This window comes from Temnothorax americanus, unplaced genomic scaffold (genome assembly GCF_048541705.1).
Source record: "Temnothorax americanus isolate GAGA-0224 unplaced genomic scaffold, ASM4854170v1 Scaffold163, whole genome shotgun sequence".
In the NCBI taxonomy this organism is placed as follows: Eukaryota; Metazoa; Arthropoda; class Insecta; order Hymenoptera; family Formicidae; genus Temnothorax; species Temnothorax americanus.
The window spans coordinates 81,758-153,846 of record NW_027509300.1 but is presented as its reverse complement, the minus strand read 5'-3'; the positions used below and the strand labels follow the sequence as shown (position 1 = coordinate 153,846).

At 45.0% G+C, this 72,089-nt stretch overlaps 4 protein-coding genes across 4 annotated transcripts; 3 read left to right on the top strand and 1 right to left on the bottom strand.

Annotated features, from left to right (window-relative positions):
* The first annotated feature begins 43,618 nt into the window (after positions 1-43,618).
* LOC143895677 (uncharacterized) lies at positions 43,619-44,566 on the top strand. The gene has a single exon (XM_077402968.1). It carries the CDS (start codon positions 43,619-43,621, stop codon positions 44,564-44,566), a length of 948 nt encoding a protein of 315 aa, XP_077259094.1.
* Positions 44,567-49,801: 5,235 nt separating this feature from the next.
* LOC143895676 (uncharacterized) lies at positions 49,802-52,309 on the bottom strand. Its single transcript, XM_077402967.1, has 3 exons — positions 52,242-52,309; positions 52,010-52,170; positions 49,802-50,217 (listed from the first exon to the last, which is right to left on the bottom strand). The coding sequence occupies exons 1-3, from the start codon at positions 52,307-52,309 to the stop codon at positions 49,802-49,804; spliced, it is 645 nt and encodes a 214-aa protein (XP_077259093.1).
* Positions 52,310-53,290: 981 nt separating this feature from the next.
* LOC143895673 (uncharacterized) lies at positions 53,291-54,856 on the top strand. The gene has a single exon (XM_077402965.1). The coding sequence runs from the start codon at positions 53,291-53,293 to the stop codon at positions 53,918-53,920; it is 630 nt and encodes a 209-aa protein (XP_077259091.1). The 3' UTR covers positions 53,921-54,856.
* Positions 54,256-68,094, top strand: LOC143895675 (uncharacterized). The gene is made up of 4 exons (XM_077402966.1): positions 54,256-54,324; positions 55,541-55,948; positions 67,130-67,757; positions 67,853-68,094. The coding sequence occupies exons 1-4, from the start codon at positions 54,256-54,258 to the stop codon at positions 68,092-68,094; spliced, it is 1,347 nt and encodes a 448-aa protein (XP_077259092.1).
* Positions 68,095-72,089: the final 3,995 nt, after the last annotated feature.

Genomic DNA, 72,089 nt, shown 5'->3' with positions numbered 1-72,089 from the left:
GTCTCTCGGCTGGATACAGAGCAGCCATCACTGACCATGCGAAACATGCATTGTCTCTTGATTGCACGTTTATCACCGCATTCTTCTTTTTAATTTCTTGCGGTATTTCCACAAAACACCCCGCGTGCAATAAATTGTATTTGTTCACGTTTACCATTAAATTGAGTATACGCGACAACGCCCATCCGCTATCACGTTCCTGGAATTCCTCCAGCTTTGCTAAAGTAGACTCGATGACGTGTCTCTTGTACCACTCATGCAGATCGGACTCGCGAAAGAGTTCATAGTTTCTCCTTGCGATATTTTTATTCGCGCGTTTGTCACCCGCAACAAATTCACCATTAAACACTGTGTTAATTTTTACATTGTCATATCGCTGCATGACGTTCCGCACATGACTGAGTACAATTTCTCTTGCATTTATAAGAAATTGACGAGGGTCGATGTGTTTGGAATTTATCACTGCACCAGTCAACATACAGCTTTCAAAAGCCGGATCTATTTCGCGCCATCTGAGTCCTGTCTCACTCGCACTGTATCCAGCACCCACATGTACGAAACGTTGACGTACCAAGTCTTTCAAACCTTCGAGTGTTGCGATACAAGCGACCAATGATTGTTTGAGACCGATCGATGACTGATCGATTGATAATCGCGGCCGCTTAATTCGGCTTTGTTCTTCCAATGATTCGATAAACTCGTCACATCGTTGCTTCCACGCGGCAAAGTCTTCCCTCGAATTTAACTGGGTGGATTGCTCTAACAACATTTGCTCCATGTTATTGCACGATCCTTTTGCTAACGCCATTTGTTGCACTCACGACTTCCAGTTCTCGACTATTGAGCGTATCCTCCAGATTCGTCATTTTATATTCTACTAATGATACATTGTTTGCTTATCATATCTAATTTCATCAGCAGCCGCACATCGGCGCTATTTGCAAAATTTGCAGTTTTGCACGTGTTCGATGAAATCATTGCGAGACACGTACGTTCACGAAAACGCGCCATTGACTTTTGGTGATTTGATCTGTATCAATGCAGCAGCCGTACATGGGCGATATTTGCAGTTTTGCACGTGTTCGATGAAATTATCGCGAGACATGTCGCGACATAAGTTTTCAAAACAATAACGCTCCATTGAATTATGCGAAATTGCAAATTTTGCAGTTTTGCACTTGTTAGATGAAATCATCGTGAGACACGTCGCGACATGTTCTTGAAAACAATAACGCTCTATTGACTTATGCGAAATTGCAAATTTTGCAGTTTTGCACGCGTTCGATGAAATCATCGCAAGACACGTATGCTCTTGGAAAGAAATCATATTTGATGCCCGATGAGGTAATCTCATCACGAATATTCTTGACAAAGATATCACATTTAACGTATATGTGGATTGTGGTGGTGGTCACCATGCAGCAGCTGTACATTGGCGCTATTTTTGCAAGATTTCCGATTTCGGTATGTATAAATAGTTTACGAGGATTCTAGAGCGCAGTCGAGAGTTCGATACGGTTCGAGTAAGTCGCAAACAGCCTCCAGATACGATGAACACTCACGGTGCGAACTACTACGTTCCGATTCAGGACGAAACGTGCAAGAAACAGCACAATGAGTAAGTATCGCTAATTTTCATATATATTTGTGCAAAAAAACTTTTATAAACATATAATTTTTTTTTTTCAGTTTTGATAAACCCCGCTACACGCCACGTATTTTGGGAAGGAGATTTGCCTTGACATCAACAGCGTATAATTTTATGGAGGTTGGAATCAACCCGGGACCTATGTCCTTTGTGGATATACTTATTGGCGATAACCGAGGCAATCGGATAATTCTGCCACATGCAACGTGGGTGACACTCATCGAAAAACATGCAGATATACAGCGGCTCGTGCAGTCATCGGCACCATCATTGCTAACGTTTCGAGATCTGGAGCTTGTTAAAATACGTGACGCAGATATTGTAAAATTGACCTCGTGCGGTACCAGCTTGTACATGAAACCGTCAACTGTACTTTTCCTGTTCGAACTAGAACATTGCGTCGAGAACGTGTATTTTTAACTATGTCAAAATGTTCACGGCGTAAGTGAAAAATTCAAACAGTTTTTAACAACTTTACGTCAAAATTGTATCACCGATAAATGTAACGCAGTTACAATCGTGCGTGAATTTTATGATAAAAATTTGATTATTGACTGCGAATTATTAGCCTACGCTTTGGATACTATTATGTATAATGCGCTACATAATAAATAAATGTATATAATATGATTAAAAAAGTTTTAATTCTTTTTCCTCATTTACCGTTCATCCCATTTCCTGTCAAAAAACTGTCTTCGTTTATCGTTTACTTAAATGTAATATTAAAAATTAAATATCGCGAAAATCTGAACGATTAAATATCGCTGGCGAAGAAAAGATACGCGATTGCGAGCGAGAACGCGTGAGGGAAAGAGACCGCGCGAACGAGAAGACGAACGGGGGACGGGGGAAACATCTACGAGGGAGAGATAACGCGAAGGAGAAAAAACGCGGACCATTATGTATGTGAAGTTAGCCCTGCATTTTTTGAATTTTTAGTTTTTTTTTTATTGTGCCGTATTGTGCTACGTTTGTGCTGTATTGTGCCGCAAACCGCAACTCCGTAACTCAAAGCGTATTCGAGAAAATTAAAAAAAAAACAAAATTTTTGATAGCCCCGCACTTTTCGAATTTTCAGTTTTTTTTTATTGTGCCGTATTGTTCTGGATTTGTAAAATTTTATTCCCTGTCACGGTTCTAAAGTTATAACGATTTAAAAATTGGAATTTCGAAAAACTGCTTTTTCTAGATGGTTGTGCTGCGAAAACTAACGACTTGCGGACATTTTGTCATTAAGAAAAGTTATTGTACTTTTCGAGCACAACCCGGCACAATTTTAAAAAATTTTAAATTGTAAAATTTTTTTCTCACCCTTATTTTTCCCTCTCCCTTAGCCCATTATTTTTAACCCCTGCAACTTTCTATGCATTTTTGGCCATATCTTTGTTGTACTCATCTAGCAAAACTCAGCACAGTTTACAGAAGTTTGATAAATGCGTTTTTGAAGTAATTAATTGTTATTTTGTTTAAAAATTTAATATTTTTTATCTGCCCAACGAAAAGAGATATCGAGTTAGTTCCAACGGCACAACGTAGCACAAATTATTATCTATCAACAAAAAAATGGGTTTATTTCAATAAAAGTGCGGGGCTAGTATAATTTTTTTTTATTTTTTTTCTTAATTGTTATCAAAGTTATCAATCTCTCGTTTGCGGCACAAGTCAGCACAAATCCAGCACAATACGGCACAATAAAAAAAAAACTAGAAATTTAAAAAGTACGGGGCTAACTTTACATACATCTAGATATGCCCTATATTGTTGAACTGCCGATGAAAGCTAACTTTCATTGTTAGTACGTTTGAAAAGATAATCCAAAGCACTCGCTTTTTTTGGCACAATTTCATCTGTTTTTGCGATGTTTACAGCTTCTAACTCTATCTCAATTGCAGTTCTAATTTTAATTTTTGCTACGGACGTCTCAGATTGCAACATTTTAAGTCGTGGATTAAGAAAAGAAGCCTTTCCAGCAAGATGTATTAAGTCTGAATATGTTTCCGAAGAAAAGCGATCCGATAGCTGCATTAATAAATCTTTAATCACAGAATAAATATTCTCGTTTTTTTCGTATTTATTCGAAGCAGTGCTGAGGTGATTGTCAATTAAAGTGCAGATAATTGGATTTACTATGGAAAGTGTTCCTCCTGATAAAATTGTGGTCGCGATTTTTAAAGGTTTCAAAACCTCCACCAGAGCCTCTAATACATTCCAGTGTCTTTTAAAAATTTCCAAAGTTTGTGCCTGTTTTTTACTTGTAACGGATCTATCTGCAAGAACATTCATTATAGCGTTGCGATTTCCAATGAGTCTTTCAGCCATCTGTAGATCTGTATTCCAGCGAGTACATACGCTTTGTATTAGTTTTAATTTTGGCAAGCCAAGTTGTTCTTGTTTTTGCTCAAGACTTTTTGAAGCTACTGTAGAATGCCGGAAATGAGAAACAATTTTAGTTGCTTTATATAATGTATCAAATATTTCTCCTTGTTTAAGTGCATGCTGCACTACTAAATGAATTTTGTGAGCAGCACAAGTTACGTAGTTCGAGATATTAGGCATCATCTGCACAGCTTTCATGATATTACTTGCATTATCGTTTGCGATGGCAACTATTTTCTCGTTGATTTCGAACTGGACCATCACATTGTATAATCTGTCTGTCAGATTTTCAGCATTGTGGCGTTCTTGAAGCTCTTCTGTACAAAGAGTCAAAATGTGCGGTATCCAATCGTCATCAATTATATGAGCGTTAATGCTCATGTATCCTTCTTGTGATCTCGAGGTCCAACAATCCGTGTCTATAGAAACATACTGCATTCCGGAGAACATTCTCTGCATTTTTACTTTTAATTCGTCTTCCAAAACGCGTAGTCGACAAATTATTGTTTGGCTGCATGGACAGTTGTGGTTTAGTTCTAGTTCCTTCATAAAATCTTTGAAAAAAGAACTGGAAACAAAATTATATGGTAATCAACTGCATGCAACCAATTTCGTCACAGCTTGCGTTATCCTTTCACTACGTTCTTTGCTAATTGATCCCGATTTTTTTGAGCGCACTGACGATATACGAGCTCGTTTTCTTGATATTGTTAATACACTGTTATTTTCAGAACATTTTTGTAGCTGCGTATCTTCTGTACTATTCGTTGTTTGAGAAATATCTGATTTTTGATGTACTAATCTGGAAACCATAGAAGAGTTTATTGAATATTACATTGCTTTTGAAAAAGTATTGAAAATATTGCTATTTAAAAAATGTAATAAAACAGAATTTTTCACCTCTGATATTTTTTACAAATAAATTAGTAATTTATCTCAAAGAGACTCTAAGATATTTATAAAAAAATCAATTTAATAATTATAATAATTTAATAATTCATTGAAGTTGTAAATTAATAATTTTGCATTACATTCCGTGTAAATTAATAATTTCACATTAAATTTAAACTTTACAAAACATCGTCATTTTAAGCTTGAAAATTTTAATTATTTATCTATAAGATCTCTCTCAATTATGCTAAATATAAATAAATGAATAAAAATTAAATAATAAAGTTTCTTAGTATAACAATTTATTTACTCTATACTGTCATCATCTATTCTGTCTGCAAAAGTTATATAATATCGTAAGCAAAATAGGAAAGTACTCTGTACGCAAAATTTAATGTTAGTAGTTCTAACATTGAATCTTGTTAGAATAGATTATAAGCTATCGTGCAAACGTAATCAGAAACGATTACAGGAAAGGTTATGTTGTAAATTAAAAACATAGAAAATAGGATGTATTTCTCTCACAATTAGTTATAAATAAGTAAAATGTGCAACAGATCACATTGGAAATTAAAGATTGCAAAGGGTACCCTACGTTAAGATAGGCAAAATGCCACTGTCAATAAAAAGGAAAAATAACTTTGGATCTGCATAAGTACACTAAAAAAAGAATTTTCTACAATTTTTCCGACCATCCATCCTCCCTCCTTTTCCTAGTAGCACCAAAAACCGCTTCTTCCGAAAATTATTTTTTTCTCCGGTTCCTTCATGTTAAAAATTTTGAAAAAATTTGAGAATATAGCTTATGAAAAGTACTTAACACACAATTTTTTTTAACTTTAAGCGCGTTGAATATTTAACCTAAAAAAATAAAATAAATATTTGAATTAATTTGTTTGTAATTTCTTTGATAGTTGCAAGTCTAATTACTTTAGAAAATTGTATATTTTAGTGTTCTACGTGTATTAAAATTTTTTCAGATTTTTTGAAATGGTGGGCCGTACTTAAAAATGCGAAAAACCCTATTTTTAGCCACTTTTGGGCCTTTTATGGTCCTCAAATAATTGATAGTGCCTTAACTGATTATAAAAAAACATAATATATTACTTTTAGATATATGTTGTCAATATTTGATACATTCCGATACGTCTCATATGTTTTTGAGCATGAAATCAGTCATAACTCAATGAGAGAACCCTAATTTTGTATAAAAGTGCCTATTTTTCGTCGCTTTCTGGATTTTTGGTTATTTTATCTAAGTTTTTTTTTGCATATAATTGGTAAATGTGAATATAAATATAATAAAAAATTGTATTTCTTATACATATATTTCAAAGAAATCGTTCATTTATTCAAAAATATATACATTTTCATGAAAAAAATTAATTTTTATGATTCCATGATCGTCTCTTTAATCCTCCTCGTCACTATCTTCCTCAATTACTGGTGTTACTTCTTCGAAGTCAAACAATTTTGTAAGTATCTCAGCTGATCGAATAATCCTTGACAAGTATCTTGCATGAGATAGGTAACAACTATAGCGGCTATATGCGAGCAACACCCTATAGTTTTGTTACCATTAACGCAGTTACAGCAATAACATTTGACACCGTTGAATCCCACACTATCAGGTTGATATTGTAAATAAGATTTGTAAACTTTGCTGTTGATATGCCGTGAACGGACTTCGAACCTGATTATATCATGTTGTTCTTTTGCGTAACTCAAACGAAGAGTATTATCCTCTTCTAGCATTTCCGATAAATACGAAATTGCTTGTGATAACTGATACGATCCAGTAAAAAATATTTTCAAATTTTCTATAGTCATCTCAGGAAAATCTAATATCTCTGCAGATGATAGACTCTGAAAGGGTACAGTTTTCCTATTCCAGTTTGTTGTGAGGCAAAAGTCAACGTGCCTTAATTACGACGCGCTGTCAACGCGCATCCCGAATATTGCCAAACTCACCTGAGGTGGCATTCCGGGTGTCGAAAGCGGCTTCCAGGTCGCTCACCCGGAAGCAAAAGCGCTGACAGCTGTCAGCATCGCGGAAGTAATATGCAAAGAGATAAAAAGCCCGTCCTTCCAAGAAGCGGCGGGCAGTCTAGAACGTAAAGCTAATCGCGCGCGACCAACGTAACTTATCCTATTGTGAACGCCCGCAAGTCAGGGCAGCGAAATCAACAAAGCTATTGTATCAAATGACAAAAGAATTTTATTAAAACATTATTGAACATCGATCTGGCAACTTTTTTCCTCCTTCTTCTCGGCGGATCCAAGAGAACTCAGTGCCGATCTCTCGAATCAAAAGTACGGCACGACAAATTGGTGGCAGCGGTGGGATCTGCCAACCGGACGGGAGAACGTCCTGCCAGATTGCGCCTGCGATAGGGAACGGATCGTTAGACGGTGGTAAAATATCCCGGAGAGGAAAAGCCAACCGGATCCCGAGTGCGAGAACGACGGCATCAGCCCCGCGTGTTATCAATGACACCGGAGAGGCCCCGACTTACCGCACGGACTCGCCAGCCCGAAGCAGCGAGCAGCAGGGACGGAGCGAAGCAGACAACGCAGAAGCAGTGAAGCGGCCTTGTCAGACCCGACGCGGCAGAAAGCGGTCACGATGCGCTACGCGGCGGTACTGTAAGTCAACATTCCATTGTAAGCCGATACCGGCACGCGCCGCGACGAAAACGTTATATCTCTGCGTGCGTTTCCCGCGATAGCGAACGCCGGTTACGAAGAAACATTTTCGCGATTGCAGGCAATACAACCGCGAAGCGCCGAAAGATTTCCGCGGTTTCAGGACGCTAAAGTATAAGCGTCGATAGATGTCGGACGACTTGTCCCGGCATCCCCCTGTCAGCAACGCGTCATTCGTTTTAAGCGAGCGCGCGCAACAAGCCATCGAAAATAGTATCAGGAATCGTGTTCGCGCTACACAACTCGCGAACGACGAATTAGATCGCGTGCGAAGAAATTTAAACACGCAACTTGACGACGCGAGCTCGCCGGTGCTCGAGCTACATCCTAACGTCATCGTAGAACGCGAATTTGAATTTTTAAACGCTAGTCTTTGCGACGCGAACAAAAACCCGCGAGATAGCATAGACAACACAAGCGGCGACAAACACGATAACGCACACAGAGAGCCCCCGACCGACGATGACGCACGATCGGACACCTCGGCCGATACTCAGAGTGAGAACGCAGGGAGAGGAGAATTCTCCCTAACATTGTACGAGAGCGATATATTCGACCCCGAGAAAGAGGATTATACCTCCCGGGCTAAAACAATGAGCCAGCCACGAGCTGCCGCGACAATCACGCCGCGCGAGGACATAACCCCTGCGCAAATTGACGCCGAAATGGAGCGGCTCAATCCCGTGGAAAATGGGCGACCGTCCGAAACCGATCAAAGTCGAGCCCTCGAGCCGACGCAAATAAGCTCAGGAGCAATAGGCTCCGTGCTCAGCGACGTTCTACGCATGATGCGCGACATGCAGGATCGCATGAACCGCACAGAGGCCGCAGAATTCGACCGCTCAGTCGAAGTCCTGCGTGCGATCCGCGACGTACAGGACCGCGTGAGCCGACTGGAATCCTCACACGACCGCCCCGACGCGCAAGAACGACGCGTACGGATCAGCCAGGGCCCGCTGGACGTGACTTACGGACGAACGCAGAGCGACATCCGTAGTCAGCCAGGGCACCACGTCGGATTCCTTAGCCTAAAAGAAGCGCGTAATATGATTCCCGAAATAAACGGAGAATCCAGAGAACGCGTTCGCAAATTCAATAGCGCAAGCACGTACGCAATGAAGAATATTCAGCCCATAAATGAAGCCATGCTTCTAAAGACAATTTTGTGCACGAAGTTCAAGGGCAAGGCAATGACCGACTTCGACACGCGCGATATTTGCGATTTTGAGCAGCTAAAACGCGAACTCGAAACGGAATATCTCGGAAAGCGCGGTATGACTTATCTGCAGCTAGAATTCAATTCGCTAAAACAAAAAGCGGGAGAAAGCGCGCAGGAATTCGGGCGTCGAGTCGAGAAGCTTGCGAGAAAACTGTATGAGGCCATGGAAGAAGGCTAAGGACACTCGCAAGAGCAGCAAAAAACGATATTGAAAAGTATCAAAATGCAAGCTCTGCATAACTTCCAAATCGAGTTGCATGACGATATCAAGTGCTGGTCCGAGCACAGCGATATCAAAGCCTACAGGAGGCAATAACCGGCGCCAGCGCCGAGGAAAAAGTTAGAGGCCTCTTCCCGCGGAACGGACAAGCGATAAATAGAAATAGATTTAATTAGGCAAACGCGCGAAATGCGGGAAACGCGACCGTGCAATGCCACAAATGTGGAAAGACCGGCCATTACGGGCGAGATTGCTGTACGAGCCAACAAGCTAATAAATTCTCGCTGCCGCGAGCGAATAATCCCGGTGGCATAAACATAATCGAGTGCACCTACTGCAAGAAAGCAGGGCACAAACGCGACGAGTGCTGGTCACTAAACGGACGACCGAAACCCGAGCGACCGCGCCGACCAAAACAGGAAAGTGCGAAAAAAGCACCGGTAGGCACGGTAAGAAAAATCAAAGCGAGCGAATCTAGCGAGGACGCATCCTTCGACAGCAGTAGCGAGGAGGAAGAGAAGCCGAGAAGAAATAAGGCACGCGCCGCTGAGACATACCGGGTGTCTCAGATAACGGAGAAGCACAAGACAGGCCCGTTAGATATCATAACACTGCCTATACGGGAAGCGGAAAGAGGAGAAATGAATCTTCTACTAGATTCCGGAGCAACACTGACATTGATTAAAGTGGGCAACCTAAAAGACAAGACAATGGTGCAAGAGGGAAAATTAGCATTAATCGGCGTAACAGGACACCAAATCCACACGCTAGGAAAAATAAAAGCAACCGTAGATCTCGGAAAAAAGAAAATACGTCACACGATGTATGTAGTAAAACATAATTTTCCCATCAAATACGAAGGAATATTAGAAAACGACTTCCTAACTAAACATAAAGCCGATATCTCAAACACGTCAAAACAGTTGAAAATAGGCAAAGCCATTTTCAAGCTACGACCGTATCAAAAAGTAATGCTACCCCCCACAGTGAAACCATTGTAAAAGCCGTCACAGATCATAACCGAGTAGGCATAGTGAAAAGCGGTGAACTTGCTCCCGGAGTTTTTATTGGGCATTGCCTCGTAGAACCCGTCGAATTTACTTGCCCGGTCAGCATATTGAACGTGACGGACAAGCCGGTAGAGATCCTCACTCCACACGTAACGTTAGAAAACCTGCCGGCGGACGACGCCACGAGCGTACTCACGTTACATGCAAATGAAGAATACAAGACTGTCACAGAGCGACAAAAAAAAGTGCGCGAACAAGTACAACTCGATCACCTAAACACAGAAGAGCGAGAGGCAGTAGAAAAAATTTGCGATGAATTTTATGACGTTTTTTACCTAGACGGAAATAAACTTAGCGCAATTTTAGCAATAAAACATGAAATAAATACACGGCCCGATAGCGCGCCAGTAAATGTAAAGCCATACCGGTTACCCGAGAAACACAAGGCCGAAGTGAGAAAAATACAGAAAATGCTGGACGACGGAATAATTCGTCCGAGCACAAGTCAGTGGAACGCGCCAATAGTAGTTGTCGCCAAGAAACCTGACGCGTTCGGCAGAATAAAATTTCGCGTAGTGATCGATTTCAGAAAAATGAACAATCTCACCATGGGAGACTCCTTCCCCATGCCCAATATTACAGACATACTCGACCAGCTGGGCAATGCGAAGTATTTTTCTGTACTAGATTTAGCCTCGGGATATCACCAAATCCCGATGCATGAAGAACATAAGCAGAAAACGGCGTTCTCGACTCCAGACGGACATTTCAAGCACAACAGAATGCTATTCGGTCTAAAAAATGCACCATAGAACATTAGCCGAATATTTGCGACATTATATTAACGTGGACCAGACAGACTGGGACGAATGGATACCCTACGCGATGTTCACATATAATACGACGCCTCATACGACGACAGGACTTACACCGTTCGAACTTGTCTACGGACACCAAGCAAACCTACCGACAGCCCTAACGAGGCCCCCGAAACTAACGTATTCGTACAAAGGTTACGCGAAAGAACGAATACGCGCCACGAATCAAGTCGCGAGAGAGCATACCAAAGAAGAGAAAAAAAAGCAAAGCAGCAATTTGACAAAAAATGCAATAAGGAAACATTCAACGTAGGAGACAAGGTACTGTGTTACACGACGAAACAGTGCGACGGGGACGATCTAAAAAACTCGATTCGAAATGGGTAGGACCGTACGTGATCGTGGAAAAACACAGCGATGTAAACTACACCATCAGAATAAAACGCAAGACGATACGCGTACATGCAAATCGGCTAAAAGCATTCATTGAGGAATAAAGCTCACACGCAACAGAACATTAAGCATTAGAAATAAGCAATAGATAATAAAAATGATAGCGACTCACCGAAATATTAATCCTGACGAGGACGAATCAGGACCACGTCTCTTTGTCCCGTTGCGGTGTGTAGCGTCACTCGCAACGGGAAGATAAGCGTTACAACGCCAGGACGAACCGTTTCCTCGTAAGAGGGAGGGGGCGATGCCTCACGATCGGCAGCAGCCGCTGGCTGCGCACCCCCCAGCCAATACACCCGCTGACATTCATCACACGTAGAGGGTGCAAAATAACGATTACAACGAAAGCACCGCATAACTAATCAAAGCACGGAAATATTCGAAAACACCTGAGCAGAGGTAGCAAGCGACTGACACGAGATCGCGCAGAAAAAGTAAAAGAGCAACCTGAAGCAAAGAAGCGTCAGCAAAAATACGACCCAGGTCGGCGAGTACCCGACCAAGGACCAAAATATAATATCAACAGTAATATAAATTAATAAAACTTACAATTAATCATCACGGGGAAGAGTATACCCCCGACCCGTCAACAGACGGAAACGGAGATCAGCCAACATCAGAAACAACGCCATAGTATCCGGCGGGCCACGCCGATCACGACCCGTCAAAAAGTCGTGCTGACCAACGCGGAAACGTGAACGAGCGTAAGCAAAGCCCCCAGGTTCCGACCAGTCGGGCACTACTAGTGCAGGAGAGGTGGTCTCCTCCCCCGCATCGACAGCCCGGAGTTCCTCCGGGGTCACGACACCTCTAACGGGTACAAACCGCTCAAGAGGAGTCATAATCGTACAAATTCGAAGACGTTACGCGACAGAGAAACAATCTTGAACTAGAGTGACTCGCTAAATTATATAAAAGTTAACAGTCATAATCAGCAAAAAATGCGATGAAAATAATATCAAGAGTAAAGCTCTCGAAAACAATAATAGATAAAGTCATAAAGGCAAATGAGAGCCGTTTCGCTCGATGGACGGGCGACAATACGTTTGCGTTATATTATATATAATAATTTTATAATTTTGTTGTTATTGTCGCCCGTCCATCGATCGAAACGGCTCTCATTTGCCTTTATGACTTTATCTGCAGTGAAAATAACACCAAGTCCAAGATAGTATTCCCTTTACAGGACACCAATCATCATCTTTCACCTAGCGGGCGAAATGTCATCCGAACCAATGCCCCCGTACGAGGTGACATCATTTAGCGACGAGCCAGAGATTTATTTTGAAAAAATCGGGACCATGCAACTACAAGAAAATACATGGAAATTGGCTATCCAAATCGATGTAGCGGCTTTTGGACTAAGATACCACCAGCTCCAACAGTACCTCGGACGAATAAAAAATTTATGCAATCACGTAAAAGACGATAACCAAAACATATGTAATAACATGTAACGGCCTGACTTTATCGAACGCGGACTGGTTTACGGGATCGGGAGTTCGATGAAAAGCCCAGAGACAGTAATCAATTTGCCATGTGACAGTAACATGCGCTTTATTCAAGATTCGGTATTACACGCAAGCTGGACGCGGTAGGTTACAGTGGTCAGTAGTGCCGGTGCACTCGACGCGGTATACGGAATATCGGGGCTCGAGTCTTCGCCCCGAGGTGTGGTATGCAGAGGAGAGAATAACGCCGCTCGGTATATTACCTACGGACCGCGGCTACAGATCTCGGATATTCCATATGAACCGAATTAATACCTAAAATAAAGATATAAGATGATAACGGAACGCGGTATATTACATACGGAACGCGGCTACAGATATCAGAACGCAGGAGCTATGCTATATGAACCGGATTAATACATATGACAATAACGGAACGCGGTATATTACATACGGGACGCGGTATATTCCATACGGAACGCGGCTACAGATATCAGAACGCAGAAGCTAGGCTATATGACCCGAATTAATACCTGTGACAATAACGGAACGCGGTATATTACATACGGGACGCGGTATATTCCATACGGAAGGATGACGGAATCCCGGAGTCACGGTCGCGAGAACCCTCGCGGCGAGGCCGAGCACGTTCGACTCCACGGTGCCGTGGCCATTGGGGTAGTGTTTAGGGAGCTCGGGAACACTCTGAGAACCCTCAGTCGAGAACCAGAACTCTGGACCTCGTTGTGCGTGTTGCCCTAGAATTCGGAGGGTAGCTTCGTCAAGGATAGCGGAGAGCCGTGGTAAAGACGAAGTCTTTTTTCGTCGAGCGCGCCGGCTTTTTATACCGCTCGACGCGGTGAGCTTGGCAGGAGGGAGGCCGATCGTCAGGCGACGGTGCGGTGGTGGGAGCGGCGCGATCCCGCGTGCTCGCTTCGGCGGGGATCGGCTTGCTTCGGCGCTCGTCGGCGTCGTGCGGGAAGGCACCGGTGCGGCGGATTTCCCGCGCACACGGCGCGTTTCAAATCCTTAAAAACATGTGGGCGCACCGCGCCCTGTGGTCGCCCGACGGGGAATCGGTCGGGCGGCTCCCGGCGGGTGGTAGCCGGGGACGATGCCTTGTCGTAAGGGGTGCATCGTTACAAAGAAACTCCGCATAACCGAGGATGACAATACGAAACTGACGCAACTGATAATACGACTGCAAACTATTTACAGAGTACCGACAAGCCGGCGTGGACTGATAGACGCAATAGGAACCATAAGTAAAACATTATTCGGAACAGATCAAAATTATAAACGCGACGTTAGGACACATAGAAGCGCTAGAACAAGCTATTAACAAAAACGAAAACTTGCTAGCGAACGTAACCAGCCGAGTACAGGAACGAGTGTCGAATCTAGCGCATCGCGAAGAAATGAACACCTGTTAGCAATAACTGCGATAATCAACAAATTAATAAACGACGTAGAAGACTTAGCGTACCTCACCTATTCTAAAAGCGGAATAGTACTAGTGCGACTACTTCCCCTCGAAAATATTATAAACTGTTACGTACGGAAATTTTATATTTCCGACGACGCACGTTAAAAGTCTTGAAGGCTTAGACGACGCACGCTAGGCTCGGAATTCCGAACGGCCAGGGTCAGTGTAAATGTTTAGATTATCTTATCGGAGTCCGTTGAAGGGCTGGGGGCCAGATGGGCCCGAAACTACGCTTCTAGAATGTTCTAGAAGCTTCTAGAATACCTCCCCCCTTAAGACGCGTAAGAAAAAGGCGGGAATCTCTCGCGGGAGATTCCGGTCTTTTTCGGGTATAAATAGGGCGGAAAAACGCCGCGGAAAGCAGATAAGTTTTAACTTCGGTCTTGACTAGACGTAATTCTCAGACTCTCTCCTAACCTTATTTGATTCCCTACGTTCCGCTATACGCTAAGTTCGAGCATTCGCGCCCAATCCTGGGACTTAGTCCCTACACTATCATACCTCATAAGACCGCGCTTCACGCACAAGTTGTATTGAGATTTATAGAATAAAGGTAAGATAAGTTAAAAAGAAACAAGTGTAAAAATCTGGAATCTCATTTCGTATTTTTAATCAACAAATCGATCACTTCTAAGATTCGACTCGCAGTTGTCGCTGACAAAGCGTGGCGATCTGTGCTGGGGCGCTGACGAAGAGTGTGGCGATCCAGTGCTTTCGCTGCCGAAAGCGTGGCGATTACGGGGTTGATTCTTGGAGATCGTAATAATCACTGTCACTTCTGGGATTCCGACTCGCAGTTTCCGCTGACAAAGCGTGGCGATCTGTGCTGGGGCGCTGACGAAGAGTGTGGCGATCCAGTACTTTCGCTGCCGAAAGCGTGGCGATTACGGAGTTGGTTTCCAGAAACAGACAATAATCTCGACAAATTCCCGAAAGTGAATTTGACCTCTACGCTGACGATCTGAGCGCTGACGAAGAGTGTGGCGAGCAGAGGGTGTGGCGGATTGGTTTTGAGCGCTGCCGAAGAGTGTGGCGAGCTTAAAATTCATTTTCGTGAACGCGGCTGAATGACGAAGAAAGGAGGTAGGCGCGTTCGTATTAAACAAATCAGATTCCAGATCAAGCAAGCAGTCATTTCTAATCAAAATCCTCTCCCTTTTCTCCAACAATTGCAACAATTAGAAAACGCACCCCCCTTTAAACCTATTCCTGTCGATTTCAACGTTGATTATCCTAATTATAACCAAATAAATAAAGCTGATCCTCGTTACCATACGTATAAACTCAGATATCTTTTCGGTCCCGAATAATAAAAATAATAATAATATCCTTCACACGACTTGTCCAAATCCCTGGTAAATTGCTTAAATGCATTGACCAAAAAACGGACGAACTATAACAGTCAGAACGTGACAAAACAAATTGAGAGAAGCGACAACTCATCTATCCCAAGGAGCTCATTTTCCTTTTAAAATACAAACCGAAAATTGGAATAAAATTCAGGAGTTTATGGAAATAAATGCTTATTACGATAACCCCAACGTATACACAATCCTGACCTTCCCAATTGTCACATATCCAAAGTACGAAATTATAAGAATGAACCCCCTGCCGGTATATGACCGTAAAAATATATTTGTAATACCGAAAACTACGTACGACCTACTAGCTATTGATAAGGAAAACCGAAATTATATAACACTGAAAGAAAATGAGTTGAATAAATGTAAATACTCCGGCACAACGTTTGTATGTAACACGAACCACCCGGTATACTTCATAACGCCGCATGCACCCTGCGAGGTGCAGATATATATAAGAGCGGAAAAGGACAATTACGAGCGTCGCCACATTTTCTCATCCGTAACATTTTGGATAACTTTAGCAGAGCCACAGGCATGGTTGTTTTCCACACCGTACAAACAGAGCATAACTATTCAATGCAACAATCAAGGAGAACATATCGCGCGCGACCAAGTAACTTATCCTATTGTGAACGCCCGCAAGTCAGGGCAGCGAAATCAACGAAGCTATTGTATCAAGTGACACAAGGATTTTATTAAAACATTATTGAACATCAATCTGGCAACTTTCTTCCTCCTTCCTCCCGGCGGATCCAAGAGAACTCAGTGCCGATCCCTCGAATCAAAGGTACGGCACGACAAGTTATCTTCAACCTCCTGAGCTAACGTATTTTGCAAATCCTTAGAAACGTTGATTCTGTCGATGATTTGATCGAGTCTGCTAGAATCTGAATTAAGTCTTTTACCAAAAAGATTGTGCAAAAGACATGCAATTTTGCAGTACAATCCTGCATTTTTCAAAATACTGTTATGCAACTGATGATGGAGTAGCTTAAATTTATGTCCGATGATACCGTGGACGGCTTCAACGACCCAACGAATTTTTGTGACCAAACGTGATTGATTAGATTCTGCCGTCGTCAATTGATTACGCTTACTTAAAAATAATTCGTTTTTAGTTTGTTTTTATTTGAAAAATTAAAACTTATTCTTGTGTAATATATATACCTTTCAGAGCTGGCATTAAAACTTTGTAGCCTTTTCCTTCTAAGAGACTTGTTAAGTTTCGAAAACCCCTGTCTAGTATGAAAATATCTCCTTCTCGTAGAATCTTAACAAGTCCATTAGGATTGGACATCAAATGCTTTAAAATCTGAGCATCGTTTTTGTTAGCAGTGAATGGCCCAGCCACATCGACCACATAACCATCAGTCGTGCAAATCGTGAACGGTTTGCACAAGTGTGTCTTCTTCTGGCTTGAATATAATTTATGCTGGTAAGCGTTATTATTACTTTTCTGGTGGTGGAGATAAGATGCGTCGCAAACCAAACCTAAGTGATTCTCTAAATCATGCAACCTGCTGGCAACAGTAGCAGTTCGACTCATAAAAAAATCTCGAGAGTATGCATCGATTCCAAAGTATTTAGGCAACACATCAACTTCAAAACATTTTAAGACAGATTCAATAGATCTAGCAACTTGCTCATCTTCGAGATCTAAGATTGCAGCGATATAATGATTCGAAATGCCAGTTCTTAGTTTAAATAAAAACGTTATTAATGCTTGCGTGATGTTGCGATATTCGGAGTTTTGCATGGTCGTCATCTTATTTTGAAGGGAAAAAATGTTTTTCCACAAGTGCCCTGTGAGAGCTTTCACACGCTTTTCTGACATTTTGCATTCGCTGATTTGGCCATGGAGACTAGCAGTAGATTGATCTGATAACTGATCCAGAAACTTTGATAATTCCGTTACTTCGATTGAAGATTCATTTGCGTACGGAATTATGTTCTGTACTTCATCGTTATAGAATCGCTTCTTGATTAAATGTTTACGACAACACCTATTTCTTCTAGGAATAAAAATTCTTTTAACAACAAAAACTTGTATTCTCGCTTCAAATGGAACATCCTGAATATCAGTTTGTGATTTGCACAGGAAACAATACGTACGACTGATGACTACCCTTTGAAAAGACAAATCGACCATTTCAACTTCAATTTTGGTAGGTTCGACGTAACCTTCACTAGAAGATTGTGTCGGTACATCAGGATTAGTCACTTGGCTGTCTGTCAGCTCCAAACTATCACTATGTTGCACTAACGGAGAAATAATGACTGGTTCATTTACAACAATTTCTTCAGATTCCATGTCTTGCTCTGGGATACTATTTAATTCAGCATTAGATGACGTAGAGGGTCTGCCTTGAGTTTTTGTGATTTATTGAGGAGAGACTTCTGACATCTCAGTCGAGAACGACATTTAGCGCAAATGATATCACCAACTTGTACATGAAATTGAAAATTTTCAATTATTCAATTTATCTATCAATCAGTATATATAGTTCTAAACTATGTCCCTAGATCAAAAGATTTATTTATATATTGTAAATGAATTACACTTTAAAAATCAGCAGTATGAAAACAGAATTCTAGGTTATAATTCTCTCTTGACCATGCGACCGCGCGCTTCGGAGGCGAGTTCGGAAACGATCCGACGAGCATCCTCAATGGAGAAGATACCGACTGAGGGGACGAAGGCGAGGATCGATAACGTGAGACGCCCAAACCGTAGTGACCGGCAGAGGCAATGGACCAGAGGACCATCCCGCATACCTGGCGCACGAATGTGCGACGCCAGATTTACCGACGAAGCAAGGTTCCCGAAAAGGATACCGGCTTCGGGTACAAAGATGCCCGACGGTCTTACCAAAACCTGGGATACCTCCCCAGGAGGTCGGCGCCATTGTCCGACAAAGTCCGGGCGAAACGCACTTTCGCCAGGAACTTGCACATCCGACGGTCTTACCAAGACCTGGGATACCTCCCCAGGAGGTCGGCGCCATTGTCCGACAAAATCCGGGCGAAACACATTTTCGCCAGGAACTTATCGATCCGACGGTCGTACCAGGACCTGGGACATCCTCCCAGGGGGTCGGCGCCATTGTCCGACAAAATCCGGGCGAAACACATTTTCGCCAGGAATTTATGGATCCGACGGTCGTACCAGGACCTGGGACACCCTCCCAGGGGGTCGGCGCCATTGTCCGACGAAATCCGGGCGAAACACATTTTCGCCAGGAATTTATTGATCCGACGGCCGTACCAGGACCTGGGACACCCTCCCAGGGGGTCGGCGCCATTGTCCAGCCAAATCCGGGCGAAACGCACTTTCGCCAGGAACTTATATATCCGACGGCCGTACCAGGACCTGGGACACCCTCCCAGGGGGTCGGCGCCATTGTCCAGCCAAATCCGGGCGAAACGCACTTTCGCCAGGAACTTTTATATCCGACGGTCTTACCAGGACCTGGGACACCCTCCCAGGGGGTCGGCGCCATGATCCGGCAAAAACCGGGCGAAACGCATCTTCGCCAGGAACTTATCCATCCGGTGGTCGTACCAAGTCCTGGGACACCCGCCTAGGGGGTCGACGTCGAGCTCCGACAAAGATCCCCAGGATACGCATCATCTCCGGGAACAGTGGCCCGGAACAGCGATACCAGCACCTGGGAGACACAGCCAGAGGGTCGGCGTCAACGGCCGACGACATCGACGTCACCCGGACGTCGTCTACAGGGAGAACACCCAAATTCACCTTCAGGGGCATCTTCGAGGAGGTGCGCATAGGTCGACGTCGTCCGCGTCGAACATTTTCCGGGAGTGAAAACCTGGTGCAGCGGTACCAGGGAAGGAAGGTTCTCGCACTGCGTTGCGCGTGGAAATTTCCACGGGAACCTTCTAGAACGAGCGATGCGCAAAAGGACACGCGAGAGGGTAGTGAAAATCATCGTGTTTTCGCCTGATCGCGCCAGATGTGCCGGCCGCGAACAATAGACGATCGAGAAAGTTCCGGGGAGTGGGAACGATCCGGCATAAGTGGGGAGCCCAAGCGAGAGCGACCGCTCGGGGCAGTCTCTCGGGTATAGCCGTGGCGAACACACGTATCACACTCTGTACGATCGGCATACGCGTTATACTTTACAACCGAGAACTCCCGCGTACTATCGCGTAAAATTACTCGTCTTAACCAACAGCGAGGGGCAATTAATTGCCAAATACAATCGAGTGTTAGCAACAATACGCGAGTTGAAATTCGGATACATTGTTAATTAGTGGAAGTGCAATTATCGAGTATATAACAACCACGGGCATTGGGTCACGCGGATACGGAATATTGTGCGGACATTATTAATCATTGTATTTAACCACCGAATACTCGTTCGTTAATTCAGCGCACGAACATTGTATGATAGAGTGATGGTCACGGCCGAGTGCGTGATCATAGTTTAACAATCACGAGGTTCAAAGTCCTCCGATCGGAATAATTATCTGGAATAAAAGCATCGTATCGACTAAACGAATAAGCCGAGATACGCAATTTGAATAATTGTGCAACTTTATTAAAATAAAGCGACGTTCACACCGAGGCGAGAAACTCGCGTTGTGAGACACCTTTATGATATTGTGAAACGGCCTGTAACGTTGAAATGATGATGTGGCATTAAAGATTAATTAATTCTGAAACAAATTTTCCTGATTAATTATAAAAAATTATCGATACTTGCCTTCTACTTACCTTGTCCTTCGGCGATGATCCAACGTTGTCCAGCGGCAATCCGGTATGCGATGTAAAGCGAGGATCCGGGGAAGCAGAGCAGCAACAGAGCAGCGATCCATCCGAGGCGGGAACTGAAAAAGGAGAAGCGCATTAGTACGTAATTAAACAAAATTATCGGGACTTATCCTTATCTGGTATGCGAGGTAAAGCGAGGATCCAGAGACGGATAACGGCAACGGCGATCCATTCCGGGCGTCGATCTGCAACATAACATAAAATAATTAGTACATAATTATTTTATAATTACTTACCTCTATCTGGTATGCGATGTAAAGCGAGGATCCAGGGATGAGAAGCAGCAACGGTGATCCAACAGGGACATCAGTCTGAAATAAAATTCAAATAATTAGGATATAATTGAATTATCCTTACTTACCTCTATCTGGTATGCGATGTAAAGCGAGGATCCAGGGATGAGAAGCAGCAACGGTGACCCATCAGGGACATCCTTCTGAAACAAATAATTCCTATTAGCGTCTTGCGAACAATCGGGGCGTTGATGCGAACTTACCTTCTCGGTAGTCTAAGGTAAAACCGAGTGGCGACCGTTTGATAGGAATATTATCCGCCGGAATCGGGCTCAACACGTACCGTCCGGTCACAACCATAGATCCGAACACTTGAGACCAAAAAGTATTGCTCATGGGAAGCCACGAAATATTCAACATGGCGTCGAACGAAGGGAATGCAAGCATGTTTGCGTTTTTGTGCATACATGCTAGCATGCACGTGTGCTTATTGGCGCATGCGCAGAATATTTTTGTTTCTAGCACCATATTGAATTTTTAACCTCCAAATACAACTCAGAGTGGATTTTGGGGCTCAGTAGAATGTATTTTGGAGTTGCAAATCGTTTGTGGTGCTATAATGAAAATATATTTTTCAATCATATGCAAAAAAAACTTAGATAAAGTAACCAAAAATCCAGAAAGCGACGAAAAATAGGCACTTTTATACAAAAATGAGGGTTTTTTCGTTGAGTTATGACTGATTTCATGCTCAAAAACATATGAGACGTATCGGAATGTATCAAATATTGACAACATATATCCAAAAGTAATATATTATGTTTATTTTAGAGTCAGTTAAAGCACTATCAATCATTTGAGAACCATAAAAGGTCCAAAAGTGGTTAAAAATAGGGTTTTTCGCATTTTTGAGTACGGCCCACCATTTCAAAAAATCTGAAAAAATTTTAATACATGTAGAACATTAAAACATACAATTTTCTAGAGTAATTCTTTCTTCGCTCGCACGAACGCGTAAATCCGACCGCGCAGCACAGGCAGCTTACCAAGAGTACGAGACTCGCTATAAGAGAAGAGACTACCACTCGTAGCGCCACTCGGTCGCCGCGGGCAACTGGCAAACCTTCGACAAAGCTATTTCTTACACTCCCTCCCTTTGTCGATTGTGCCTTACATCAAATGAATATCATATGCATATAGACTAATATCAAAACTGAACAGAATAAAATAAAATTAGCAGAGAGAAGCATTTAACTACTAAGTACAAAACTCAATCTAAAACTTAGTTAAATGAAAAATCAGTTTCAATTCTTCTTGGCTTGATCAGTTCGATTTTCTTTTCCTTGCGTAGAGTCTGTTCATCACTATTCTGTAAACATAAAATCATAAAAATATTAGTTGCCTATATCGATTTATGTTAACCTCTGAACAACTTTAACCCATGATTTTCAATCTCGTGTTCGTGATTAGATCTCGTAGATAAGTAAACTCTCTCTCAGCTAAGGGTTTTGTCATCATGTCCGCTAGATTCTCTTTAGTAGGTATCCACAGGACTTTGACCTTTTTCTCATCAACGCATTGTTTTATGAAGTCACCATGAGATGCTGCCATGGGTTTCCTAGTTCCCGTTTCTTCTCTGAATATTAGATCCTTCTGTATGTTTTCCAAACTCTGGTCAAATGTTTTGAGTTTATGACACCCGTCCATTTCAGTGCAGTCTCTTGCAGACCTGTTATCACACCATATGGTTATAGGAAACAGAGTTCGCCCCAATATATACCTGATTGATTTGTCCAGTGATATCAATTCCTGACACGCGTCGCTCATGGCCAGATATTCTGCCTGGCAAGTAGAAAGTGTTGGACAAGACTGTTTATGGCTTCTCCAAGCGATGGTGTCCCCAAACAATTTTATAATGTATCCACCCGTGGATGTTGAGTTCTCACAATCTCTAAAACTCGAGTCAGTTAATGCTTCTAGAAACTCAGAGTTAGATGTGAATTTTATACCCACATTAGTTGATCCTCTTAAGTATCTGAATATTCTTTTCACATCATTCCAGTCATCCTCAGTGGGTTCCAATTGTCTTCTTGCTAGATAATTAACCGCATAAGCTATATCTGGGCGTGTAGCGTTTGCTAGATACATTAAGCTCCCGATGGCTTCTCTATAAGGCACCCTTTTGATTTCATTATTTGTCTCTATATTTTCTGTGTTGTGTTTAACCTTTTTATTTCTATTTTTAACTTGTCGAGTTACCATAGGGGTGTTCTGAGGTTTGCACTCTTTCATGTTAAATTTTTCTAAAATTTTCTCGGTATAAGGAGCTTGGTGTATTACAATGTTTCTTTCTTTTCTGTTTCTCTGAATTGTCATTCCAAGGAAGTTTCTTGGGTCTCCGAGATCTTTCATGTGAAACACGCTACTCAACTGAGTTTTGATTTGCTTGAGCTTTTCTGTATCATTGCTAGCAATTAACATGTCATCTACATATAGTATAACCATTGCCATTTTGCCTTTTTGTCTCCAAGTGAATAAGCACGGATCATGTAGATCATTCTCAAGCCCTAGCTTACGTGCTTCCTCTGAAAATTTTTTATTCCATTTCTTAGGACTTACTTTTAACCCATACAAAGATTTCTGTAATTTACAGACTTTGGTTAATCTCATATGCTCTGAGTTGCTTACTCCTTCTGGAGTAGATTTCCATAAATACCTCCTCTTCAAGGTCTCCGTTCAAGAACGCGGTCTTTACATCCATTTGACACACTTCCAGGTCCTCTTTATTAATTACAGAAATGACAGCTCTTATAAGTGACAGTCTTGAAACTGGAGCATATGTTTTTTTCAGATCATATATATTTTTGTCTTTGAAACCTCTCGTTACTAGACGGGCTTTATATTTAATCGTGCCATCTCTATCAATTTTTCTTTTAAATACCCACTTTGAGTCAACTATATTGGGTCTTCCACCATTTGGTTTTTCTTTGGGTCTATTAACTATTTCCCATACTTTATTTTCTTTCATAGAGTCTAACTCTTCTTTTATAGCTTCCATCCACAAACTTTTATTTTTCTAGTTCACTGCCTCTTCATATGAAATGGGATCTTTTTGAATTGATGCTAAGAGGATATGTCCCATCTCGTCTTCATTTGTCTGTTCGTCCTCTGAGATTTTTATGTAGCGTGCGAAACTAATGTCGTTGATTTTCTTAGATTTGCTCCTTGTTACAGGACCAATATTTTGGTCGACTTCAACAACCGACTTTCTTTTATTTAACTCGGAATTTTGTTTATCCTCATTCACTTTTGTTTTCTTCGGTCTTCCTCTCTTTTGCTTGTTAGTTTTGTGCACCTCTAGACTCTCTGGAGCAGGTTTTTGATTTGTTTGGGCCGTATTGCGCAGATCTTCTATTAACTCATTTTCTGAAAATTCAATCATCATATCGGACGCATATTCATTTTCTTGTCTCACTGCCTCTTTACTTTCAGTTTGACAATTTTTATACGCGTCTTTATACACCAGTTTCTCAAGGAATCTCACATGTCTTGACTCTAAGAACTTTCTTGAGCTGGGATGCCATAGAATATATCCGGTATCCGTATGTCCTACTAAAACTGCTTTTATCGATACATTACTGAATTTAGTTTTAGTTTTGGGTAGCTTGACATAGGCGATGCACCCAAATCTTCTAATCTCTTCGAGATGACATCGGGCTTTTGGTGAGAATTTCAATATTGGAATCTCGTAATCAATTGATTTGTGAGGCGTGACTTTGTATGAATGAACAGCTGTTTCTGCTGCTAGTTCCCACATGCTTGTTGGTAAACCAGAATCACACATAAATGCTCTGATTGTTCTCTGAATCGTTTTATTGAACCTCTCGGCTACTCCGTTGAGTTCTGGAATATACGGTGGACCACAGTCAGGTTGTAACCGGACGGTACTATTGGAGGCACGAATCAACGCTACGTGTCCCTTGAAATCAACGGTCGCCAGTCGGTTTGACCTTTGAACCACCGAGAAGGTAAGTAACGAACGATATCTCGAACAATCAATCAGACGAACTCTCTTCTTTTTTCAGGTTCCTGCCACCGCTGGATCATCGCCGTCATCGATCAGGATCGTCGCTGCCACCGGAATCCAGGATCAACGAGGGACTTCGAGTGATCGACGACAATGGATCAGGCCGTCAGAAGGTAAGTCCAATTCAATAAATTCTCGATATGTTTTATGAAAATATTGTTTAATTTATTCAATATTATTGATTTTCAGAGTGTTGGTTGTTCACAGAAGTTGAAGTCACAAAAAATGTCGGACGCTCGTATACGTAGGCACACACGCCCCGTTTATCTACGACGCACGAAGTTATTTCGGTCTAAAAAGGCCGTTCGTCAGTGTAAAGACGACAATTAACGCGTTCCGCGGGCGTTCCCGGTTGTTATGAATGTTGGCGAGCCGTAATTCTCGAACTCGTATGACGATCGCGGTGACTTAGCGCGACGACACGGAGCGAATCTTATTACGTGTTATACGCACGAACATCCCCGAGAACCTGCCTCGAGTTGCCCGTCTCGCTTGGGCTCCCCACTATCGGTACCGTATACCCCCACTTGGGCGTATCTCCCGCTTTCTCTCGCCGTTGTCTACGCGTCGGCCGCCGGTAATTTTCCACGCGGGTGTTTACGCCGATTGCGCCGATCCCCGTGGAAATTTCCATGCTTATTGCGTTCGCGCGGTCGCTCCGTCCTGGCAACAGAATAGTCGTTTTCCAAAATTTTTTCTTTCGCTCGGCCGTTGACGCCGACCCTTGCGCCAGGTCTATTATTCCCTCTAGTATCCCCATCCGGACGACTTCCCTGAAGAAGACGCCCGGGTGCAGAGCATCAGGCTCGCCGACGACGCCGACCCCCCTCGGGGCCTATTCCGAACCTGGTATCACGCCTCCCGCGGTTTCTCCCCGCAGCCGATGTCCAGGTCGCGAGATGGCGGACGGTTTTCTAACTTTGTCCCCGATCGTCGGATTTCGCCGGCGATCGGATTCGGACGTTCGTACGGACGTCCCCAACAATCGTGGACGTCCTTTTCTCGCGGATGACGCACCTGGTGCGAGTTCCCGGACGGTCCGCCATTTTGCTACCCGGCTGACAGATCTTGACGGGACCCGGTTTCGCGGGCTCGGCGAAGTGCCCCTAGACGTCGGGGGTGTCTACTTCCCGTAGATGACGCACCTAGTGCGAGTTCCCGGACGGTCCGCTATTTTGCTAACCGGTTGACGGATTTCGACGGGACTTGGTTCCGTGGCCTCGGCGAAGTGCCCCTAGACGTCGGGAGTGTCTACCTCCCGTAGATGACGCACCTAGTGCGAGTTCCCGGACGGTCCGCTATTTTGCTAACCGGTTGACGGATTTCGACGGGACTTGGTTTCGTGGGCTCGGCGACGTGCCCCTAGACGTCGGGAGTGACCAATTCCCGTGGATGACGCACCTAGTGCGAGTTCCCGGACGGTCCGCCATTTTGTTACCCGGCCGACCGATCTCGACGGAAGTTGGTTTCACGGGCTCGGCGACGTGTCCCTAGACATCGGGAGTGACCAACTCCCGTGGATGACGCACCTAGTGCGAGTTCCCGGACGGTCCGCCATTCTGTTACCCGGCCGACCGATCTCGACGGGATTCGGTTTCGTGGGCTCGGCGACGTGCCCCTAGACGTCGGGAGTGACCGATTCCCGTGGATGACGCACCCAGTGCAAGTTCCCGGACGGTTCGCCATACCGCCTCCGCGCACTCTCGTCTTCCTCAGTGTGCGGCAACCTCCCGGCTATCCGCACGGGAACCGGTTCCTGGAAAGTGTGGTCGGGCCTTCGCCCTGTCGCGCCGCCGCGTGACTTCCCGTACCCGCGCCGACGGGAACAAAATAATCTCGCGTATCTCCATCGTCTCCAAAACAACCGAAACTGAACGTGAAAGAAAAGGTAAACGAAAACTATCGGCGCGGCAAAATAAACTTATAATTAATAATGCGCCGGATGGGACCAATGTTCGCACTGTGATCCTACAGAAAAATAAACAAAAGCATTGTACCCCGCCGTGTACGACGAGGAAACACTAAGTGCGTTGGATCATCGTGTTCCCATCCTCGGAACGCGATCGCAAATCTTATATCTACTCTCGACGGGACTCCGCCTCGTCGATGTTGGAGCCGCCGCTCCCCTGCGGGCTCCTAGATAACCCCACGGGCTCGTGGTGGCCCATGGCGGGATCGCCCCCGGTCGTCTCTTCTTCTCCCGGCGCCACGGTCCCCTGCGTCTCCGACCAAAGTATCTCGGGCAGCTCAGCCTCGAGCATCTCGACGATCTTCAGAAGCCTGCTCATATCGTTCGGCACCCCGAACTCGTCTGTCGGGCTTAGGACCCGCTCCTGGGTCTCCCCTACCGGCACGGCCACCTCCTCTGGCCCCGTCTGCTTCGCCAACAGCCGCACTGCCTCCCCTGAAAGGCGCCGCAGCAACACCTTAGGCTCCGGGGTTTCCGCAACGCGGACCGCGCTTGCGCACGGTCGCAAACTCCCCGTCGACTTCGTGGCAGCACGCCTGCCTGCCTCGGAGTCTCGTCTGTCGGCGTGGTTCGCGTCTGGGTGCTGGCGTTTCTCCGCCCGGTGCTTCTCTCCCCGCTGGCGTCGTTTCTTTCGATCGCGTTCGCGTCGCCTCTCACGGCGGGACGCGTCCGCGTCGTCCGCCTGTCCCCGGATTTTATCCTGGGCTGTCCTTGCCGCTCCCCGCTGCTCGACGGTCATTAGTTTGCGGCACGCGGCGAGATCCTTACCTCGTCCCCTCGGGGCCGGCACTTCCGACGTCTCGGAGTTCCCCTTTTCGGGCACTTTTCCCTCTCGGTCGGGCAGCGTCTCCACCTGCACACAATTCACTCCAACGCTAACCAATGGTGATGACCTCACCGGCGTTGTGTGCTCTCGCGCCTTCTCCGTTGTTTGGGTGCCGCTCGTCGACGGGACCGGTGTTCTCTCCCGCGGCTTGTCTTTTGTCTCGGTGCTGGGTTCGCTGTCGCTCACCACGTACACGCTTGCCGGTCGGGACTCTATTGTTTTCAGCCCGGTTGTATTTTTGGGCTCTGATTGGCCATCGTTTTGCGCCGCCACCTCGCCGTCACCATTTTCGACGAGCCACACTGGGATGCTCGCCGGATGCGCTTCGCCTGGGATAATGGTCGGCTTCACGCTTACTTGGTCGCCCCGGAAGTCCAGTGATAGTCGGAACGACTTCCGGGTGCCGTCGGCGCGTAATGGCCATTTCGTCGTGGTGACCACCGTGACTTTGGCGACGTCCGGCTCTCCCTCCACGTCACTCGGGACACGGATGTCGGGCAGCACGTTGACCATCTGCCCCCCGAACCGATTGCACTCGATGATCCTTTCCAGGACTCGCCGCGTGTCCAATGCCTGCTGCCGGTATTCCTCCCGGGTGTAGATTTCTCCCGGGGGGATTCCTCGGACGAACTTTTCAACCCCCTCGAGCGTCTCCCTCAGCATTAGTTTGTGCTCGAGGAATCGCTTTCGCGCCGCCATAGTCTCCGCCGCCGCCGCCAATCGTCTTTGTAATTGGTGGAACGATAGCTGTTCCAATGGCGTCGCGTCGTCGCCCATGTCTGCTGCCGGGGCCCCCTCCGGCTTCGGCGTCGAACTTCGTGGTGCCCCGTCACCACTCCGTCGCTCCTCGCTTCCGCTCGTCCGTCGTCCCGGACCCCGCTCCATCTTCCGGCGCCGTACGTCTTTACCCGCTCCGTCCGCTGTTGCTCCTCGGGCCACAGTTCGTTTCGCCCCGGGGTTGCGGGTGCTCGTCGTACTCGCCCTCTTCTTGCCGATGTCACTCTGTCCTTCACACAGCTGTCCGCGCACCCTCGAATTCCGCTTGCGCTTATCGTTCGCGTGCAACGCGCCGTTGCTCACACTGTCACTGGTTATCACCTTCCGGGTTTCCGTGTTCGGACTCACTGGAAAGGTCTCAAACTGTGATCTCCGGGTCATCCCCCGGTTCCGCGCACTACACGGCCCGTTCGCCCGCGCGCACTCGCCGTTTCCGCGTCCGCGCTCGACCTTCGCGATTACGTCCGACACTTTGCCCTGCTCGTTCTCGGACTTGACCCCCTCCGAGCCACTGTCGCGGATCACTCGGCGCCTCTTCCGACGTTGTTCCTTCACGAATTGCGATAGCCGCCAGCGTCCTTTTATCCCGGTCGCTTTCTTCTTTGTCTTCCGATGTTGGATGCTCGCTCCCTTTCGTACCGACCGTCGAACTCCCCATCGTCTCCTCATTCGTCCTCGTATGGGTCTTAGCGTTGGGGATCTTTCATATAGGATCTCGATCGAAGTCTCCATACTCGCTGACGTCGTTTTAATATCTTCCATCGTTGTGTCCGCGTCGCTCGTCAGGCGCCTCGGCGCCAACGGGATTAGCATTATTTCGTTCAGGACTATCGGATCGGCCTCCCCGGCCCGGCTATCTTCCGGGGTGCGGTATATTACTTGCATCGTCGCGACGTTTTCTCCCCGCGACTCCCCGTCATTCTCGCGGCCGTTGTCTGCGCGTTCCGCCTCCCCGTCATTCGGGAATAGCGTCCTTCTGGCCGTTCTCACGCCGGTAAACCCGTTATCCTCGGCCAACTCTCTTACCTTCCTCGTCAGCCGACTCGCCAATTCCGTGATCGCCAAGAATGGCTCGCCTCTTCCGCGCACAGGTCTTTTATATCCTGGCGCTTGTTCCGCGCTCAGTATCATTTGATGGGTCATCTCGTTTAGTATGCGATAGGCCTTTTCCACGCATCCGTCTTCGTTGCGCTTCCCCGATCGTAGAAATCTCACTTCCGTTCGCGGGTGACACACGATTTTTGTGCAGAACTTCGTGTGAAAGTCCATTCCTAGGACCACATCGTACGCCAATTCATCCACGATGTAATACCGGTGCTCATATCTCCTTCGTTCGTATCGGAAACTCACCTGCACTTGGTCGCGTATCGGCACTCCTTCGTTTGAGAACGCTCCCTTCAACTTAAACAGCCTGGTTGGAATTCTCCTGATCGGCTCGCCTGATCTTTCCAACTGTTCGCGCAGTTGCTTGGTCATTGCCGTAATTTGCGACCCGGTGTCCACCACCGCTTTAATTTTACCCACGCAGTATTCCAGTTCGATCATCGGCACCTCGTCGCACTCCACGGTTTCTTGCCCCGCCACGAAGAGTTTCCGTCCGATTTCGTCAATGATGTCGTCAACGTTTTCCTCGGCCGGCGCTCTGTTGGGCGCCTCGCGCTGCATGAGACAGCATTCCTTATCGGATTCTTCCGATTCGGCAGTCTCCTCTACGGTGTTCTCCGTTTCTCTCTCCGTCTCCTTTGCCGTGATGGCCGCTAACCCTTGTCCGCGCTCATCCGGTCTCGTCGCTCTTCCGCCAGGTCGGTATCCCGATCTGATTGTCTCCTTCCTCGGACTATTGTTTGTATCCCGGGTGTACCGAGTCACCCGGGGCTTGGCCTGACTGTCGTCGCTATCGGGTTCCTCGATTATATCGACTCCACCGCGCTTTCTCGTGTCCGGAGTTTCAGCCTTTCGCCAGCTGGTCGACTTGTTTTGCGGCGTATTTCTCGTCGCGTCGCGTCTGGCAAAATTGTTTTGGCGTCCATCCTCCTTCGTCTCACCGCTTCGGTTGGTCGTCTGTCTCGGCCCATAATTCGCTCGACCTGTCGGCTTTTCATTAGTTCTTCGCGCTTCCCCGCGCAGACGTCGAGTTTCACGCTCGTTCTCCAATGTGTCCAACATGTCGATCATGTCGGTGACCGTTTTCGCTACTGACGGCCTCAGTTCTCGCGCGATGTCACTGTCGAAGTGCTCGCGGAGTGTTTGTACCAACTCCTCGTCGGTCATCGGCGGTCGCAATGTTTTTGCCTGACGCGCCATGTTCAAGGCATATTCCGTCATTGACATTGTTCCAGGCCTGTATTTGCCGAAGTAGATTTGCTGTCTAAAGCGCATCTGTGCTTGGCAGCCCCAGAAATATTCTCGGAATTTATCCTTGATCTCTTGAATGCTCTCCGCCAACTGCAACTCGTGCCATTGGCTCGCCGCTCCCCTCATGCATTTTCCAAAATGGAACATTTGTTCCTCTTCGGATACTCCTTCGTATTTGGCTATCTTCTCGAATTTCTCGAGGAATCTGATAGGGTTTTGTTTATCCGTTTTCCCTACAAACGTTAAATCGTCGAACGGATTCTTGATCCATCCTCCCCTAGGCAATCTTGCTTGGATCGGTACCATCTGCAGTCTTGTCGCGTCGAACTGATCCTCGTCGCCGTACGCCCGTGAGCCCGTTTTGTCGTCGGGTTGTTCACCCGCCGGACCACAGTCCGTATTAAGTGTTGCGACGGAATCTTGTCTGTGCCGCTGCCTCGCGGTCCGTTGCATCTCCATTAGCTGTGCCGTTAGTTGTTGTACTTGCTCCATGAGCTTTCGCTCGTTTTCCGTGGGAGTGTCCATTGTTTTCTCCGCACTGAGGTTCATCGCCTCGATTTGTTGTTCCCTCGTCGGGACAATTGCGTCCACCGGTGGTGGTTCGTCGAGGTCGTTACGACGCTCGGTATTTTCTTGGACGTTTGTCGGGTCGTCGCCCTGTTGTTGGTCGTCGTCGGCCGGTCGCTGCTGCGACCTGGTGCGGATCCTCGATGGGGTATGCGTCACCGTCGCCATACGACTATTCTTCTTTCCGCCTCGCACTTTCGGCCCTATGGTGCCGTAGTTCTGGACTTCGGTTGCGGGATTCGATTTCGTCCTGATCACGCCCGTACGTTGTCGAGACGCGTTTGTTTAGACCGCGTGCGTACCACGCTGCAGCCTCGCGTTCGTTGTCGCACGTTGTTTTGACGCGTCGGATCGGTTTCTCACTGCCCTCGAACCGAAAATAATTTTCGCGGCCCTCGCGCTATGTCGGCTCTGCGACTAGTTGTACACTTCACGCCCGTACGTCGTCGTGTGATTCAGTAGTGTCCCACTGCATTTGGTCGACGACGCGCGACTTCACACGCTTCAAACCACGTTTGTTGTGAGGGGCGGGGGGCGGTTGCACTTCTTCGTCGTTTGGCCTTGTTTGCAGCACTCCGGTGCTGACCTTTGACCACGAGAAGGTAATTACCGACGATATCTCGAACAATCAATCATCGAACTCTCTTCTTTTTTCAGGTTCCTGCCACCGCTGGATCATCGCCGTCTCGCTCCGGAGCGCGCAAGCCAACCGGACTCCAGATCAACGATGGACTGCGAGTGATCGACGACCATTGACAGGCCGTCAGCAGGTAAAGGTCCAATTCATACATTCTCGATATGTTTATGAAAATCATTGTTTTAATAATTATTCAATATATTGCTTTTTAGAGTGTTGGTTTCACAAAGTTGAAGGCACAAAAAATGTCCGGCACGCTCGTAACGTAGCACCACTCCCCCCCTTTAATTCTACGACGCCGAAATTATTTCGGTCTAAAAAGGCCGTTCGTCAGTGTAAAGACGACAATTAACGCGTTCCGCGGGCGTTCCCGGTTGTTATGAATGTTGGCGAGCCGTAATTCTCGAACTCGTATGACGATCGCGGTGACTTAGCGCGACGACACGGAGCGAATCTTATTACGTGTTATACGCACGAACATCCCCGAGAACCTGCCTCGAGTTGCCCGTCTCGCTTGGGCTCCCCACTATCGGTACCGTATACCCCCACTTGGGCGTATCTCCCGCTTTCTCTCGCCGTTGTCTACGCGTCGGCCGCCGGTAATTTTCCACGCGGGTGTTTACGCCGATTGCGCCGATCCCCGTGGAAATTTCCATGCTTATTGCGTTCGCGCGGTCGCTCCGTCCTGGCAACAGAATAGTCGTTTTCCAAAATTTTTTCTTTCGCTCGGCCGTTGACGCCGACCCTTGCGCCAGGTCTATTATTCCCTCTAGTATCCCCATCCGGACGACTTCCCTGAAGAAGACGCCCGGGTGCAGAGCATCAGGCTCGCCGACGACGCCGACCCCCCTCGGGGCCTATTCCGAACCTGGTATCACGCCTCCCGCGGTTTCTCCCCGCAGCCGATGTCCAGGTCGCGAGATGGCGGACGGTTTTCTAACTTTGTCCCCGATCGTCGGATTTCGCCGGCGATCGGATTCGGACGTTCGTACGGACGTCCCCAACAATCGTGGACGTCCTTTTCTCGCGGATGACGCACCTGGTGCGAGTTCCCGGACGGTCCGCCATTTTGCTACCCGGCTGACAGATCTTGACGGGACCCGGTTTCGCGGGCTCGGCGAAGTGCCCCTAGACGTCGGGGGTGTCTACTTCCCGTAGATGACGCACCTAGTGCGAGTTCCCGGACGGTCCGCTATTTTGCTAACCGGTTGACGGATTTCGACGGGACTTGGTTCCGTGGCCTCGGCGAAGTGCCCCTAGACGTCGGGAGTGTCTACCTCCCGTAGATGACGCACCTGGTGCGAGTTCCCGGACGGTCCGCCATTTTGCTACCCGGCTGACAGATCTTGACGGGACCCGGTTTCGCGGGCTCGGCGAAGTGCCCCTAGACGTCGGGGGTGTCTACTTCCCGTAGATGACGCACCTAGTGCGAGTTCCCGGACGGTCCGCTATTTTGCTAACCGGTTGACGGATTTCGACGGGACTTGGTTTCATGGGCTCGGCGACGTGCCCCTAGACGTCGGGAGTGACCAATTCCCGTGGATGACGCACCTAGTGCGAGTTCCCGGACGGTCCGCCATTTTGTTACTCGGCCGACCGATCTCGACGGAAGTTGGTTTCGTGGGCTCGGCGACGTGCCCCTAGACGTCGGGAGTGACCAATTCCCGTGGATGACGCACCTAGTGCGAGTTCCCGGACGGTCCGCCATTTTGTTACCCGGCCGACCGATCTCGACGGAAGTTGGTTTCGCGGGCTCGGCGACGTGTCCCTAGACATCGGGAGTGACCAACTCCCGTGGATGACGCACCTAGTGCGAGTTCCCGGACGGTCCGCCATTCTGTTACCCGGCCGACCGATCTCGACGGGATTCGGTTTCGTGGGCTCGGCGACGTGCCCCTAGACGTCGGGAGTGACCGATTCCCGTGGATGACGCACCCAGTGCAAGTTCCTGGACGGTTCGCCATACCGCCTCCGCGCACTCTCGTCTTCCTCAGTGTGCGGCAACCTCCCGGCTATCCGCACGGGAACCGGTTCCTGGAAAGTGTGGTCGGGCCTTCGCCCTGTCGCGCCGCCGCGTGACTTCCCGTACCCGCGCCGACGGGAACAAAATAATCTCGCGTATCTCCATCGTCTCCAAAACAACCGAAACTGAACGTGAAAGAAAAGGTAAACGAAAACTATCGGCGCGGCAAAATAAACTTATAATTAATAATGCGCCGGATGGGACCAATGTTCGCACTGTGATCCTACAGAAAAATAAACAAAAGCATTGTACCCCGCCGTGTACGACGAGGAAACATTAAGTGCGTTGGATCATCGTGTTCCCATCCTCGGAACGCGATCGCAAATCTTATATCTACTCTCGACGGGACTCCGCCTCGTCGATGTTGGAGCCGCCGCTCCCCTGCGGGCTCCTAGATAACCCCACGGGCTCGTGGCGGCCCATGGCGGGATCGCCCCCGGTCGTCTCTTCTTCTCCCGGCGCCACGGTCCCCTGCGTCTCCGACCCAAGTATCTCGGGCAGCTCAGCCTCGAGCATCTCGACGATCTTCAGAAGCCTGCTCATATCGTTCGGCACCCCGAACTCGTCTGTCGGGCTTAGGACCCGCTCCTGGGTCTCCCCTACCGGCACGGCCACCTCCTCTGGCCCCGTCTGCTTCGCCAACAGCCGCACTGCCTCCCCTGAAAGGCGCCGCAGCACCACCTTAGGCTCCGGGGTTTCCGCAACGCGGACCGCGCTTGCGCACGGTCGCAAGGTTCAATATGTTCCTTCTTCATAATCTCGGCAAATCTACCGCCGGTGTATTCAGTACCTCTATCTAACCTTACGTAGCATACTTTTGCGTTTGTTACCAAGAGATTACGAGCAGATATCAGGTAATTTTCAAACGCTTGACCTGCTTCATCTTTTGATTTTAGGCAATATATTCTGGCATATCGAGAATAATCATCTATCAACGTCATAATGTATCTCTTTCCCCCTGGCCATGAAGTGGGTTTGATTGAGCCCATTAAATCTGAATGTATAATCTGTAATGGCCTTTCTGCTCTGCTTCTATTTTGTTTGAATGGGAGTTTTTCCATTTTTGATAGTATACATACTTCGCAATCTCTTATTGACTCTTCGAATTTTACATGCTGCAACCTCTTATCTTTCTTTTGTAGCATTTTCAAATAATTCAAAGATGCATGACCTAGTCTGACATGCCACAACATTCCTTCATTTGGTTTTTTATCTGAATTTGATATATCAGAAAGATGTTCCATGAACATTCCCTCCAAATTCTCGATAGTATTTAAGTTATCCACTTTGATTGTTCTATGGGATGTCAGGCCAGCGTCATACTCTGCAGTTATTTCCTCTGAATTTACATTTTGAGCATTCGATTCGATGAGTTCTTCGGAATTCTCCCTCCCAATCACAGACTCTGTTTCTTTTGATACTTCTTCATCGTGCTCTGAATTGTCTCCCTCTGAAACTGACGATCGTTCGACCGTATTATTTGTCTGTGATTGTTTTGAAGACTCATTGTCTATTGCTAGACACGCTGTGCAAGTATAATTATCACACGTATTTACTACAGCGTCATCCTTGTTTATAGATTTTAGGACTTCAAACCTGACAACCCTTATCGGTTTTTCATAGACACCTTCGAATATAGTTTTATCATTTTCTTTGTTGTATACTCGGAATATTTTATTGTCGAGATATATACCAAAACCTGCATCTACGAGTCTTCGCAATGATAATAGATTTTCCGAGATATCTTTTGCTGCAATTACGTTTGTTAATTTGATGGGATTTTTGTTAGAAATGTTATTCAAAAACAGTAGATTGCCTCTACCATCAATTACAATATCAGCAAAGACATTTTTATTGGTAACTCCTTTTGATATTGATAACTCCTTTTTCAGAGATTTTAAAGTCACTCAGAATAAAGCTTTTGTTGACGATATGGTCGGTTGCTCCCGAATCTGCTATAAACTCTATGTACCTTTCATTGTTGGAATTGTTATTACCGTATTCTGTTTTACCTTGATTTTCCTTGTACTCATCATCATCATATTCATCAGTGACTGAGTGTCCTTCCTCGTTGTCGTATTCAGCCCGTTGGCCGATGGGCTGCCTCTGGAACCACGATGATTTCCTCGCATTCTAGGACGTCCTCTGCTTTGACCACGGTTGCCTCTGAAGTTGGTCTTGCCTCTGCTATTAGTCTGTTGACTATTAGGTTTGTTCTGTTTGGCTGGAGGTCCGTACGTATCACCGTCTTTGTTGCCATGCCTTTTATATTGTCTTTGAAATGGTCGATTGAATTTGCTCGGGCAATCATCTCCTTTGTGGTCGGTTTCATAATTGCATATGTAACAAAACCACCGATTTGAATTTATTAATGGACACTCTCGTTGCCAATGTCCACCTCTGTTTCATCTGAAACATTTATTTTTCTCTCCTTTGAATTTTTGCGAGCTTGCTCTGGATGCCATTGGTTCTCTCGGCTCCGGCTTCTTTGAGTCAGCATCGTTGTCTTCTTGGATGCGAGTCATGACTTTCCTCAGTGCTTTCATACTCATTTCTTTACCCGTAGTTGTAATAACCGCAGAATCTGTACGACGTATTTCGGGCATGACTCCAATGATTGCTTGGTAAAAAGTAGATCGCTTCTCTTGCTCTGTTAGCTTCTGAGGATCGTCGCTTAGCTCGTGTTCTCTTATTATTTGATCAAATCTTTCACAGAAATTGTGGACTCTTTCTCCTTTATTCATCCTGAGATTATACAGTTTTGTTCGTATTGAAGTTGGCGTGGAGCTAACTTCACCTTTTCGACTTTCACGTAGCTTCTGAAGGATTTCCATGGGCTCAGTCAAACCCAAGATCTTCTTGTGATATTCCTCATCAATATGACTTATGATTATGTCTTTGACTGAATTCTTTCTCAAAGTGGTCTCAATTTCTGAAACTCCAGTCGGTTTCAGCGCTTTAGGATCAATCAGATAAAGTAACATCCAGCTTGTTAATTCTGTTTTGAGACAGTCCAACCAAACTTCAAAACTCGCTTTTGAGGTTAATTTATAATTCCTCTGAATTTTCGGTCTGACATTCATCATGCTACCCGTGTTGCTACAGTTTCCGTGTACATTCTGGATAGACTTCAGCTTAGACTTCTCGGATTCAAGGATTTTGTTGTGTGCTAGTGCTAGTTTGTCCACTGCATCTTTCACCAAGAATCGGGTAGGCTGATCGATAGACACATTTGATGACAGACTTTTAGCCAATTCTTGAGCTTGTGAAATGACCTTCTGTAATTCTTCAGTATTCTTTTCTGACCCAGATTCATTGTCGTTATCCATCTCTGAATGTGTTGATGTTGTCCCGGTAGTAGTCTCAGAACTTCTTTGTTTTGTGGTTGTCGCTATGATATAAAACACTCTATCATTATTATTACCCGGATTTTGTTTCCAATATTGTCAGATCTGACTACTTTCTCTTAAGTATAAAGTTTCAAATTTTCCATAATTCAAACTTTTCAACACTTTAATCAATCATAGCACTCTGAATTTTCGGTCAAGCATAGATGACTAACATGTTTTGAAGATGTTATACTTACATTTGTTGATATGATCAGGATTCGACTCGTCTGATCCGATCCTTAATCTCATGTACTCTGCAAATTCTTGATTTGGATCCTCAGTTATGTCAGTCATCTGTTCCAGGATTGTGAAACATCATCCATCAGAATTTACTAATTAATACCATACATTATATACCAGTATTAGTATAATACTATATATCTGTACTAGGACAGGCATCCATATATAGTTCAACTCAATTGTTATTTAATTGTACTCTGACTTTTCTCTCTCTTTTATTAACTACTCCTCTTAAGTTAGAACCGGGTACTTCTGAATTTTTTTTTTTTAAATGATGTTTCGTGCTTCTGAACCAACACGATCGCATTGCAGCCGTATTAATCCGAAGCGAGTAATCAGGTTCTCTAATCGTATACACCACACATGCACACCACTTAGCGAAGTTTGACCCCGGTTGTTACCCCGAAAGCCAGTCAATTTTGGGTTGCGCAAGCACACGTATGGGTCACGACTTCGATACTACCAATCCCCCTAGTCAATGAACAAATTACTCACCGAACACAAGTGTTCATCTGCACATTGACCCCAGAACTTTATGAATTTACTCGAAAGAAAAAATCTCCAATCAATTCAAGTCTCTGTAGTGAACAAGAAAAACAAAAGGAAGCAATTCCCAAAGAAGGTCAGTAGTCAAGTCTAACCGCAAGGCAAGTCAGTAATTGACACCAAACCATAAGAAAAAATTCTCATTTCACTTTTAACAGCAGACTTAGAAATCAGTTTATTCAGAGCATTTTTCTTATTAATTTTTGACCGAGTACTTCCCTCATTTCACTATCTCTTAATTTAAACCCACTCTCTATTTTCCAATACCTTACATCTCACTTAAAATTTTCCAGCTTACTCGAAATCCCCAATGAAAAAATATTGAAAATTTTTATTCATTTATTATTTGTATATACTCTAGCGCTTATCTTCACAAATTCAATCTTCACGAAATTAGGGAATTTTATCAACCACAACTCGACTCTTAACTCTCTTTTCAATCTCTCGGAATGTCAATCTGAACTTCAATTATACTTGCAAGCACGGTATTGAATGTGAATTTCTTTTTACATCTATACGAGAGAAAGCATAGCATGCAAGGGACCAAGAGCATTCCACAAGATATATATATATATATATATATACCGGCCTGGGAAATGAGCAGAAAAATCGTCAACAACTCCCTCCGTTCTGTGCGAACGCAATCCGTCCGCCAGCACAAAGAACAACAAAACGTTGACCGAAGCGCTACGCATCAGTTCAAGGAGCTGCTACGCGCGCGAGAGAGAGACCGCGATGTACAAACGCACGGCGCACACATATAAACACGCGAGAAAGAGACAGAACTAAACAATGTTGTACATGTTAATATTTTATTTCTCAATCTTACACCCCTAAATTCGCCCCAATCCGCGTCTCACCAAAATTCCTTGTCACTATAAAAAATATTTACTCGCGAACAGGTACCGAGCCTGTCGTATCTACAAAAACACTCGAGTGTCGGTGTTTGGCGCACCGCCATGTATCATAGTGTAAATAGTAGTTAATTATAAGATTGATTTCGTGTTGTCGTTTCACATTGTTAATGGTACGGTTTTCGTATTGACTAATTATACCGGGTTAAATTATCGCGCCTATTAGCGAAACGTCGGTGGATCGCGATTAATACACTTGTCGATATTCGCGCGACTCACCCGACTCGTGCTGCCCGCCCACGGGTGGCATCCCCAATTATGAGAAGAATTCGGTACTCGCTCGCGCCGTACTTCGCAGGTGCGCGAGCCGGAGAACGCCGAAGAGGCACTCACCAGTCGAACGTCGTGAAGCTCACACGTTACCGTTTTTGCATGTGCAAACTCGGAGTGCTCGGTCGCCTATCGCAGACCACGAAGGCCTAATCGCTTGATATCCTGCCTATCTGTGACTGCTTACTATCCTGCCTATCTGTGCCTGCTTGCTATACCTGCCTGTCCGTGCCCGCTTGCTATACCGGACGGTTGCACGCTTTCGCCTTGCACGCCAGAGATCTCGCCAACGGGAGGACGACGTCGACACCCAGGAGGCGCCGGGCAACGACACGGTGAGTCGCCTCGCATTTTGATATTCGCTTGCTTGCTTCGCTTTATTCGCTTTCGCGAAGGCACGGGCCCTCTGGTCCTTCGAGAAATTTAGTTGACCAATCGCAAATCCGGGGAGCGCCTCATACCCCCCCGTGCATTGGTCCTTCGAACCGGATCTCGCGTTAGAAAATTACCGCCGACCTTTTGCTCACGTCGCATTATTCCTTAACTTGTTAATTTTCGCACATTCTTGTAATCGCGCATCGCGATAACACGTGGCGTGTTAAAATCTTTAGTCTCGCGCGATATCTCTCGTTCGCAATTCTTAATTCGCAGCGAGAATACTTGCGTGAACTTCTCGCTCGTCGTAACACGTTCCGCCGCAATTATCCGCACTAACGCGAATTGCAATAACGCGTAGCGTGTTAATAATTTAATTAATTCGCGACGAGAATACTCGCGTGAATCCACGATCTCGCGCGATATCTCTCGCTCGCAATTCTCTCGCTCGTTGTAACACGTTCCATCGCCGTTATTTGTACTAATCGTAAATTGTGCAATTGACGCGGTAATTATTAAAGCCCGTCATTGTTAACATAGAAACCGAAATATTCAGATCTCGAATATTCTCGGGCAAGCCATACGTTTTCGCCGCGCCGTCGACGGCCTTGACGCTCGGTCACGGGCCGGCAGCTTATATACACATTTTTTCTACATAAGCTCGCGTTCCATAATAACGCGCTACATTATTTTCGTCGTTGCTGGGTGTGTTTCGGCCAGACCCGAAATACATATTGAAAATACATACTGAAACTATTATTCCGATCGTTGGAATTCTCGCAAACATACTTGCCACCGATCAAATATACTGTTCGTCGGCACTGGTCCCCGGTATAGAATATATTGCAGCACTCAAGGTAATCTTATCAAATATTATAATTACAATTATAATCACAATTGCAACGAAGTTGGCGTAATTGATGCTCATGTCGTGGACTATTGCTCGTGTCATGTGTGTACTGCTCATGTCGTATACGCTGCTCGTGTCGTAGTTCCGCGCGCAACATGTATTGCTGAAAACTCAATCTGAACAAATACTTGAGTGCATTTCTCGCCGTAACCGGGCACCTGTGCCAACCTAATTGATAATTTTGATCGTTGATACAACTATTTTCTTATTTTTGTGCATCCCTTGCAACCCTCTTCCTTGCTAGCTCTACACTGCATTTGCTCCCCTTTTCTTGCGTTCGCCATTCGCTCTTGCGATTAACAAAATTGTCATTTGGATTGCGCTATTATATCGTAATTGAGGAACGTTCGCTCGGGAACATTTCATTGAGCCTTCGCGTAGGAATCCGAAACGAGCCATCTGCTATTCCTCGTCACCTTGACGAACGGAACGGTTGTTTGCTTTCGTTCTCTCTTTCGTCCCTTAGCATATAAACTCGAAGCCTATTGTTCGCCGGTATTTTCACGGGGCGACAATACATTACGAGTCCTTGAGGCCATCTCGGGTCCGTCGACCATGCCGTTCAAATCACAATCGTCCGCGTCGGCTTCGTCGCTCGCAACCCGAACCGCCGAGTGTCCGGTATGCAAAGAACAACACCTTGTTGCAGAATGTTCTTGGTTCTTAAAGTTAGCACCCAGAGAGAGGCATTCGACGGCTAAAGCTTCAAACTTGTGCTACAACTGCCTCCGCGCGGGCCACAGCGTTAACGACTGTCCATCGTCGTGGACGTGTCGGTCGTGTAAGGCCAAACATCACACGCTCCTGCATTTTGAGCAGAACTCGGGCTCGGCGAATGCACCCACAGACGCCGAACCACCCTCCGAATCGGGGGCAACGTCATCGCAGGGAAGCGAACCCCTCGTTAGCATGGCTAGTGTCGCGCGGTCGAACCCGATCGTATTGTCGTCGACATAGCTGCACCGGCGAATACAGGCAAAAACTAATCGCATTACATCGAGACATAATCGCGCGCCCTTCGTCACGCGTGATGTCTCTCGTCCGCTCGTCACGTGGGCAAGTTCACGACGACAATATTCCCATAATTTGTTGTATACCATAATTCGTTGGACGAGGTCGAGCCTTACACCCTCACCCCGTCATCGTGCACCGTCGAGTCATCGCACTCACGGTGCTTTTGGACACCGCCGTCTTGGCGCGTCACCACTCGGGTGACACCGAACGGTAGGACCGCACTGCCGCCGTCTTGGCGTGTCACCACTCGGGTGTCGCCAAACGGTCGGACCTTATTCGGAGGTCTTCGACTCTCGCCGTCTTGGCGTAGCACCATCGTTCCTCCCGCTATCACGGAGGGCTTAGTGTGTCGCCGAACGGCTGGACCTTATTCGGAGGTCACACATTGTCACGCGCGAGGTCACTCGTCCGCACGTCGCATGGGCACGTTCGCGGCGAAGATGTTCGCGCAATCTTAGCTCGTTAGACGAGGTCGAGCCTTACACCCTCACCCCGTCATAGTGCACCGTCGAGTCATCGCACTCACGGTGCTTTTGGACACCGCCGTCTTGGCGCGTCACCACTCGGGTGACACCGAACGGTAGGACCGCATTACCGCCGTCTTGGCGTGTCACCACTCGGGTGTCGCCAAACGGTCGGACCTTGTTCGGAGGTCTTCGACTCCTGCCGTCTTGGCGTCTCACTATTGTTCCTCCCGCTATCACGGAGGGCTTAGTGTGTCGCCGAACGGCTGGACCTCATTCGGAGGTCACCAATTCGCAACGCATGATATCCGTCGCCCGTTCGTCGCATGGGCACGTTCGTGGCGAAGATATTCGCGTACTCTTAGCTCGTTGGACGAGGTCGAGCCTTACACCCTCACCCCGTCATCGTGCACCGTCGAGTCATCGCACTCACGGTGCTTTTGGACACCGCCGTCTTGGCGCGTCACCACTCGGGTGACACCGAACGGTAGGACCGCATTACCGCCGTCTTGGCGCGTCACTACTCGGGTGTCGCCAAACGGTCGGACCTCATTCGGAGGTCTTCGACTCCCGCCGTCTTGGCGTCTCACTATTGTTCCTCCCGCTATCACGGAGGGCTTAGTGTGTCGCCGAACGGCTGGACCTCATTCGGAGGTCACCAATTCGCAACGCATGATGTCTGTCGCCCGTTCGTCGCATGGGCACGTTCGTGGCGAAGATATTCGCGTACTCATAGTTTCGCTTGGACGATTAGGTTTACCACTCACTCACCCCGTTATCGTGCGCCGTCGAGACGCCTCACACTCACGGTGTCTCGAACCATACTACGTCATCTTAGCGTCTCGTTATTGTTCCTCCCGCTATCACGGAGGGCTTCGGGTGTCGCCAAACGGCCAGACCCCATTCGGAGGTCGTAAACGAGTGTTGCTCACACGCGCGCCAGTAGTTTGATTCGCTTGACAAACCCATTAGCGCGATCATTCGGGTCGTTTCGTTGTCTCGCACCCCTTTGTGTCCGACCCTTCGCTTTTCGCGGATCTTACAAATCCACTCGTTCAAATCTCGTTCCAAATAAGCAGATCCGTCATTGGATAAACTCGTTAGAATATTCTCTTATTGTCTTCGCTTTGTTAATCGACTCAAGTCGAATTCACCTCACAGAACTCTTGTTGTAGACCAAGTCGAATTCCATTCGACCCTGCCATACCTCGTTAAAGTTGTTCAATCTTGTCGCTTTGCAGAGGATCTCGATAGATTGAAACGCAATCAGAATTGCTCCAAACCTCTGCGACAACTCGCCCCTTTCATGGACGCGCGCGGAGTCCTCAGGGTGGGCGGTAGACTCACGCACTCCGCAATATCTCATGAGGCCAAGCATTCCGCGTTATTGCCCGGTAAGCACCGGCTCACGGAACTTATAGTAGAGCGCACCCACCGCCTACACTTGCATCCGGGGCGTCGAGCGTTGCATTACCTACTACTGCAGCATTTTTGGATTCTGGGGGCCCATCAGGCCATCAAACGTTGTTTGTCGCGTTGTTACCAATGTTTCCGGGCGAACCCGCGTACTTTGCAAAAGCCCATGGCGGACCTACCGCTCGACCGGGTACGTCAGGCCAAACCCTTCTCAATCGCCGGGGTCGACTACGCGGGCCCCTTCTTCGTATATAATCGTCGTTCTCGCGGGGCAACGCCGTTCAAGACGTACGTGTGCATTTTCGTTTGCTTTACCACAAAGGCAGTTCATTTGGAACTTGCTTTTTCCTTGTCTACAGACTCGTTTTTGTCGGCTCTGAGGCGTCTCATCGCTAGGCGCGGTCGCTGCTCGCGGATCTACAGCGACTGCGGCACCAATTTCGTGGGGGCTCAGCGCGAGCTCGTCAGCTGCATGGAGGCGGCCTCAGGGCGAGAACAAATCCAGTGGTCCTTTAACCCCCCTTCCGCGCCACACTTTGGTGGCCTCTGGGAAGCGGGGGTTAAGGCGACAAAGACCCACTTAAAACGCGTGGTGGGAGCGCAGATCCTCACGGTGGAGGAATTCAGTACCCTCCTAGCACAGGTAGAATCCATCCTGAATTCCCGACCTTTGTGCCCCACCAGCTCGGATCCCCACGACCTCGGGGTGCTCTCCCCGGGGCACTTTATCACATTAGAGCCGCTCGTAGCGGTTCCCTATCCCGACCTAGACCCGGTGCCGATAGGCAGACTCGATCGATGGCAGCTGGTGCAGCACATGCACCAACAGTTCTGGAAACGGTGGCATGAAGAATATCTACACACCCTCCAGCAACGACCAAAGTGGTTAAAGCCGGCTGACGCGATATCAAAGGGCACGTTGGTCCTTCTAAAAGCCGAAAACGCCCCTCCTCTGGCGTGGAGACAAGGGCGCGTCGAGGAATTACATCCGGGTCGTGACGGGGTCGCCCGGGTCGCTACGGTGAGGACGGCGGATGGCCTCCTTAGTCGCCCTCTGGTGAAGCTGTGCCCTCTGCCGATGGACGGCTCACCGGAGGGACCCGCTCAAACATAGAAAATACGGTGTATTTTGGTGGGCGGTAATGTTTGGCGCACCGCCATGTATCATAGTGTAAATAGTAGTTAATTATAAGATTGATTTCGTGTTGTCGTTTCACATTGTTAATGGTACGGTTTTCGTATTGACTAATTATACCGGGTTAAATTATCGCGCCTATTAGCGAAACGTCGGTGGATCGCGATTAATACACTTGTCGATATTCGCGCGACTCACCCGACTCGTGCTGCCCGCCCACGGGTGGCATCCCCAATTATGAGAAGAATTCGGTACTCGCTCGCGCCGTACTTTGCAGGTGCGCGAGCCGGAGAACGCCGAAGAGGCACTCACCAGTCGAACGTCGTGAAGCTCACACGTTACCGTTTTTGCATGTGCAAACTCGGAGTGCTCGGTCGCCTATCGCAGACCACGAAGGCCTAATCGCTTGATATCCTGCCTATCTGTGACTGCTTACTATCCTGCCTATCTGTGCCTGCTTGCTATACCTGCCTGTCCGTGCCCGCTTGCTATACCGGACGGTTGCACGCTTTCGCCTTGCACGCCAGAGATCTCGCCAACGGGAGGACGACGTCGACACCCAGGAGGCGCCGGGCAACGACACGGTGAGTCGCCTCGCATTTTGATATTCGCTTGCTTGCTTCGCTTTATTCGCTTTCGCGAGGGCACGGGCCCTCTGGTCCTTCGAGAAATTTAGTTGACCAATCGCAAATCCGGGGAGCGCCTCATACCCCCCCGTGCAGTCGGTTTTAACATCAAGACCGCGCCACGCGCATGCACACACACGTCTCCCCCGGTCGCTCTCTGAGAAAATAACCGCCGCACGATTCTGGAAAACCCCCGGTTTGCCTGGCTCACAACCATAACCTCTGCGTCTTTCCTCTATTCGATCTTGCATTATCGTTAATGCGCATTTTTATAATTTTATTAATACACTTTTTCACATAAAAATTCGTTAACTTACCTCTGAATAATACTCATTCACCGGGCGTTACAAGAAAAGAAAAAAAAACACGTCCTAAGACGCCGCTCGACCGGCTTCAACTCGATACTTGTCGGCAGGTTTTTCTTTTTCGTAGACGAAACCACGGGTACTGCTACCATGTAGGATTATTGATGTTCTTCTAGTTCAATAATAAGATCAGTAATACTCTGAATATCTTTTATTTAACCAAAACGCTTTCTTCGCTCGCACGAACGCGTAAATCCGACCGCGCAGCACAGGCAGCTTACCAAGAGTACGAGACTCGCTATAAGAGAGGAGACTACCACTCGTAGCGCCACTCGGTCGCCGCGGGCAACTGGCAAACCTTCGACAAAGCTATTTCTTACAGTTTTATATATCGCAAAAGAATTATATTATTTTTATATTATTTTAGTTATTTGTGTGTGTGTGTGTGTGTGTGTGTGCCATATCTCTTTAATTTCTGTTTAAAAAATTTTTATGGCTTAAACATATTGTTGTTTTGAGATTGTTTGATGGTATATTATAGGAGATATTACTTTTTAGGTTGCGTTTTGCTCTTCACTGCCAGTACTAAAAATTTGTAATACACGTAACAGAAAGTATACATTTTCAATACTTGAAATTAATAATAAAATAGAGCCTTAATAAATAATATTGGATTGAACAAAAGTTGACGCTTATTAAGTGTTTAGTAATAATAGTAATTCATTGTAATTAATCTTTAACATTTAAATTCTTGCTGAATGTAAAAATAAGAATTAATTATTAATCAATTATTACTAGATACTGACTTCAATAGGTAAGATAAGAGAGATCCACTCCGGGGATCTGAGAGGGGGTGAGGGGCAGGGGGGAACCGCGGGCGGGGGGGTACCGCGTCTTCGGCCGCCGCGGGGTGAGGGGCGGGGGGGGGGGTACCGCACGCGGGGGTACCGCGGAGAGGGGGTACCGCGTCTTCGGCCGCCGCGGGGTGAGGGGCGGGGGGGGGGTACCGCCGGCGGGGGTATCGCGGGGGGGGGTACCGCGTCTTCGGCCGCCGCGGGGTGAGGGGGGGGAACCGCGTTCTTGGGCGCCGCGGGGTGAGGGGGGGAACCGCGTTCTTGGGCGCCGCGGGGTGAGGGGGGGGAACCGCGTTCTTGGGCGCCGCGGGGTGAGGGGGGTACCGCGTTTTCGAGCACCGCGGGGGAAGGGTCGGCCGCGTCGGTCCGCGTCACACGGCGCGCTCCCGCTCGCGTCAGCTCTCCCCCGTTCGCGCGCGTTTTCTCGTTCGCGCGTTCTCTCTCCCGCCCGCATCATCTATCTCCATTCACCTCTTCTTACCTTGCGACCGCGCGCTTTGGAGGCGAGTTCGGAAACGATCCGACGAGCATCCTCAATGGAGAAGATACCGACTGAGGGGACGAAGGCGAGGATCGATAACGTGAAACGCCCAAACCGTAGTGACCGGCAGAGGCAATGGACCAGAGGACCATCCCGCATACCTGGCGCACGAATGTGCGACGCCAGATTTACCGACGAAGCAAGGTTCCCGAAAAGGATACCGGCTTCGGGTACAAAGATGCCCGACGGTCTTACCAAGACCTGGGATACCTCCCCAGGAGGTCGGCGCCATTGTCCGACAAAGTCCGGGCGAAACGCACTTTCGCCGGGAACTTGCACGTCCGACGGTCTTACCAAGACCTGGGATACCTCCCCAGGAGGTCGGCGCCATTGTCCGACAAAGTCCGGGCGAAACGCACTTTCGCCAGGAACTTGCACATCCGACGGCCTTACCAGGACCTGGGACACCCTCCCAGAAGGTCGGCGCCATGATCCGGCAAAAACCGGGCGAAACGCATCTTCGCCAGGAACTTGCACATCCGACGGCCTTACCAGGACCTGGGACACCCTCCCAGGAGGTCGGCGCCATTGTCCAGCCAAAACCGGGCGAAACGCACTTTCGCCAGGAGCTTATCTATCCGACGGTCTTACTAGGACCTGGGACACCCTCCCAGGGAGTCGGCGCCATGATCCGGCAAAAACCGGGCGAAACGCACTTTCGCCAGGAACTTATCTATCCGACGACCTTACCAGGACCTGGGACACCCACCCAGGGGTTCGGCGCCATGATCCGGCAAAAACCGGGCGAAACGCATCTTCGCCAGGAACTTATCCGTCCGGCGGTTATACCAAGTCCTGGGACACCCGCCTAGGGGGTCGACGTCGAGCTCCGACAAAGATCCCCAGGATACGCATCGTCTCCGGGAACAGTGGCCCGGAACAGCGATACCAGCACCTGGGAAACACAGCCAGAGGGTCGGCGTCAACGGCCGACGACATCGACGTCACCCGGACGTCGTCTACAGGGAGAACACCCAAATTCACCTTCAGGGGCATCTCCGAGGAGGTGCGCATAGGTCGACGTCGTCCGCGTCGAACATTTTCCGGGAGTGAAAACCTGGTGCAGCGGTACCAGGGAGAGAAGGTTCTCGCACTGCGTTGCGCGTGGAAATTTCCACGGGAACCTTCTAGAACGGGCGATGCGCAAAAGGACACGCGAGAGGGTAGTGAAAATCATCGTGTTTTCGCATGATCGCGCCAGATGTGCCGGCAACGAACAATAGACGATCGCGAATGTTCCGAGGAGTGGGAACGATCCGGCATAAGTGGGGAGCCCAAGCGAGAGCGACCGCTCGAGGCAGTCTCTCGGGTATAGCCGTGGCGAACACACGTATCACACTCTGTACGATCGGCATACGCGTTATACTTTACAACCGAGAACTCCCGCGTACTATCGCGTAAAATTACTCGTCTTAACCAACAGCGAGGGGCAATTAATTGCCAAATACAATCGAGTGTTAGCAACCATACGCGAGTTGAAATTCGGATACATTGTTAATTGGTGGAAGTGCAATTATCGAGTATATAACAACCACGGGCATTGGGTCACGCGGATACGGAATATTGTGCGGACATGATTAATCATTGTATTTAACCACCAAATACTCGTTCGTTAATTCAGCGCACGAACATTGTATGATAGAGTGATGGTCACGGCCGAGTGCGTGATCATAGTTTAACAATCACGAGGTTCAAAGTCCTCCGATCGGAATAATTATCTGGAATAAAAGCATCGTATCGACTAAACGAATAAGCCGAGATACGCAATTTGAATAATCGTGCAACTTTATTAAAATAAAGCGACATTCACACCGAGGCGAGAAACTCGCGTTGTGAGACACCTTTATGATATTGTGAAACGGCCTGTAATGTTGAAATGATGATCTGGAATTAAAGATTAATTAATTCTGAAACAAATTCTCCTGATTAATTATAAAAAATTATCGATACTTACCTTCTACTTACCTTGTCCTTCGGCGATGATCCAACGTTGGCCAGCGGCAATCCGGTATGCGATGTAAAGCGAGGATCCGGGGAAGCAGAGCAGCAACAAAGCAGCGATCCATCCGAGGCGGGAACCTGAAAAAAGAGAAGCGAATTAGTGCGTAATTAAAACATAATTATCGGGAATTATCCTTATCTGGTATGCGAAGTAAAGCGAGGATCCAGAGACGGATAACGGCAACGGCGATCCATTCCGGGCGTCGATCTGCAACAAAATATAAAATAATTGTCACATAATTATTTTATAATTACTTACCTCTATCTGGTATGCGATGTAAAGCGAGGATCCAGGGAAGAGAAGCAGCAACGATGATCCAACAGGGACATCAGTCTGAAATAAAATTCAAATAATTAGGATATAATTGAATTATCCTTACTTACCTCTATCTGGTATGCGATGTAAAACGAGGATCCAGGGATGAGAAGCAGCAACGGTGATCCATCAGGGACATCCTTCTGAAACAAATAATTCCTATTAGCGTCTTGCGAATAATCGGGGCGTTGATGCGAACTTACCTTCTCGGTAGTCTGAGGTAAAACCGAGTGGCGACCGTTTGATAGGAATATTATCCGCCGGAATCGGGCTCAACACGTACCGTCCGGTCACAACCTATCCTCTCTCACTTGCATCATCATATCTCACTTGCCGTCTCCACCATTCGCCTATCTATTCGCGTATTATTTGTCTCCCGCTCGCGGTCATTCCTCTTCGTAGCTCGTATTCATGTCCTCTCTCAACAGTATCTTAATTCTCGAATAATTCTCATTAATTTATTTAAATAAACCTGAGGACAATATCGCAGCGTAATTCTAATGACATGGAATAGGAGAAACGATAAACGAAAAAGAAAAATAATTTAAATTTTTTACCATATTATATACATTTATTTGTCATGTAGCGCATTATACACAATAGTATCTAAAGCGTAGGCCAACAGTTCGCAATCAATAATCGAATTTTCATCATAAACTTCACGCAAGATATTTTCCGCATTACATCTGTCGATGATACATTTCCGCCGTAAAGTTTTTACAAATTGTTTGAATTTTTCACTTACGCCGTGAACATTTTGACATAGTTGAAAATACACGTTCTCGACGCAATGTTCTAGTTCGAACAGAAAGAGTACTGTTGACGGTTTCATGTACAAGCTGGTGCCGCATGACGTCAATTTTACAATATCTGCGTCACTTATTTTAACAAGCTCCAGATCGCGAAACGTTAGCGATGATGGTGCCGATGACTGCACAAGTCGCTGTATATCTGCATGTTTTTCGATGAATGTCACCCACGTTGCATGTGGCAGAATCACAGTATATACAGTAGCGCAACTCTCTGTCGGCACCTTTGATGTTAGTGTTGGCCAAAATGGAGTGCGCATGCGCGAAATAAAGCAGTATTCTGTCTCACTTCTCTCTTCGTCATCTCTCTCTTTCCTACTCGTTTAGTCCATTGAGGTTAATTTAACGCAGTTGGCGCGAGATACAACCGTGTCTGTTAGTTTCAATCAAAATTATGCAGAATTATTGTTAACAATGTACAATGTCATGCAATGCGCGCGTAAAAAAAATGAAAGAAATTAAAAAATATTAAAAAATATTACATATATAATAGATGAATCCGTTAATAATGCAAAATAATGATATATATAAAATACTAATATATGAAATATTATACTAATATAATATATCAGTATGTTATATAAATAAATAAATAAATATATATATATAATATATGATAAATCAGGAATAAATGTAAAATATAAGTATATAACATATATAATATATAGAATAATTTTCTCGCATAAAAGTATACACACAAAAAAATTATGTAAACAATTTAACGTAATATAACACTTTTTAGATTAAATGTATACATTTATATATTTTTATAAAATATGTCACATTTTACAATATATTATTTATTAAATATATTATACATTTTGTGTGTGTGTGTGTGTGTGTGTAGTAATAAACTCAATTTTTTAATGATACAATAATATGTGGTCAATATATATTGATAAAATTTTTACATTTTATTTTATAACATATATGTAGATAAATTTTTACAAATAATGAATATATATTATTGGAAACTTTACTGATAATGCTAAGCTATTGCACAAAAGAAATTGCATTAATAATATTAAAAACTTATTAATATTAAAAACTAAATATATGAATAATTCGCGCATTGTAATACTAATAATACATAAACTTCTTCAGCTTCTTGAGTTATGTGTTAATTTAAATTAAATTTTTCTAATATTTTTATAATAAATGCAAAAATAGCTTACATATTATTGTTTTCATATTCCATTGATACTACATCTGTTGATACTGTAGAAACTGTAGTACTGCAGTAAAATAATATGTTTTTAATTATTTTATATTACTATCAAAAATATTTTCAAGTATCAAAACTAGATTTTTCCAAATAAAGAGTAATTAAAACTAATATAAATGAAAACTTACTTATTACTGGTAAACTCTAAACATCTTGTTGGTACAGCATCTGGATGAAGGCGAGCTCGACTTTTGACGATTTTATACTGATTTCCTTCAAAATGTACATGGCACAATCGACAATTGCGGTGAGCATATTCGGGGCCTTTTGGTATTAAATTCAATCTTCTGCATGCTTGAACCCATGCCAACCACCTGTGTATGTCAGAATAATTAATTAAATTACACAAATAATGAAATAATGATGTAAACAATTATTAAAATAGTATTGTACCTATTATGTTTTTTTGGAAAAAGGAAGTGTCGTTGTTTATAAATAAAATTTATACAGGTTAACTTTCCTTTCTATACTTCCAATACACAAATCACTTCACAATCACTTCACAAATCTCTTCACAATCACACACTTTATAATAACACAATTTACACAATTTTTTTCCGACTTTTATCAAGTCACTCTATAGCAGTCTATAGCACTTTAACGCCTTAGGCATTTAAATGTGCCTCTAAATCCGTTAGAAAAGGAAAGACAGTAAGAAGAAAAGAGACAGAAATAGTGCTTTATTTCGCGCATGCGCAATCCGTTTTGGCCAACACGAAATCAGAGGAGTTGCGCTACTGTATATACTGTGGCAGAATTATCCGATTGCCTCGGTTATCGCCAATAAGTATATCCACAGAGGACAAAGGTCCCGCGCTGATTCCGACATCTGAAAATTTATACGCTGTTGACGTCAAGGCAAATCTTCTTCCCAAAATACGCGGCGTGTAGCGGGGTTTATCAAAACTGAAAAAATACAATTATATGTTCATAAAAGTTTTTTTGCACAAGTATATATGAAAATTAGCGGTACTTACTCATTGTGCTGTTTCTCACACGTGTCGTCTTGAATCGGAACGTAGTAGTTCGCACCGTGAGTGTTCATCGTATCTGGAGGCTGTTTATTGCAAACTTACTCAAACCGTATCGAACTCTCGACTGCGCTCTAGAATCTTCGTAGACCATTTATACATACCCAAAACTGCAAATTTTACAAAAACTAGCGCCAATGTACGGCTGCTGCATGTTGATTACCACCACAATCCACATATACGTTAAATGTGATATTTTTGTCAAGAAAATTCGTGATGAGATCACCTCATCGGGCATCAAATATGATTTTTTTCAAGAGCATACGTGTCTCACGATGATTTCATCGAACACATGCAAAACTGCAAATATTGCAATTTCGGATAAGTTAGTGGAGCGTTATTGTTTTGAAGAACATGTCGCGACATGTCTCGCGATGATTTCATCGAACACGTGCAAAACTGCAAATTTTGCAAATAAGGCCGATGTACGGCTGCTGAGATGATTAGCTACGATATTAGCTACGATAATTAGATACGATAAGCAAACGATGCATCATTAGTAAAATATAAAATGACAGATATAGAGAATACGCTCAATAGTCGAGAACTGGAAGACGCGAGTGCAACAAATGGCGTTAGCAAGAGAATCGTGCAATAACATGGAGCAAGAGTTGTTGGAGCAATCCACCCTGTTAAATTCGAGGGAAGACTTTGCCGCGTGGGAGCAACGATGTGACGAGTTTATCGAATCATTGGAAGAACAAAGCCGAATTAAGCGGCCACGAGTATCAATCGATCAGTCATCGATCGGTCTCAAACAGTCATTGGTCGCATGTATCGCAAGACTCGAAGGTTTGAAAGACTGGGTACGTCAACGTTTCGTACATGTGGGTGCGGGATACAGTGCGAGTGAGACAGGACTCAAATGGCGTGAGATAGATCCAGTTTTTGAAAGCCGTATATTGACTGGTGCGGTGATAAATTCCAAACACATCGACCCTCGTCAATTTCTTATAAATGCGAGAGAAATTGTACTCAGTCTTGTGCAGAACGTCATGCAGCAATATGACAATGTAAAAATTAACACAGTGTTTAATGGTGAATTTGTTGCGGGTGACAAACGCGCGAATAAAAGTATTGCAACGAGAAACTATGAACTCTTTCGCGAGTCCGATCTGCATGAGTGGTACAAGAGACACGTCATCGAGCCTACTTTAGCAAAACTAGAGGAATTCCAGGAACGTGATAGCGGATGGGCGTTGTCGCGTATACTCAATTTAATGGTAAACGTGAACAAATATAATCCATTGCACGCGGGGTGTTTTGTGGAAATACCGCAAGAAATTAAAATAAAGAATGCGGTGATAATCGTGCAATCAAGAGACAATGCATGTTTTGCATGGTCAGTGATGGCTGCTCTGTATCCAGCCAAGAGACATGCAGAACGAGAATCGTCGTACCCTCATTACACGTCGGTGCTAAATCTTACGGACATTGAGTTTCCAATGACGTTGAATCAAATTAAACGGTTTGAAAATCACAACAACATCTCCATCAACGTGTACAGCATCGAGAAAAAAAACAAAAAACTTGCTATCTTGCCAATACGGGTTACTGATCGTAAGATGGACAGACATGTAAATCTCTTGTACGTGCATGACGACAACGTGGGACATTTTGCGTAGATCAAGAACCTATCCCGCCTCGTGAGCTCGCAAATCAACAAGCACAATGGTCGGAAATACTTTTGCGATCGGTAAGTACCTATAGTTCTTTTAATAATATATAGAACATTTTGTGTATAAAAATTTATAATATTTGCGTTTATTTTTGCAGATGTTTGCACTACTTCAGCTCCAACGAAAAATTGGCTGCCCACACCGTCGACTGTCAGGAGATGAATGACTGCGCGATCAAGTTACCGAGCGATAACTACAAGTGGTTGGCCTTTAAAAATCACAACAGGAAGGAACGAGTTCCGTTTGTCGTATACGCCGACCTGGAATGTATCCTGGAGAAGATGGAAGCGGATCCGGAAACGTCCAGGTACACATATCAACATCATCGCGTGTTTAGCATAGGGTACTACGTGCGTTGCTCGTACGGGAGTTTCGTCGCGATAAGGATTGCGTCGCGTGGTTTGCCGAGGAGCTAAGACGTTTAGCTCACGACGTAAAGACCATTTTGTCCACTAATATATCCATGGCAGATTTCACGCGAGACGAGTGGAAAAAGTTTAACAGTGCAACGCACTGTCACGTGTGCGAAAAACCGTTCAAGCCAGACGACGTGCGAGTACGCGACCATTGTCACCTGACCGGTCGATACAGAGGTCTCGCGCATTCGAATTGTAACTTAAATTATAAAGATTCGCATTGCATTCCCATAGTGTTTCATAATTTATCGAGCTATGACGCACATTTTATTATAACTGAAATAGCAACAGCATACGAAAGACATGTATGTAGATTTACTCCCGATTACAAAGGAAAAATATATTTCGTTTCCAAAAAACGTTCAAAGCACCGAAGATAAAGATAAGAAAACGTAAGTTTTTCTCTCTCTCTCATCCTTTCTGTAATATTTAAAAAAGGTTGGATCGCGTCGGAAAATATGTCGATTTTCTTACATAATTTTCATATTCTAAAATACATATAAAACTATTATAATTTTTTATATTATAGATAAAATTTTTTTGTATATATCAAGTAATAGAAACAACACTTTAATTTACGTGATACATTGGGCTACGATTTATATAGATGTTTACAGCATCTATAAGTAAAGCCGGAAGGAAATGACCCAGCCAAATGCAAATTCTATATAGCATTTTATTTTGGACGTAAACCATAAAGGGAAAATATATGGCATCATATAAGGGGTACATCTTATTTTTTTCGAGTAGTGTATAAACGTATTTATTCATAATAGGTTATTGACTGGTGACACGAAATTATAAATTAATGTACCCTTGTCCTTCTCCGGGTATCTCCACCTTGACGAAAGCGTTTCTGCCGGGTGAGGAGGCTTGTGTGGCACAATGAACCGGAGAGCTATGTCGGTAGTAGCATAGCTACTGGTAAGGACTCTCTTGCCGAACTGGCCGACGGGGAGTGCCCAGACTAAGAGAGATACCTTGGTCTTCTAAGTTGGGGGTTGTAGCGATGGATTAGCTCTCCATCATACATAAAACGTAAGTCTTGCTAAAAAATCCTAATCAATGGCCTCGGAAAAGGACAGATGGTAACCAAAGACGACATAAGCTTGATAAACGGATTATGAATATCGGGACTTGGAATGTGCAGAGAATATCTAACAAACTTACGGAGGTCATTCACGAAATAAAGAAACTTGATATGGATATTGTCGCACTTTCGGAAACGAAGAAGAAAGAGAGCGGTAATACAGCTATAGATGACTACATGTTTATATGGTCGGGGATTTCCAAATCGGAACGGGCCAAAGCGGGCGTTGCACTATTAGTTAAAAAGAAATGGGTGAAATATATCAAAAATATTCAATACGTGAACGAACGATGTCTAGTTGTTAAAATTGAACTCTATGGAAAAGTCACCAGCATACTAGCAGTATACGAACCGACGGAAGACAGCCCGGATCAAGTAAAAACAGAATTCTATGAGAGATTGACATCGCTAATCCAGAATATTCCCAATAAGCAACAAATCGTTGTAGCAGGAGACATGAACGTTAGAGTTGGTAGTCGAGTTGGCAATGGGGTGGTGGGTATATAGGTACGGTGAAGTGGTGGTTAACTCCAATGGAGGAAAATTGATAGAGTTTTGTAAACAGCACGACCTACAAATAACCAACTCTCACTTTAATCACAAAAGATTCATAGATTCACGTAGGAAAGAGCGTCGTTAGAGCAGAAGTCAAGTATCGATCACATAAGACAGGACTCTTAGTTCAGGATTAACGACACTAGAGTTAAAAGGGGACCTAATTGTGGCTCAGACCATTACTTTGTGGTTAGTAAGTGCTTCTTCCCCATTGTTAGTCAGAAAGATAAGAGCAGATGAAGATGACGGTGCGATGGGGAAAATCAAATTACCGAAATATAAGACGTATCAAGAGACACGGTAGTGTCTCGCGCCAAGTACACGCGGAGCGAGACCGACCGTGACTCTTTTACGCGACGCGACGGGTTGCGAGTACCCGAGATGTTGAGATCTTGATAACGAGTGAACGGATTAAGTTCTAAGTAGGCTTGATCGATAGCTTGGGGTCCAATTAGGGGGGGGTTTCTCTCATAATATTCCGCTACGTGCCCTACGAGCGGAGATATTGCGACGCAAAGTCCAAATGTGAAAATTTTTTATTAAGATACTTCTACTTCTAACGCCGACGTCTGATATGATGACGTCATAATCAGAAACGTCACTTTCACTTTTTCGACGCTGGCGGCGCAGGTATCGCCAGTTTCGATATCGCGCGCGTATTTCGAAATTAGGTCGATAGACTTATCGGTCAGAAGGAAGATTTCTATTTAGGTAAATTAGGTATATATATAAATAATATATATTGAGTTAACGGAAAAGAAGACTACGGTTTCTACGCTTGGCAGAAAATGCCGCTAGGGAATTTTTAAGTCGATTCTTATGAATTAAGCTTGAATTCGATGTCTAGGTATCCCTGGTTGCCGATGACGAGGTCCAGATAGTGCGCTTCATAGTTTTCGGTGTCCAGGTGTAATAACACGTTGAATTCGATGTCTACGTGTCCCAGGTTGCCGATGACGAGGTCCTCATAGTGCGCTCCGTAGTTTTCGGTGTCTACGTGTATTAATACCTTGAATTCGATGTCCACGTGTCCCAGGTTGCCGATGACGGGACCCAGATAGTGCGCTTTATAGTTTTCGGTGTCCAGGTATAACCGTACGTTGAATTCGATGTCTAGGTGTCCCAGGTTGCCGATGACGAGGTCCACATAGTGCGCTTCGTAGTTTTCGGTGTCCAGGTGTAATAATACGTTGAATGCGATGTCTACGTGTCTCAGGTTGCCGATGACGAAGTCCACATAATGCGCTTCATAGTTTTCGGTGTCCAGGTGTAAGAATACGTTGAATTCAATGTCTACGTGTCTCAGGTTGCCGATGACGAGGTCCACATAGTGCGCTTCGTAGTTTTCGGTGTCCAGGTGTAATAATACGTTGAATGCGATGTCTAAGTGTTTCAGGTTGCCGATGACGATGTCTAGATAGTGAGCTCCGTAGTTTTCGGTGTCTACGTGTATTAATACCTTGAATTCGATGTTTAGGTGTCCCAGGTTGCTGATGACGAGGTCCAGATAGCGCGCTCGGTAGTTTTCGGTGTCCAGGTGTAATCGTACGTTGAATTCGATGTCTAGGTGTCCCAGGTTGCCGATGACGAAGTCCACATAGTGCGCTTCATAGTTTTCGGTGTCCAGGTGTAAGAATACGTTGAATATAATGTCTACGTGTCTCAGGTTGCCGATGACGAGGTCCACATAGTGCGCTTCGTAGTTTTCGGTGTCCAGGTGTAATAATACGTTGAATGCGATGTCTAAGTGTTCCAGGTTGCCGATGACGATGTCTAGATAGTGAGCTCCGTAGTTTTCGGTGTCTACGTGTATTAATACCTTGAATTCGATGTTTAGGTGTCCCAGGTTGCTGATGACGAGGTCCAGATAGCGCGCTCGGTAGTTTTTGGTGTCTAGGTGTAATAATACCTCAAATTCGATGTCTACGTGTTCCAGGTTGCCGATGACGAGGTCCACATAATGCGCTTCATAGTTTTTGGTGTCTAGGTGTATTAATAACTTTAAATCTGAATGGGTGCGTTCAGCCGATACTCCGCTAGCCTAGCAATTGTGAGCAGTCGCTCGTTTTCGCTCGTTTCCTCTCCTTTTAATTCATTAGGTCAAAAGAGAGGAAACGAGCGAAAACGAGCGTCTGCTCACGATTGCTAGGCTAGAGGAGTATCGGCTGAACGCACCCAATGTAGGACACGTAGATATCGAATTCGAGGTATTAATACATGTAGACACTAAAAACTACGAAGCGCACTATGTGGACCTCGTCATCGGCAACTTGGAACACGTGGCCATCGAATTCAAGGTATTAATACACCTGTACACCGAAAACTATAGAGCGCACTATGTGGACCTCGTCATTAGCAACCTGGGACACCTAGACATTGAATTCAAGCTTGATTCATAAGAATCGACTTAAAATTTCCCTAGCGGCAGAATTAGAATTGTCATGACATAATAAAAATTGCTAAATTAAAATTATGTCTAAACATAATAAAAATTGGACAAAAATTATGTCTAGACATAATAAAAATTGGATGAATTAAAATTATGTCTGACGTAAAAATAATTATCAAAAATATCGATACCTGAAGATATCGGTACATACATATACAGTTGCGAACAACATTCAGTAAGACACGCAAATAAAAATAAATAAAGAATTTTACAGTTAACGACTTATTAACATTAATCATGCTTTATTGCGATTATGTTTTATGTTGAAATTGAAAAATATATACAAGGTGTACAACTAAAAGGGTTACAGATTATTATTTAAAAAAAACTAAGCAAAATATTAAATTGTTGTTTTCTTTAGAAATAATAGTCCGTAACAATTTTAGCTTCATACCTTGTATTATATACTGTTTATAAGATTATAAGATATATTGTTTATAAGATTAAGATGCGTAACACTACAAAATGGCGTGATATCCGTACAAAATTACCTTTTAAAAAAAAAGGTAAAAAAGAGCGCCAAGTACACGCATAGTAGTGTATATGTATTATGTTGTTACCCTATTATGTTGTTACCTCGAAAAAACAAAGTGGTAGTATTATACCTCCAAATAGCTTTATCCTGTACATACTGTTTATAAAATGCGTAATATACTACAAAAAGGCGTGATATTCGCACAAAATTACCTTTTTTAAAAAAGGTAAAAAAAGGCGCCAAGTACACGTATAGTAGTGTATATGTTGTTACCTAAAAAAAAATGAAAGTGGTAGTATTATATCTCGAAAAAACTTAAGTAACAAGTGGTAGACTTTTATATCTCGAAAAATCTCGAAAAAATCTAAGCAGTAGTATCTTTATTTCCGAAAAATTATAACTCAAGTGATACACGTCACAAAATTATGTTTCCTTATCAAAAAGAAAAGTCGCGCTTCAAGTGATCTATTACAATTACAAAAAAGAAATGATATCTTTTTAAATTAGAGCGCCAATTACAGAGAGAACATGTATATTGCCTCAAAAAATAATTGTTGCACTACTTTGAAAAATCTTTACATTGTGTCAATTAGAAAAGAATGTATGATAACAATTTTATAAGATTAAAAAATTTTATTTAAATTTAACAAGGGAATACAAGATATTTAAATACAAAGTTTACATGTGTATTTTTTAATGGTCACAAAGAATTACAGAGGTAACAGTACAAAATACAAATATTTTATTAAAATATTTAATCCAACGAGGGAATACAATTTGTATTTAAATATAAATTTTTTATATGTATTTTTTAATAAGTAGGTATACAATGAGGATTCTACCCCCGGGTGGTGCTCGAGGGGGGGTGAGGGGCGGGGGGATCCGCGGGGGGGGGGTACCGCGTCTTCAGCCGCCGCGGGGTGAGGGGGGAGTACCGCGTCTTCGGGCGCCGCGGGGGGGGGGATCGCGTCTTCGGGCGCCGCGGGGGGGGTACCGCGTTTTCGGACGCCGCGGGGTGAGGGGGTACCGCGTTTTCGAGCGCCGCGGGGTGAGGGGAGGGGGTACCGCGTTTTTCCGGCGCGGCGGGGACGGGCGGACCGCATTTTCCGGCGGTTTACCGCGTTTTCCAGCGCCGCGAGAGTCCGCGTTTCGGGCACCGCGGTGGAGGGGTCGGCCGCGTTTCGCCGCGCCGCGGAGCGTTCGCGTTTTTGCCGCGGAGCGGGGCGAGGGGGTCCGCGTTTCGCCGCGCCGCGAAGTCCGCGTGACGTCACACGCTCCCGCTCGCGTTATCTCCCCCTCGAAGATGTTTCCCCCGTCCCCCGGTCGCGCGCGTGTTCTCGCTCGCGGTTTCTCTCGCTCGCCCCCGACCCCCGTTTGCGCGAATACCTGCACGTGTGCGATGAAGTCACCGCAAGACATATTTTCGAAAACGATATCGCACCATTAACTTTTAATGGTTTAATCTGTAATACTGCTATTGAACAGCTATTAAACAGCTAAAAACAGCTATCAGTATAACTGCGATCTGTATAACCGCTATTGAACCGCTATCAAACTTCTTTTAAACAGCTAAAAACAGCCATCAAACAGCTATTGAACAGCTATCAAACAACTAAAACAGCTATCAAACATCTATTGAACCGCTATGAAACAGCTAAAAACAGCTATCAAACAACTAAAACAGCTATTGAACCGCTATGAAACAGCTATCAAACAACTAAAACAGCTATCAAACAGCTATTGAACCGCTATGAAACGCCTATCAAACAACAAAAACAGCTATCAAACAACTAAAACAGCTATTGAACCGCTATGAAACAGCTATCAAACAGCTCTTGAACAGCTATCAAACAACTAAAACAGCTATTGAACCGCTATGAAACAGCTAAAAAACAGCTATCAAACAGCTCTTGAACAGCTATGAAACAGTTTTCTGTACAATTAAAACAGTTATCTGTATAACTGCGATCTGTATAACCGCTATTGAACCGCTATCAAACATCTTTAAAACAACTAAAACATCTTTAAAACAATTATCATGCACTTAAAACATCTATATTATACTGCAAAGTATGTGGGAAAAGAAAATAAAACGTTTATATATACATATATAGTTTATTTAAAAAAAAATCATATTTTTTTCTGGTGTCGCGACCACCAGTCGCGACCACCGCGCCGCGAAGTCCGCGTGACGTCACACGCTCCCGCTCGCGTTATCTCCCCCTCGAAGATGTTTCCCCCGTCCCCCGGTCGCGCGCGTCTTCTCGTTCGCGGGGCTCACCGACCGAAAGATGGACAGACATGTAAATTTGCTGTACGTGCATGACGACAACGTGAGACATTTTGCGTGGATCAAGAACCTATCCCGCCTCGTGAGCTCGCAAGTGAACAAGAATAGGAACAAAAAATACTTTTGCGATCGTTGAGTATACACCCTAATAAAAATAAAAATAATTTTTACGAGAAAAATGTATAAAAATTTTTTATTATTTACAGATGTTTGCACTACTTCTACACGAGCGAGAAATTGGAAACCCACACCGTCGACTGTCGGCAGATGAACGACTGCGCGATCAAGTTACCGAGCGATAACGACAAGCGGTTGGCATTTAAAAATTATAACAGGAAGGAACGAGTTCCATTTATCATATATGCCGACCTGGAATGTACCCTGGAGAAGATGGAAGCGGATCCGGAAACGTTGGGGTACACGTATCAATATCATCGCGTATTTAGCATAAGGTACTACGTGCGTTGCTCGTACGACGAGTCGTTGTCAATGTATCGGTTTCGTCGCGATAAGGATTGCGTCGCGTGGTTCGCCGAGGAGCTAAGACGTTTAGCTCACGACGTAAAGATTATTTTGTCCACTAATGTACCCATGGTGGAATTTACGCGAGACGAGTGGGAAAAATTTAACAGCGCGACGCACTGTCACGTGTGCGAAAAACCGTTCGAGCCAGACGACGTGCGAGTACGCGATCATTGTCATCTGACGGGTCGATACAGAGGTCCCGCGCATTCAAATTGCAACTTAAATTACAAAGATTCACATTGCATACCCGTAGTTTTTCACAATTTATCGGGCTACGACGCGCATTTTATTATCACAGAAATAGCTACAGCGTACGAAGGACGTGTAGACTTACTTCCAATCACAAAAAAATACATTTCGTTTACGAAAAATGTTCAAAGCACCGAAGATAAAGATAAGAAAAATTGCGTCAAATTGCGATTTATCGATTCATACAAGTTTCTCACCGCTAGTCTCAACAAATTGGCATCTTATCTCAGCAAGAATAAACTGCGAATATTACAACGCGAATTTTGTAAATTATCCGCAGAAAATTTTGATTTGCTGACACGAAAAGGCGTATTTCCGTACGAGTACATTGACTGCGTCGAAAAGTTGGAGGATTTCATCACGAGTTTTCGCATTTCTATTGCTACTAGATTCTCCGAAAAGACGTTTCGACTGTAAAAATTTGGTTTCGCGATCAATGCCTCCGCGCCGTATCTACCCTCCCAATGAGTCACGAGTCGCACGTCAACGTGATTGCGCACGTTCTCCATGGTTTTGCCAAACACAGCGTTGTTCATCAATTTGTATAAATTTTTCTCGAAATCATTCTTGGCCAATGTTCTAAATTTCGTATTAAGTTCTATGTAATCGCGAAGCCATGGAGATTGCGCGAATTTTAATGCGCGGTGAATCTTTGCTATACGGAGACCGTGGCGCATGCACTGCTGCAGGTTGCGATAATGTATGACATAACGTTTCTTATCGTATAATGTTGCGAGGAGCTTGTCCTGCCGCTTACCGGGTGGTTTATCGCGCGTCGGACAGAACGGTAGGTCAGTGTGCGCGTCATGAAGATGTTGCGGATACTCCAAGTCGACTTCGAGAATATAGCCTATCGAGGAATCCAACGCGATATCCATAACATTAAAATCGGTTACGTCGTCGACCCATTGAAAATCTGCGTAAGGCAATGGTTGACACATTGCCCAGCCGTACAAGTTGTTTACATCGAAACCAATGTGTCAACCATTGCCTTACGCAGATTTTCAATGGGTCGACGACGTAACCGATTTTAATGTTATGGATATCGCGTTGGATTCCTCGATAGGCTATATTCTCGAAGTCGACTTGGAGTATCCGCAACATCTTCATGACGCGCACACTGACCTACCGTTCTGTCCGACGCGCGATAAACCACCCGGTAAGCGGCAGGACAAGCTCCTCGCAACATTATACGATAAGAAACGTTATGTCATACATTATCGCAACCTGCAGCAGTGCATGCGCCACGGTCTCCGTATAGCAAAGATTCACCGCGCATTAAAATTCGCGCAATCTCCATGGCTTCGCGATTACATAGAACTTAATACGAAATTTAGAACATTGGCCAAGAATGATTTCGAGAAAAATTTATACAAATTGATGAACAACGCTGTGTTTGGCAAAACCATGGAGAACGTGCGCAATCACGTTGACGTGCGACTCGTGACTCATTGGGAGGGTAGATACGGCGCGGAGGCATTGATCGCGAAACCAAATTTTTACAGTCGAAACGTCTTTTCGGAGAATCTAGTAGCAATAGAAATGCGAAAACTCGTGATGAAATCCTCCAACTTTTCGACGCAGTCAATGTACTCGTACGGAAATACGCCTTTTCGTGTCAGCAAATCAAAATTTTCTGCGGATAATTTACAAAATTCGCGTTGTAATATTCGCAGTTTATTCTTGCTGAGATAAGATGCCAATTTGTTGAGACTAGCGGTGAGAAACTTGTATGAATCGATAAATCGCAATTTGACGCAATTTTTCTTATCTTTATCTTCGGTGCTTTGAACATTTTTCGTAAACGAAATGTATTTTTTTGTGATTGGAAGTAAGTCTACACGTCCTTCGTACGCTGTAGCTATTTCTGTGATAATAAAATGCGCGTCGTAGCCCGATAAATTGTGAAAAACTACGGGTATGCAATGTGAATCTTTGTAATTTAAGTTGCAATTTGAATGCGCGGGACCTCTGTATCGACCCGTCAGATGACAATGATCGCGTACTCGCACGTCGTCTGGCTCGAACGGTTTTTCGCACACGTGACAGTGCGTCGCGCTGTTAAATTTTTCCCACTCGTCTCGCGTAAATTCCACCATGGGTACATTAGTGGACAAAATAATCTTTACGTCGTGAGCTAAACGTCTTAGCTCCTCGGCGAACCACGCGACGCAATCCTTATCGCGACGAAACCGATACATTGACAACGACTCGTCGTACGAGCAACGCACGTAGTACCTTATGCTAAATACGCGATGATATTGATACGTGTACCCCAACGTTTCCGGATCCGCTTCCATCTTCTCCAGGGTACATTCCAGGTCGGCATATATGATAAATGGAACTCGTTCCTTCCTGTTATAATTTTTAAATGCCAACCGCTTGTCGTTATCGCTCGGTAACTTGATCGCGCAGTCGTTCATCTGCCGACAGTCGACGGTGTGGGTTTCCAATTTCTCGCTCGTGTAGAAGTAGTGCAAACATCTGTAAATAATAAAAAAATTTTTATACATTTTTCTCGTAAAAATTATTTTTATTTTTATTAGGGTGTATACTCAACGATCGCAAAAGTATTTTTTGTTCCTATTCTTGTTCACTTGCGAGCTCACGAGGCGGGATAGGTTCTTGATCCACGCAAAATGTCTCACGTTGTCGTCATGCACGTACAGCAAATTTACATGTCTGTCCATCTTTCGGTCGGTGAGCCCCGCGAACGAGAAGACGCGCGCGACCGGGGGACGGGGGAAACATCTTCGAGGGGGAGATAACGCGAGCGGGAGCGTGTGACGTCACGCGGACTTCGCGGCGCGGTGGTCGCGACTGGTGGTCGCGACACCAGAAAAAAATATGATTTTTTTTTAAATAAACTATATATGTATATATAAACGTTTTATTTTCTTTTCCCACATACTTTGCAGTATAATATAGATGTTTTAAGTGCATGATAATTGTTTTAAAGATGTTTTAGTTGTTTTAAAGATGTTTGATAGCGGTTCAATAGCGGTTATACAGATCGCAGTTATACAGATAACTGTTTTAATTGTACAGAAAACTGTTTCATAGCTGTTCAAGAGCTGTTTGATAGCTGTTTTTTAGCTGTTTCATAGCGGTTCAATAGCTGTTTTAGTTGTTTGATAGCTGTTCAAGAGCTGTTTGATAGCTGTTTCATAGCGGTTCAATAGCTGTTTTAGTTGTTTGATAGCTGTTTTTAGCTGTTTCATAGCGGTTCAATAGCTGTTTGATAGCTGTTTTAGTTGTTTGATAGCTGTTTCATAGCGGTTCAATAGCTGTTTTAGTTGTTTGATAGCTGTTTTTAGCTGTTTCATAGCGGTTCAATAGATGTTTGATAGCTGTTTTAGTTGTTTGATAGCTGTTCAATAGCTGTTTGATGGCTGTTTTTAGCTGTTTAAAAGAAGTTTGATAGCGGTTCAATAGCGGTTATACAGATCGCAGTTATACTGATAGCTGTTTTTAGCTGTTTAATAGCTGTTCAATAGCAGTATTACAGATTAAACCATTAAAAGTTAATGGTGCGATATCGTTTTCGAAAATATGTCTTGCGGTGACTTCATCGCACACGTGCAGGTATTCGCGCAAACGGGGGTCGGGGGCGAGCGAGAGAAACCGCGAGCGAGAACACGCGCGCGACCGGGGGACGGGGGAAACATCTTCGAGGGGGAGATAACGCGAGCGGGAGCGTGTGACGTCACGCGGACTTCGCGGCGCGGCGAAACGCGGACCCCCTCGCCCCGCTCCGCGGCAAAAACGCGAACGCTCCGCGGCGCGGCGAAACGCGGCCGACCCCTCCACCGCGGTGCCCGAAACGCGGACTCTCGCGGCGCTGGAAAACGCGGTAAACCGCCGGAAAATGCGGTCCGCCCGTCCCCGCCGCGCCGGAAAAACGCGGTACCCCCTCCCCTCACCCCGCGGCGCTCGAAAACGCGGTACCCCCCTCACCCCGCGGCGTCCGAAAACGCGGTACCCCCCCCGCGGCGCCCGAAGACGCGATACCCCCCCCCGCGGCGCCCGAAGACGCGGTACTCCCCCCTCACCCCGCGGCGGCTGAAGACGCGGTACCCCCCCCCCCCCCCCCCCGCGGATTCCCCCGCCCCTCACCCCCCCTCGAGCACCACCCGGGGGTAGAATCCTCATTGTATACCTACTTAATAGAATAAAATATTTAATCACAAAGAATTACAAAGGTAACAGTACAAAATAAAAATTTTTTATTAAAATACATAAATTTTTCTTGTAAAAAAACTTGGCGCTGTTAGACCTCGAAATTTTAAATAAATAAATAAATTTATTCTATACTTAATTATAAGCCGCATTATCCGCCGTCCGCGTCGTCACGCACACCCATATCATTCACTCCCACATCCACGCTGATAATCATTTAATATTACTCCCATCGCATTTTTCTCTGAATTATTTTTATTTACTGTTGTCCTTATTTATTTAAAATTTCGAGGTCTAACAGCGCCAAGTTTTTTTACAAGAAAAATTTATGTATTTTAATAAAATATTTTTATTTTGTACTGTTACCTTTGTAATTCTTTGTGATTAAATATTTTATTCTATTGAAAAATACATATATAAAATTTATATTTAAATACAAATTGTATTCCCTCGTTGGATTAAATATTTTAATAAAATATTTGTATTTTGTACTGTTACCTCTGTAATTCTTTGTGACCATTAAAAAATACACATGTAAACTTTGTATTTAAATATCTTGTATTCCCTTGTTAAATTTAAATAAAATTTTTTAATCTTATAAAATTGTTATCATACATTCTTTTCTAATTGACACAATGTAAAGATTTTTCAAAGTAGTGCAACAATTATTTTTTGAGGCAATATACATGTTCTCTCTGTAATTGGCGCTCTAATTTAAAGAGATATCATTTCTTTTTTGTAATTGTAATAGATCACTTGAAGCGCGACTTTTCTTTTTGATAAGGAAACATAATTTTGTGACGTGTATCACTTGAGTTATAATTTTTCGGAAATAAAGATACTACTGCTTAGATTTTTTCGAGATTTTTCGAGATATAAAAGTCTACCACTTGTTACTTAAGTTTTTTCGAGGTTCTACTCCAACAGGACAGCATCAGAAGAATGTATGAGCGAAGGCTGAACGGGTACTTACAGACCAACCACGGGAGCGCACAGGACGAGGAAATGGATATAGAGAATGAATACAAGCACATTCTGGAAGCGTTTTACCAAGCTGCGCGGGAAGTGCTGGGAGCTGTGGAACAACAAAGGAAACCCAGTCAAGGATGGTGGTCCAAAGAAATGGCTGATGCAGTAAAAAAAAAGGAGAGGGCATATAACAGTTGGCTAAGTCACAAAACAGCAGAGAGTAGGCGCAACTACAACAGAAGCAAGGCAGCATTAAAAAACAGAATAAAAAAAGCAAGGAACAACTTCTGGAAGAATAAGTGTAAAGAAATCGACTGTATGATAGATGAAACCCAATCCGCAGAGGTCTGGCGATTTCTAAGGAACTTAAAAACAAATACCAAAAACAAATTAAACCTAATAATAACACTAAACAAACAAGCAAATTATTATGAGAAGCTGCTAACAGAAACTAAACCACAGTTCACCAATGAAGTAGTCGAAATTGAGGCGACAAACAGAATAAGTAAATCTATAGGTGTTTTGCCCCAGCAAGTACGCAGAGCCATTCACTCTATGAAAAACGGGAAAGCACCAGGTCCGGGAGGTAGATAGATAAGTTGATCAAGTACGGAGGAACTTTTCTAGTAGAAAAAATCACGAATTTGTTTAACGGCTGTATTGCAAATAAAAGAATTCCAGAACAATGGAAGACATCGTTTATAACCTTACTGTACAAAAAAGGGGACAGGAAAGACATGTCAAATTATAGAAGCCTGAGCGTGAACAGCACACTTAGTAGATTTTTTGGCAAAGTAATTAAGGCACTGCTGGAGGACCAAGTAGGAAGCATCGTGAGCGAAGAACAGAGTGGTTTTACTGCGGGGCAATCGTGTGTAGATAATCTGTTTGTGGTACACAGCAACTGTTGGAAAAAAGAATAGCCAGGGATCTAAAAACGCATATAACCTTTATAGATCTGGAAAAGGCATACGACTCAGTGCTTAGAAATAGGTTATGGCAAGTGTTGTACGATGTCGGAATAAATTCCAACATAAACCAAGTGCTACAGGAGATGTATGCAAATAACAAAAGCTTACATTAAAGAAGGAACAAGGCTCTCCAGATCACTAATACCCACTAAAAGATTACAACAGGAATGTAGCTTATCGCCCACATTGTTTAATATCTATCTTGAAGCAGTCCTAAAGAAATGGAAGGCAAACTGGTGCGGGATGGACATTCCTGTAGGTCCGACTACACTTTTCACGCTGAGCTTTGCGGACGACCAGGCGGTCTTCTCACAAGATAGCTATAATTTGGAATTCATGCTCAAAAGGCTATATCAACACTACGAGCAATGAGGATTATGTGTGAACACCAAGAAAACCGAGTATATGCTGGTTAACTCTGTGGCGAGATTCTTTATCAACATTACGGAGGCTCATGAGGTCGGTCAAGTTGATGCTTTCAAATACCTGGGCACGAGACTCCTAGAGATATCATTGCCACCTTTGACTAGAGAGGATACGGCCTTAGAGGCGTTCAGGCATAATCCCACGGATGGTAGCTTCGCACCACCGGCCGCTCGACCGAGTGCGTGAACCAAATGTCCGAACCTGCGGTTCCTCTCGTACTGAGCAGGATTACTATCGCAATGACTGGTCATCAGTAGGGTAAAACTAACCTGTCTCACGATAACTAAGGATGAAGAGATTAGCGCAACAAACATCAAAAGTTGTATTGAGCAGAGCAGGAAAGTGTTGGGATGCTTGAATTCGGTCTGGTGGGATAAGAATATTTCTGCCCGGACTAAAAAACATATAGGAAGGTCAATGGTGGAGGCGGTCTTGTGTTATGGATGTGAGGTATGGTCCCTAAATGCAGATACCATGAGAAGCATAAATGCGGTGGAGATGGACTATCTCAGACGTGGTGCGGGTGTTTCAAGGCTTTACAGGGTAAAGAACGAAGAGGTCCGGAAGAGGATGGGAGCGGAGGAGACCATAATGGAAAGAATTGAAAGACGACAACTGTATTGGTTCGGACACCGTATGCGTATGTCGGAGGACCGCTGGCCCCAAAGGCTATACAAAAGGACACCTCCCAGGACTAGAAAGCGTGGAAGACCTCGAAGATCATGAAATGAGGGAATGGGCGATGCTATAAGAGCCCGAAGATTATCGGAAGAGAATACTCAGGATAGGTTGAAGATGGCGATTAGGAACGGGAAAACGGCCACAGGCTGTATAAGACCCCGTTATATATATATATATATATATATATATATATATATATATATATATCTTTGTTTCTCCTGCGAGATAAACATAATTTTGTTATACATTATACCTTCTTATACATCAGAGTCATTTATAATCATATACTAATGTTCATATGTGTATATGATTACGGTAATACCTAATTGTAAGTAATTAACGTATTTAAATACCACATATTTGTCCGAGTGTGTTCCATGCTTTTCAAAAATATGCTCTTTTCCCCCACAAATTACAGTATTTTGAAATTGTTTTTATTTTTCGCACTAGTTAGATGTTCTATAATGTCTGTCATATCACTTGTTAAATCATTCACAATTGCATTCAGTATTAGGAAAGTGTTTGTCGAGTTCTTCTCGATGTCCATATCCGGTTTTTTCGCGTAACTAGGTTTCTCTCTCATCCTTTCTGTAATATTTAGAAATCAATCTTCATTTTTTTGTAGAACCTTTTCCATATCATCCACGTGCGCAATAGTTGCATTTAATATCTTTATTTGATTTTTCACGGCGTGTTGTAATGTTTGCTGGTTTTCTTGCATCATCTTTAATTGTTTCTTTATGATTACTTCATCATTAGCAGCCATTGTTCCAAATAATGTTTTAGCTATTGTTCTTAAACCATTGATTAATCCTCTTCGTGTTTTCCTTGGGTTTTGGTACGTGATTTTCAATCGTCTTAATACCATTGTTACTTGCTCATTATCTTTTTCTATTATTTGAAGCAAAGTTTGGCAAGTTTGCCTCATGTCTTTTTCTAACGGTTTATCATAGCACAGCGCTGCGGTTTGTGCCATGTAATTTTATAGTTGTTGGTATCGGTGGTCCATAGCTATGATGTCCAGTTTGATTACCATTTTCCATGCTGACTCGACCTGGTTCATTACTCCGACTTTTTCGAAGTATATACCCGGCTCGTGTGTGAATTTTTTCACCTCAAACAATTCACGGATATCAGGTTTGATCTTCGTACAGGTGCTCCATGCTGTTAGCATCTTGTAATAAAAAGCATTTCTTAGTATTTTATTTTGGCTTCTTTTGTGTTGCTATATTCATATTTTTTGATGAATGCAACTAAGCTCTCAGCAATTTCTTTTTGCTGTCTTGTACTTTTCTACCTGGCGGCTTTGTCCACTACAGTTCTTTTCAGTCCGTCACTAAGTACGGTTTATTTCAGATTTTGGTTTCGAAATCCGTTTTTGTAGTTTATTTCGGATTTTTGTTTTGAAATCTGTTTACGTGTGTGGTGTGCTCTTCTATGGCTCCAAACGTCGGGCTAGATCTAAGTGAGTGGCAAGATCCGCAATCCCGTTTGTTATTGTTAGTCACCGAGGCGTTAGAGCTGGTCGGGAGCAGGCTCCTCTGAATCCTTTGGCCCGGGGGGTGGTCAGCGGGAGGACGCTCCGTTTCGCGCTACTGCTCGATGACGAGGTGTAAATCAGTTGGCGCAACTTCTATGGGATTTTCAACAGAAAATCCTTGCGCGAGTCCGCGCGGGTCGCGGTCGCGGTCGCGGTCGTAGTCGCTATAATTTCCGTCGTCCTTCAGTATAAGGTAAAAAAAATGTTTATCTATTTCCTCCTATGTTTCTCTACTTTTCTTTCCTTTTGTGGTTTAATTTTCGCACATATCGACTACCGTGTACGGCTTCACCTCCGTGATGTATATCGATTCTTCAATCTCTCGTCGGTCGGCATTACTGTAGGCGTAGGCCGTGCTGACGTGAATGACGCTAATAAGGTTTACACAAGTCCAATATACGATCGGTGCTCATCGTGTTCAGATTAACGGCTATCTTCAGCGACTCGTTAAAGCGCACTGTGGCCGCGCTATTAACTCTCTGTATCAACATATATCTGTCTTTAGGCGGGAGCCCTAGCTCCGGCAGGCCTACGTCACCTTTCACAGGGAAGATTTTGTTTAAGGTGCCCGGAAACTCCGATCGTATCCTGTTGAAAACGGGATTGTTCAGTAGTTCTTGAAAACGTTGCTCGACAGACCTTTTGCTCGACTGGTCCTTTTTTGGACGGATCAAACAATAGATTTACTTTATCTTGTTTAGCTTCTTTCATTGGTAGGGTAACGAGATCTAACCCTGTATGCGATCGCTGCGTATCGTTCAAGTGTGAAACTTGGTATTCGATTGCTAGTCGTCGCTGTTTTGTTTTGTCTTCTTCATCGCTATTTTGCGTGAAGTTAGAATTTTTCTTTTTTGGATCCATGGCATGATTGCCTTTTTGTGGTCCTCTGTATTGCTTGGCTTGATTTATCTGTTCTTTGCCAGATTGCTTATGTAATAACCAGCATTTCTTGCGTACGTGTTCTGCTTTTTTGCAATGTTTACAATATTTTTCAATTGTATTTACGCGGGAGTATCTGTCTGATTTTGGTAACAAAAATCGGTTTGCGTATCGACTTGTTCTGCAATCGCGACCGTAATGTTTGTTCTTTCCGCATTTCTGGCACTGTATCATTGGTTTATTATCTCGTGCTTGTGGGGAATGCGTGTAATTATTTTTCTGCGTTTGCCCCTGCAATTGTTTCTTGCAGTGTAGCGTAATGTTGTGATTGTACGAGTATTTTGATATCTTCTCGTAGCCCTAATTGAAAGTTTTGCAATGCTTGTTGCTGTATGATTTCTAGTGTGATCCGTTTTTCTTC

Bases quoted from the DNA above. Each gene is read 5' to 3' on its own strand.
- LOC143895677 (XM_077402968.1), top strand. From the start codon at position 43,619: ATGGCGGACCTACCGCTCGACCGGGTACGTCAGGCCAAACCCTTCTCA.
- LOC143895676 (XM_077402967.1), bottom strand. From the start codon at position 52,309: ATGAACACTCACGGTGCGAACTACTACGTTCCGATTCAAGACGACACG. The intron at 52,171-52,241 runs GTAAGTACCGCT...GTATTTTTTCAG, and splicing joins TGTGAGAAACAGCACAATGA to TTTTGATAAACCCCGCTACA. The intron at 50,218-52,009 runs ATATACAGTAGC...TGATTCTGCCAC, and splicing joins TCGGATAATTCTGCCACAGT to ATGCAACGTGGGTGACATTC.
- LOC143895673 (XM_077402965.1), top strand. From the start codon at position 53,291: ATGCAGCAATATGACAATGTAAAAATTAACACAGTGTTTAATGGTGAA.
- LOC143895675 (XM_077402966.1), top strand. From the start codon at position 54,256: ATGGAAGCGGATCCGGAAACGTCCAGGTACACATATCAACATCATCGC. The intron at 54,325-55,540 runs GTGCGTTGCTCG...TGGAATGTGCAG, and splicing joins TGTTTAGCATAGGGTACTAC to AGAATATCTAACAAACTTAC. The intron at 67,758-67,852 runs GTAGATAGATAA...AAAGAATTCCAG, and splicing joins GAAAGCACCAGGTCCGGGAG to AACAATGGAAGACATCGTTT.